Genomic DNA, 70,744 nt, shown 5'->3' with positions numbered 1-70,744 from the left:
CCCTGGGGCCCTGCGAATATTGGAGGGTCACATAGACATGCCTTTAGGGAGTCCCTGCAGAACTGGGATTGAGAGCTCTGCCTGTCTCAACATTATTTAACTTCCCCATCAGCCATCAAGGCTACCTGCAGGTCACAGAGGAAGTCATCTCCAAATCTGCCACAGCTGCAGTATTTTCCCGTGGTGCACCCCACCTCTGTGGCCTGAAGATGGTCGCTGTCAGCACTTTCCCTCTCTATGTAGATCAATAGGGCCCTTGGATATGACCTCAAGTTCAATTATAGCTACAATTATGGAATAAAGAGGCTGTTATTGCACACCTACCTCTTATTAAGAAAGCTGCACTGGGGGCTGACAGAGACTGGACCTGGGGGAAATCATTAGCCCACTTATTTGAAATCAATTTAAAGTACATTTGCCTAATGGTATGAGCATTGTGAATTATCTATAAATTGTTAATTTAGTTGAATGTCACGCCAGATTTTCATTTTATAAACTGCGTTTTTGGGTTGGCAAATGTGTACGTCCCTCCTCTCCCCTCCACACTTGCTTTCTCTTTTTTTCTGAAACAAAGCTTGATAATCCTGTCTCTGGGATCCAACCCATAACAGGAGGGTTGAACACAATTCAACCTATAACAGGAGGCCTTATACACTCCCACTCATTCTCCAGGAACCCTGACACTGTCTTGTAAACAAGCCTGGTGAGTCACACACGGCCCTGTGACCCCTGTTCCCCCAGCCTGACAGCTGGCAATCTTCAGTTACTCAAAAGCCTTTGGTGTTAGAAACAATTAGAGCAGGAAAGGGATGCTGCAAAGAGCTTACACACCTATGACCCACCTATGCGTCAGTGACAACTTGGGGAGAAGGATGGAGCAGAGCAGTGGGCCTGGAAGAGCTGCCCTGCCTCTGAGCTGGCTCTGCCTGGATCAGAGTGGGAGGTGGCCATGCCCTCTTCTCTGTGGGTCTCTGTCTCTGTCTGGACCAGGTGACAGGAGCATGTCCCCAAGAAGCAGCTTGCCAGGAAGAGGGAGGTCAGCCCTTGAGTGGCCTTTATGTTCTCCACAGCAACTGCCCTGGGAATGAGGCTGTTGTCTATATGGCAGCTTTTTCACTGTGGACTGGGCACCTCTGATATGAAGTGGCACTGGGTGAGCTCTTGCAGGCAGGCAGGGACTCTCTATACCAGACCAGCTGGAATCCATTAGACTCTTTGTGATCCTCTGTTCCCTGCCAAGCATTGTGTGAGACAGTGGGCTCTAATGTGAATAAGGACCCTGCCTTCAAAAATACCTGTGGATAGACCATCACTTGCATTTATGGAGCCCTTACTTTGTGTCCTGCTCTGTGCTAAGTGCTTTATCAACATTACCTCATTGAATCCTCACTGGAACACTGAGTTCGATACTTTCATTGGCCCCATTCAACAGGTGAAGTAATTAAGTGTGGTTGATTGTTTGCACAAAAGACCATAATTATTCCCCCTGTATCCCAACCCCTTCGCAACATGACTTCCCAGTTCCTCCCATCAGGAGGTAGAGTCTGTCCCCCGCCATTTGAATCTGGGCTGACCCGTGTCTGACTTGGAGAGTAGAAAGCAGTAGAAGAGATGGCACGCTGGTTCTGATCCTCGGCCTCAGGAGGGGTGGTAGCTTCCTAGGGCTGTCATAACAAAGTAGCACAGCTGCAGGGCTGCAACAACAGAAATTTATCATCTCACAGTTCTGGATGCCATAAGTGCAAAATCAAGGTGCCAGCAGGTCCATGCTCCCTCTGAAACCCGTAGGGCAGGACCTTTCCTTGCCTCTTCCTCGCTTCTGATGGTTGCCAACAATTTTTGGCATTCCTTGGCTTGAGGATGCATTGCTCTGATCCTCCATCTTCATGTGGCGTTCTCTCTCTGTGTCTTCACATTATCTTTCCTCTATGCATGTTTGTGTCCAAATTTCCCCTTTTCATAAGGACACCAGCTATATTAGTCTCCTAGGTCTACCATAACAACATATCACAGACTGAGTGGTTTAAACAACAGAAATTTGTTGTCTCACAGTTCTGGAGGCTGGAAGTCCAAGATCAAGGGGCCTGCAGGTTGGTTTCCTCTGAGGCCTCTCTCCTTGGTTTGCAGATGACCATCATCTTTCCTTGGCTGTCCCTCTGTGTGCACACACCCCTGCTGTCTCTCTGTGTGTCCTAATCTCCTCTTGTTATAAGGACACCAGTGAGATTGGATTAGGACCACCCTAACAGCCTCATTTTAACTTAACCACCACTTTAAAGGCCCTATTTCCAAATAAGGTTGCATTCTGAAGTACTGGGGTTGGGGCTTCAACATATGGATTGTGGGGGGACACAATTCAACCCATAATGGGAGGCCTTGTGCACTCTCACCCATTCTCTGGGAACTCTGACACTGCCTTATGAACTAGCCTGGTGAATGACACACGGCCCTGTGACCCCTGTTCCCCCAGCCTGATAGCCAGCCAAGCCCCCAAAGCAAAACCACTCAGCTAACGCACAGCTGACCGCAGACACCTGAGGGAGCATTCTAGGGTCAGATGAACCACCCAGATGAGCCCAGCTTAATTTAATCAGCTCACAGAATCATGAGCTAAATAAGTGGTTGCTGTTTTAAGCCACTGGATTTTGAAGTGGTTTGTTAGGCGGCAACAAATAATTGGTCTATCAAGGCTCAGAGAGATAACGTGCCTTGCACAAGGTCACACAGCTGTAGGTGGAACCTGGGCAGCATGACAGTCTGATTACCACAACACCAGGAAAAGATGTGTCCCAAGGTATCAGATTCATCAAAGTCTCCCTGGGACAAGGGCCCCAGAGCCCCTGAATGGGACCTCCGGAATCAGTGAGCCAGGGGACAACATGGGAGGAGTCTTGCCTCAGCTACGCCATTTGCTGTGAGACTCTAGGAGAAGTCACCTCACCTTGCTGAGCCTCAGTTTTCTCCTCTGTAGAATGGGCTGGTGACAAGTCAGCATAAGTGAGGCCATCTTGTTACGCTAAATGGCCCCAGCCCCTCATCTGTGTGACTACTCGCTGCTCTGCACATACTCCAAAAAACTCACATACTCCCCTGATTTATGGCCTCCACTTAGATATGTACTCTCCAATAGCTTGACAAATTAAAAACTTTGTTTTATGAGTTTCTCTCCAGGAATAGGCTGACCACAGGCAGGAAACACACCTACAATGTATCCATCACGGCTCACAGAAGAATGGAACAATGTGATGCCTGGAGCCTGTCACGCCTGGAGACCAACATCCCTGGACCCCCTCATCACTGCCCATTTTCCCTCTATAACTGCCTCAAGATTCTGTAATCTTTGAAGATGAGTTTTTGAGACATTAGTCACCTGTCTTCCGATTTGCCGGCTAATCTAATTAAACTTTATTTCTCAATCTCTAGCTTGTTGTGATTAATTGGCTCAGATCGCGGCAAGCAGAGCAAGCCCATTGCTCGGCATCAGTAATAAGCCTGTCTTGCAAAATTGTGAGGAACCGGTGAGCTTCTGAATGTGACGGCCTCTTGTGAGTTGCACAGTGCTGTATACATTTTAGGGAGTCTGTCTTTTTATTGTAATAATGTCGCTGACGCTCTCTGTTCCCTTTGACACTACCTGTACCACTGAGGCACTCCAGGTCCTCACTCCCTGGGGGGGCAGTTGCATGTAGTGGAAACTGACCTTGGAGTCAGCCGACTTGGCTTAGAATCCCACCACTGGGTGAAGATGGGCAAGTCACTTTCTCCTCTGAAAAATGGGGATACACTTTCCTTCCAGGGAGGGTGGTGGGATGAAGTGATTTCATGGGCGGAGAGAAGACATGTGGAAGGGACTCGGTTACTTCTCAGCTTCCTACCCTCTCTCTTTCCTCACCTGCCCTGCATAATTCTGCCTGTTCTCACCAAGGTAAGGCAGATGTCCTCTGAAGGTGCTCTGGCAGGCAGAATGAAGTGACAGTTTTGAGATAGCCTGGTCAGAAACACTTCTCCTCTCCCCACGCAAGTCAGAGAAGTACAAGCAGCATCTCCATTAGGAAGACTTACGCAGCATTATGTGCTGATAATCCTCATCCTTCACTTCGAGTCCCTTTGAGAAGATGCAGGGGAGGAGGCTGAAGGCAAGAAGGGGATGCAGAGTTGCTGGAGAGTAAAAGGTGCCTGGTAACTCCTCCCCCTATAGTGAAGCAAGGCAAGGGCATCTCTCTGCCCCTGTTCTAATGAGATAGTTCCCAATTTACAGGTAGGCAGATGGAGGCTTGAAGGGGTAGGAAACTCGTTCAGTCAATAAATATTTACAATGAACATACTATATGCCAGGAATCGGGGATACCCAGTCTTTGCCCTCATGGGGCATGCCCTAGTGGACAGAGAGAGACAAATAGGAGGTCATTAAAAATACAGGGCACAGGAAGTACAAAGTGCTGTGGGGTCACATCCCAGGACAGCCAACCCAGATTTGGGGCAGCAGTGAAGGCTTCCTGGAGGAAGCTGAGTCCTAAAGAATAAGGAGGAGCTATGAAGGTGCAGGAGGAGAGGAGGAGTGTTCCAGGCAGGGAGAACAGCCTGTGGGAGGGCCTGGAGGTGAGCCACAGCACTGCACGTGTCAGGAACTAAAAGAAGTTTGGTTGGACTGAAGCCTGAAAAAAAGTGGAGGCAGTAGCATGAGACAAAAATGGAGAAATTATCAGTGACATCCTAGAGGGCCTTGAAGGCTGTAGGAAGGACCTTCAACTTCATTCTGGAAGTAACGGACAATGCTTCAGTCAGCTGTTGCTGCAATAATGCTGCGTAACAATTCTCCCCAAACTCAGTGGCTTAAAGCAACAATCATTTATTGGTGTCATCTGAGAGTCAGGATCTATGTGAGGACCAGCTGGGCTTGGCTCCAGGCTACAGTTTGGGTCAAGTCTGTTCCACATGCCTCTCAACCTTCTGGAACCAGTGGGCTCCCCAGGGCATGTTCTTCCTGCAGAGAAGCAGAAGCTCAGAGAGCAAGTCCCCTCGGACAGGCATATTTCAAGCCTTTGCTTGCTTCACTCTTGCAGACATCCCAACGGACAATGCAAGTCACGTGGTCAGACCCAACATCAATGCGACAAGAAAACATATTCCACCTACAGTCAGAGAGAAACTAGTCTGGGAGGGAATAGCCCCTATTTATTGAAGTACCTGCAACTCCAAGCACAGAAATGCTGTCCTGAGCTGGGAGAAATCTGTTGTATAACGATGATGATGGTAGCTATGATGGTTTAGCAGGTATCATTATGGCTAAGTTCTTGGCATATATTATCTCATTTAAACACAACAACCATGCACGATGGATATTATTACTGTATTTAATGGATGAGCAAGCAGGTTAAGATAGAGCAAATGACTTGCCCAAATTCACAGTTAATGGAAGCAGAATGAAGATGCAAACCCTGAGTTCTATGATTCTAGACCAAGACCACAACATAGCCCAACTCCAGGCTCTTTCTATTCCCCTGTGCTGCCCCCTCCCAAGCATTCCCTCTGCCTGTTCAACTACAAGGAGGCGAGGGAATGGCATCAGGTGACGCCACACTCTTGGTCACTCCAAAGGCTCTGATTGGAACTCTTTGGCTCCAAAGCAAGTGATGGTCCCACATCTCTGCTCAGAGAAGGTGGCGGGGAGGCTGCCCCTGGTCCCGCCAGATCCTGGCAGTGCACGGGTTCAGAGCACTTCAGCTGATGTTTGTTGATGCCCTTTCTGGGTGAGGGGTGCAATCCTTCCCTCCTTCCTCACTGCTCTCTCTACCTTACCCCATCTTCCTCCAGCCCACCCTCTGCCCCTCAGCCAGACTGAGCTTTCTAAGGAGCAAATGAAAGCCACATCTCTCCTCTGCTTAAAAAAAATCATGCAGCTAATACGTTCCTGCAGTCAAAAAATCCAAGAGTGTAAAAAGATTTATAACAAAAGTCTTCCTCTCACTGCTGTCTGCCATCAGCCTGGTACCCACCCCCCCCATCCCCACAGGTAACCACTAGTTTTTTCAATGCACATACAAGCAAAAATGAGTATATATTCTCTCACCTACCCATGTTTTTAACACACAAGCTGGCATATTTTACACACTGTTTTGCAACACTTTCTCGCCATTTAATATAGCTTGGTGATTTTTCACACATCAGCACTTAGAAAGCTTCCTCATTCTTCCTTTACAGCTGCAGAGCATCCTATTGTCTGAATGGACTGACCATAATTTATCTCATCGGTCCCTGTGCTGACGGACGTTTAGGAGCTCCCAGTCCCTCGCTATACCAGACAAGTCTTCAGTTAATAACTTCTACACTTGGCCAGTGCAACTTTATCTGCAGGATAAATTCTCAGAAGTGGAACTGCTGAGTCAAAAGGATTGTGCGATTGTGATTTTGACAGTTACTGCCAAATTACCCTCCATGACGGCTGAACCAGTTTATACTCCCACCAGCAATTCGTAAGACAGCCTGTTTCCCCATAGCCTCACCAACAGAGTAGGTTATGAAACTTTTAGATTTTTACCAATTCGATAGGCATTAAATGGTCTCCTGCTTTAAAAAACCCTTCATTGTATCCCCATTCTCCTTGGATAAAGTCCAGCTTCCTTGGGTAGTTGCAGGGGTGGGCACAGCCCTGTTCTTTTCAAGGGCTCGTTGTCACGCAGGGAGGTGAGTGTGGACCCAGTGTGGACCCAGCTCATTACAGCATGGGACTCGATGTTCCAGCAAAGAGCCATGAGAGAGGAGAGGAAGCCTTCATGGAGGAGGTGGCTTCTGAGCTGAGCCTTGAGGGATAGGTCAGTCTGACAGGTGTTAATGGGTGAAAAAAGAGGGGTACATGTGTTCATAGTCCAGAAGGGAGATGAGAAATGTCTGAGGAGAGTGAAGAGCCCATGGTGGCTGGAGGACCTAGAAGGAGACAAACCTGGAGGGGAGTTGGGGCCTGGTCATGATGGGCCTTGAATATCTTGTGAAAGAGTTGGGGATTTAACCTGTAAATGATAGGAACACAATGAAGCCTTTTGAGAGAGTGTGTGAAGTGGGTGAGTGGGGGGACTGTTTAGTTAGGATTCTGTATTGAAAGAAAACCTTACTTAAGGTGGCTTAAGGAAAAAGGGAATTTATTGGCTAGTTTAAGAAAAAATCTAGGGGTAATTAGCTTCAGGCATGGCTGAATCCAGGGGCTTAAGTGATGTCATCAGAAATCTGTCTTTCTCCCTTGGCTGTGCTTCTCTCTGTGTTGATCTCATTCCCAGGCTTTCTTCTCACAGCCTAGAAATATCAGTCAAAAGAGAGTGCATCATTCTTAACAATTCCAGCAAGTCCCCAGGAAGACACTCATTGGATTCATAAGGTGCCCATCCCTCAACCATTCACTATGGGCAGGAAGACGGAATGCACTGATCGGCCAGGCCTGGGTCACATGCCTACCCACCTGGTGGAGGGGTGGGGGATTGGGAGGTAATGGGAGCTTGGGTTAATGGGGGTAGTGTTTATTAGGGGAGGGTGGCTGCAGCTTTACCTGCACCACAAGGTCGGGGGGGGGGAGAGAATCTTCAAAGAAAAATCAATGTACAGTGACCAGAAAAGGGGAAAATGGGCTTTTGTATGGATGACAGATTAAAGTTAGAGAAATTAAAGAGGAGACTGTAAAGTGCAGGGAAGAGAGGATGAGGGAACTAGAGGAGGCTCCCTTTGAACTCCTCCCCTGAAGGTGTGGTGTGGAGGCCTGAGCTTCTTCTTGTGCCGGGAGGTCCATTCCACTCGCTGCTGCGTCCTGATCCCTTCTCCAATATGGCAGATCTTGGGCCCTAAGGCAAATCCAGGCAGCCTTGGAGGGCAGGGCTGGGCAAACGTGAGGCCCTGTGCCAGTCTGAGACTCCAGGTAAACTGGTGTGTGGACCCACAGCCCCTGACTGCTGGGCTCATATTTTAAGTCCGTTTGGAGTGGCTGGCATGTCACAGGACTCCACTGAGCCTTGAATGCCAAAGGCAATGGTATTTAGCCTGCTGGAGCAGGCATGAACGCCACGCTGAACTCTAGAGGGCTGGGCTTTCCTCAGGGGCACCTCTGTCCAAGGTGCTGAAACAGCCTCTGGGAGCTGCTTGGCAGCATGTGGTCACCGCGCCCTGCCATAGTTGGGTCACACTGCAATGACAGCCGCTAGAAATCACAAGGCTAGACTATAATTCAATTCTCATTTGGCATCACTTGAAGTTCATCCAGTAGCTGCTGCTGCAGCCATCCAATTCTGCTCTAGGGAGGCCCTGGAGGAAAAGGAGGCTTGGTTCTTCCTGGGCAACTTTCTCCACAGTGACCAAGGCTGGTCTGAGATCCCTGTACGGAGGGCCACCCCCTCTTGACTCACTTGGTGGGACGTGTGTGTGTGACTCTGAGTCCTGTAGGTAGGAGTGCCAAGCTCCTGAGATGGCCAGTTGTTTTCTCCTGGCCTAGCATGTCGCCCTTTTCTCTGTTTGCTGTCCCCAGAAGACTCCAGCCTTGCCCGCCATGAGATACAACGAATCTCTTCTTTTATGGCCTAACATCAGCCTGCAGCAGGCTGTCCTCTGGCTCAGTAAGGCCTGTGTCTGGTGGGATCAACTCCCCAGATGCAAGAAAACTGGTTCTCATCCTTTAAATCCCAGGGCAGAAGCCACTGCCCCAGGGAACACTCTGCCAGCCTGGCTGCACAGTTTTGTGCCCTTATTCCACACTCTTCTCCCTCACAGCCCTTTAGCTTATGGTTATATGTTTGAGGGTTTCTTTTATTAAAGTTATTTTCCCTACCTTGACTATAAGGTCCCTGAGGTCAGGGTTGGGTCTGTTTTTGTGTTCCCTTTTATCACCGAGGCCTGAAACAGTGCCTGGCACAGAGTAGCACTCAATGAACAGTTGATGAACAAATGAATGAACAGCTCCAATGGGCATGCTCCTGCTTAACAGACGTAAACAATGAGAACAAGAGAGACTCACAGAAGAAGGGTGGCAACGACAATGGTCACTGGGGGCAGCTTGATTTTAGGAGACTCAGATCCTGGCAGCTCAGCAGTGGAAGGAATCAGAGCTCTGGACATCATTTTGTCCCCTGTCCCATTTTCCAGGGGATTAAATCAGTCTTCAGTGGCACACTCAAGGTCACCTAGGCAGGGCTGGAGCTAAGACTCAGATGCTGGATGCTTGACTCCAGGCCTGGTGCTCCTTCCTCTCAGAGGAGCCTGCAGGTGGGTGACTGCTGCTGAGAGAGAGCCCTGCCTGCCCAGCTGGCTGGCTGCTTCTGTGATTCATCTGGTTGCATGCTGAGAGGCTACAGGGGATAGAGCATACACTCAGGAGCCATCAGCCCTGGGTGGAAATCCTGCTCTATCACTCACAAGCTGTGTGACCTCAGGACAGCTACTTCATGTTTCTGGGCTTCAGTTTCCTTAGCGGTGAAATAGGACGAAAACACCGCCTTCTGAGGAATGCTGTCCTGAGAATGTATGGGTAGGGCCTGGGACTCAGTAGGCACTCCAAAATAGCTGGCTCTAATCTTCTGGCCTCCAAGGGAAGCAGAGAGAGAAGCAGGGGCTCAAGGAATCTTTGCAGGTAATGGGGGTCCCTCTACCCTGGGCTCCTCTCATGCCCTCTGCCCCTCCTTAGCTGAACGCCTGCACATCTTCGCAGACCCCAGGCTAACTGCTGTGCCTGAGCTACTGATGGGCATCTCATTAACGCTCTGCAAAAGCTCATTAAGACCATGAGCTGCGCGTCAGCGGCAAAGGGAGGTCAAGATTCTTTCCATGGGAGTTAGTGCCCCTGGGACCCTGTGGCATCAATATTCACAAACAAGATGAAGGGAGATTTATTTGTAGGTAAGTCAGCATCCAGGTGTGTGGCCAAAGTTCCTTGGAGCTCCCTGAAGGATGGAGTCACCCACATCCTTCCCCCAGCCTTGTCCTGGCCTCTGCCCCAGGAGGGAGAGCATTACTGGCTGGGCGCCGAACAGGGTGGTCACGGCGCAGGGCCTGAGGGACCAGGACAGGTCAGTTTGGATGAGGAGAGAAAGATCTGGAGTTGAGAACACCACCATAGCCCGGTAGGGAGGCGGAGTGGGGCAGGGACCCTCAGCAACAGAAGCTGCCTGGCGGTGTGCTGTGGGCACTCGCCTTCCCCTCTCTGGGCCCCAGCGTGTTCTTCTGTAAGATGGGAACCCGGCTCGCAGGAGAATCATGAGGGTCACGAGACAGTTGTGTTGATGCGAGGGAGTGCTAGTCACCCGGGTGGGGGGGTTACAGTGACACCAGGGCCAGACCTCCTCCACCCTTGACCTGCCTGCCCATCACCCCCACAACACTCTGATAAGATAGAGGCCAAGGAGAAAGAAGAGGAGCTGCTTCTTAAAAGCAAAGAAATGGGCTAAGTGAGAGTTTCTTTACAAATGGACATTACTTGGATGACATGCAAATGATATGCAAATGAATCCAGCTCCACTTTAAAACTAGGTTATTGGGAAGGTCTCAGGACAAGGACTTGGACACAGCAGTCACTTTTCTGAGCATCTTCTGGGGTGTCTTGTCAACTTGCCAACCCCTCCCTGTTTCCCCCCCCCCCACCTGGTCCCCACCCATAAGCTTGCCCCGTTCCTCCTGCAGCTGTGGTCATTGGAAGAGGCGCAACCCTGCACAATGGCCAGAGCCCTGGGTCGACTGGCCTGACTCCCTGATCAGCCCCTTTAGGGCTGTGTGGTTCCAGAGCATGACCCTGCCTCTCAGCCAAAGCGCCCTTTGCTCAGCCTCCGAGGGCTCAGGTTTCACATAAGACTAATAGGAAAATGCTTCAGTACGAAGTATTGTACAAATGCAACGGTTTCCATTCCAGATTTTCTAAGAACAGGCCTCTCAACTTGACCACCACACTTACACTTCCCTGTAACCATCATCACCCCTTGCCACAATTCTAGGAGAGGCTCTACACCTTAATGGTTGAGCACACACCCTGCGGCAGGCTGGCTGGGGTCAAAGCCTGGCTCCACCACTAGCTGCGTGACCTGGACACGTCAATCTCTCGGAGCCTCGGTTTCCCCAGGTGTGAAGAGGGAATGAAAGCACTCACTCCTTAAGGGGGGCAAGTGAGCTGATGCACGTCGAGCCCTGTTGTGGGTTGAATCGTGTCTCCCCCAAAGATACGTTGAACCCTGGCACCTGAGAATGTGAGCTTATTTGGAAATAGGCTCTTTGCAGATGGTCAGGTTAAGATGAGGTCAGTAGGGTGGGCCCTAATCCCATACGACTGGTGTCCTTTAAAGGAAAGGCAATGTGAACCTCACAGAGAAAAGACGGATTCGTGAAGACAGAGGCAGAGACTGGAGTGATGCATCTACAAGCCGAGGAACACCAAGGACTGCTGGCAGCCGGCAGAAGCCGGGAGAGGGGCCTGGAACAGACTCCCCCTCAGAACCTCCAGAAGGAACCTTCCTGCCAACACCTTGATTCTGGACTTCTAGCCTCCAGATCTGCAAGAGAACAAACTTCTGTTCCCATAAGCCACCAGCTGGTGGCACTTTGTTAGGGCCACCCTGGCAGACTAACACAGCCCTGTGACGAGCGTCTGGCACAGTATGTGTCAACCAGCACCATTAATTGCTTGTTTGGTGTCCGTCTTCACCATAGATGGTGGGTCCAAAAGTCTGACGATCCTTCGACAAATACCGAGCTCCTACTCAGTGCCGGGAATGCTCTAGGCAGTGGACACTGTGTTGCACGTCTGTCTTGCATGCCCAGCCCCCCAGTTAATATTTACAGATGACCAGGTGAGCTGCCTGGAGACCACCCTGGATGATGTCTTTTCTACCTCAGGGCTCAGTCTGTGCCCAGCTTCCTAAAGCCCAGGGGATAATGTCTGCCCCAAGGAAGGTGAGTGCCCAGCACAAAGCCAGGCACATCGAAGGCGCTCAAAAATGTCCCAACTGGGCAGCCAGATAAGCCCCCCTCCCACAGTGCAACCCTAGAGGCCCCCAACTTCGCCCTGGGCCAGCAGAGCACTCCGTGACCCTGGTCCCCAGAGGATCCAGCACCCTCCACCTCACCTCCACCTCCTCCCAGGCCCAGACCCACCCCTCGCGCCAGGTTCTGGCCAGGCAGCACCCGAACACTTAGCTATTTCAATTTTAAGAATATGACGGAGTCAGCGAGGCTTAAAATGCTCGTGTTGATAGCGGCGGTCTGCAGTTTCATTTCACTTCAATGGGAACCATCTGCGGTGAGCAGGCGGCAGGCACGGCCAGTTCCACCCCCACAGGCTGCCCCCTCAAAAAAATTCCACCCCTAGAGTCGACTGGCGGAGATGGGGGCTCAGATTTGTGAGGAAGGCTGTGCTGGGACCCCACAGCCCCAGGGAGGAGGAGCCCTCGAGGCTGGGGCTGGGAGTAGGACATGCAGAAGCCCAGGCTGGTCCCTCCGTCCTCTCTGGCCAGGACCAAAAGGCCTGGGGAGGACCACAGGACCACCCGGCACTGGCTGCTGTGAAGCTGAGGGAGAGGGGAGGAGGGGGCGGGGTGCGAGGCCCCTGTCCTCAAACCCACTGTGCTCTTCCTGCAAAGTCCCCGAGGGAGGCATGGGGCTTGGGAGGGGGCTCCGGCTCTACCACCGACCCAGCTACAGGTCAGTCACTTCACCTCTTGGTGCCTCAGTTCTGACATCTGTGGAATGGGGGCTCTGTAACACCCACATCAGAAAGTTGTTGTGAGCACTGAGGCAGTGCGAGAGGGAGACTCCTGTAAAAATAACCTACCCCCCGTGGTGACTGGGCATGGGAGGAGGGCTGGTCTCTTCTGCTGTCGGGGAGCCCAGTGTGGCTGCTAGCAGCCCGGTGGGTGGGGTGGCAGCTGGCTTCACCACCCAGCCCCGGCTCAGTGCTGTGACGATGGCAGCGCGGGCCACACAGGTGGACACCACCTCCCATGCTGGGCCGTGGGGCACCTTCCAGCCCAGGCCTGGGAACAGAATTAGTTGGAGCCGAACTGGGAAACAGTGTCTCTGGGGTCAGAGAACAAGCGCCTCCTCCCCACCCTCTGGACCAAAGGTGAGAAGTCAGGACCCAGTGCCAGGGCTATAGGGAGGTCCCATTGGGCAGGGGGATCTTATAGCCACTCCGGAGGAGCACGAGGCAGGCGCCCAGCCCCAGGACCCCTGCCAGGAGCACAGCGGCCAGGGCTTTGAGGAAGGAAGTCCTGGTCCGGGTGAAGGAGCCGGGCGCCATGATGCCGAGCAGGGCCGTGCTGACTGTGAGCGTGTAGAGGATGGAGACGCCCGTGTTGAGTGCGACGATCTTGCCGAACTTGGCAAACGGGGCGATGATGCAGAAGAAGAGGGGCACTGTGGCGATGACCGTGGTGAGGGCACTGGAGACGATGGCCACGCCCACGTGTCGCACGGCCTCCAGCGTCCGCCACTGGCGCTGCGAGTGGGCCTCCTGGGTGCCGAGTGAGAGCAAAAGCTGGGGCCCTGGACCCTGGTGCGATCCCTCCCTGCCCGGGGCTTGGGCTCTGGGTAAACACGCACAGCCCTGCCCAAGGCCAGCCCTGCCCCTGGAGGCCCCGGATTCTGCTTCAGTAAATGGATATAATAACAGCACCTACTTCACAGCTCAGTGTGAAGGTGAAGGTGAAACGATTCCCCTACGGCAGCGCACAGCGCGCAGTGGGGGCGCATTAAAAGTTGCTATGACGACCGGGATGCTGATCACTTGCATAGTAGGTCCTCATAAATGGGAGCCCTGATTCCAACTGATTTCTTTCTCTCCACCAAAAGCAGCTAAATATATAATTGAATTAACTTACATATTTATGAATGTTTTCACACCAATAAAATTCCAAACTAGGAAAAAACAAAAACTTCACGAGACCCAGAGCTGGTTTTGGCACTGAGCACGTGGGCATGTCCTCACTAAGCCACAGAGGGCCGGAGGGGGGGTTGGTGGCCCCAAGGTCATGACTAGAAGGGCCCAGCCCTGCTCCCGGGCTGGAGAATGAGACTCAGACTCAGGGAGCCAGGAAGCAGGAAGGGCTCTTGGCTGTCGCCTGGTCCAGACCTTCAGGCTCACGCAGGAAGAAGGAGGCTGGGGGAGTGGACCCCCCAGGCCCACTGTGCTGCTCTGGTAGAGCTGCCTTAGGACTTGAGTTCCCTGGGGGTGGAGATTGGCCCTGGAAACCTCAGCTCCTGGAACACGCCCTGGTTGGGGGTCGGGCACCCAGGCATCCAGCTGCCCTTGCGAGTCCCTCAGCTGCACCGAAGCAGGAGAAGATTCCTTGGGGACAGGTAGGGCAGGCAGGGTGCTCACCTCGGCCTGGTAGGGGGGCAGGTTCTCTCCGGCCAGCAGGTAGCCCTCGACCAGATGGACACAGTAGTCCACGGAGGAGCCGACGAGGATGGACAAGGAGATGGCCTCCACAGCGCCCATCTCCCAGCCGCTCCAGTACATGATGGTCACCACAAGGCAGACGATGCCTGCGGGGGGACGGTGGGGAGGCGGCTTGGACTGGGCCCACCCTCATAGTCCTGGGGAGCGGGGAATGTTGAAGTCTAGAGTGGAGCCTCACCTCTGGTGGCAGGAAGGACAGGGCCAGAGATGAGGGGCCCCGAGGGAGGGGACAGGTGCAGCATGTCCCTGGGCCAAGAGCCACTACCCGGGGATACCTGGCTCCCCTCGGGGAGCACACAGACTTGGGGACGGTCCTATGAACGACTGTCGCAGTGACAGTGCTGAGCAGAGGGTCTTTTTGCCAGGGGTAGGGGTGGGGGAGGTCGGGAAGCCTTCCCCCAGGAGACGGAATAGTGAAGGGGTGAGACCTCTGCTGACTTGAAGCCACCAGTGGGACCCCTGTGGTCCCGGCCCCATGGCCCACGTACCCAAGATGCTCAGGAGCACGGGCAGCAGGAGGAGCACGTGGGTGGTGAACACGGCCACCGCGGCCACACAGATGAGCAGGGAGAGGGCCAGGCCGTACAGGGCGCTTTGCACCCCTGCAAGGCGAGAGGAGGGCCCTCAGCTGTGCTGCACGGGTGGGGCACTCACAACCCCTCACCCCACGGTTCAGAGGTTACTGGGGTTACACAGATGGGCACGGTCACGGCTAGCTGTGTCCCTCCGGGTGAGCCACTTGAGCCCCCATTTCATTTGTAAAAGGGGGTAATAACAGCACCCCCCGCCACAGGCCCCGTTCAGAGTTTACAGGGAGAACTCAGGTCAGACCCTCAGCACAGGGCCAGCCCTGTGAAGGGCTCATAACAACAGAGAGCTGCCACATGGGCATTACTGTTACTTTCTAGGTGGCCAAATTCAAGGTCAGAGAATGTGGCTAGATGTCCCCGAGCAGGAGGGCACCCGAACTCCGGCCTCTGACTGGTATTCCTGGCCACTGGGTCACCCCAGCTTCTCCAGGGCTCTTGGCCAGGATTGAGAAAAGGACAAGTGTGGCTCAGACAGGCCATGCCATGCCCTCCCTGCCCCAGGTCACCTCCCCATCCCCCCAATGCCACCGCCCACCCGGCCAGGACCCCGCTCGCCTATGATCTCCATGAAGATCTGCTTCCAGTGCTCGCAGGTCTGGAAGCCTCTGCGCAGGGCCGAGCCCTCGGGGAAGGTCTGAAGCTGTTGCTGCAGGAAGCGCTCCCAGCGCAGGTAGTCCGCGTAGGTCTGGAAGGAGGACTTGCCCTTAAACGTGGTCTGCGGGGGACACGAGCCAGTGAGACGGGCGGGCGGCTGCGGCCCACTCTCCCTTCCCAGTGACGGCTGGTCTGCTCGGTGGTGGATGCAGCCAGCCCTCGGCCACCCACAAACAGAGCATGTTGTGTGTGTGCGTGTGTGTGCGTGTCTTGGGGGTAAAGGAGGGCCCAATCCAAGCTTACCTCCCACCATCCTCTGGGGGCACATGTGGTTCTTTTTGTTTTTTTCATTTCCATATTTTATTTTTAATTTTTATTTTTTTTTGAGGAAGCTTGGCCCTGCGCTAACATTTGTTGCCAATCTTCCTCTTTTGCTTTTTTCTCCCCAAAGCCCCAGTACATAGTTGTGTATCACAGTTGTAGAGTTGTGGCTCTTCTATGTGGGACACCGCCTCACATGGCTTCATGAGCGGTGAGTAGGTCCGTGCCCAGGATCTGAACCGGCGAACCCCAGGCCGCCGAAGCAGAATGTGCGAACTTAACCGCTGCACCAATGGGCCAGCCTCCCACATGTGGTTCTTATAGCAGCAGCAGGTCCCAATGCCACCAAAGTCCCCGTCCCTTTCCAACAGAACCACCTTCAGCTCCCAGAGCCCCCACACTCTCACGTCCCACCCTCTGCACATGCTGTTCCTTCTGCCTGCACAGCCAGCTCCCACTCATCCTTCAGGCTTGCTAAGGTTCTGTTTCTTCCAGGAAGCCTTCCTTGATGCCCCAAGATGGGCTTCCACTGGGCTCTGCAAGCCTTCAGTGCTTCCCCATCAGAGCTCCTGTCACTGCCTGACAAGCTGCCCGTCTCCTGGCTGGACTGTGAATCCAGGGGGGCAGGGGGCGGCCTGCCTGGTTCTCAGCACCCAGCTCTGAGGAGGTGTTCAGGGGATGGTGAAGGAGACAGCCACTTACTGTGCTCTGGAACTTGCACGTATGTCATCTCACTGGCCCAATTCTGCTCTCCCTGAACACAAACCAGTTAACAGCATGCCTGTGTGCAAGTGTGTGTGTGAGTGGTGGGGGGTCAGCTTGGAAGTGACCTCCTGTCGTGTGGAGGAGCCTGAGCAGAGACTCTCTCCTCTCTGAAACGTCTGGGGCCTCGGCCTTAGAAAGGAAGGAAATTCTGACACATGCTACGACATGGACGAACCTGGGGGACGTTATGCTAAGTGAAATGAGCCAGTCACACAAAGGCCAATACAGCGTGTTTCCACTTAGACGAGGAAACTGAACCAGTCAAATCTACAGAGACAGAAAGCAGAATGGTGGGTGCCAGGGCCTGGGGGGAGGCAAATGGGGAGTTAGTGTTTAATGGGGACAGAGTTTCAGTTTTGCATGAAAAGTTCTGGAGACAGATGGTGGTGATGGTTGCACAACAATGTGAATATACTTAATATACTGACCTGTACACTTAAAAGTGGATAAGATGGTACATTTTCTTATGTTTATTTTACCACAATTTAAAAACACTGCCTGGGGCTTTGAACAGGTGTCTGCATTAGCCTGGGGCTCATCGAGGGCTTGGAGGGCTCTGGGGTCCCCTCACTGGTGGCTGGCCGTCTGGTTGCTTGTGAGGTGAGTGCACAGATGGTGGGAAGGTCAGGGCTGGGCGTCAGAGAAGGAGACTTGGCTTCTACTGTAACCGGGTCACCCTCATCTCATTCCCTGAAGCCGTCACGTGATCTCACTGTGGGGCCCTGCAACCCTATTCTTTAGAGGAATGAGGCTAAAGGGGATGAGTGATTTGCTCAAGGACACAGAGCACACAGGGTCAGAGCCAAGCATGGACCCTGGGTCTCAGCACGAGGCAGCAGGGGCAGACCTGGTGAGCCTCATGGAGCCCAGTGCCAGGGCCGCGAGGCCCGCAGGTGCCCAGGTCAAGTGTGAGTGCGTGTGTGTGTGCCTCCTTGGGTGGAACCCAGGGAGTGTCAGGGATGAGAGAGGAAGCAGTGAGTCTGTGGATGGCTGGTCCCCTGGCTTCCCAGCTCTCCTGGGGGAGGCCCAGCACCGGGGTCTGTGGCCCAGAACCTGGCCCCCACCATGGCAGAGAGGAGCATCCTGGACTTTCACCAGCCCCCACTCCTCTAGCCCAGAGGCTGCAAATTGACACGGCTCCAGGCTGGCGGGGAGGGAGGGTGGCGGGAGCTGGCAGTGGCAAGGGCCGAGCTCCACAGTCAGACGGCCGGGTTTAGCACTGGATGCTGACACTGACGAACTGTGACCCTGGGCAAGTACTTTCCCCTCCCTGGGCCTCAGGATCCCCGTCCAAAGAGCAACCCCTCTGATCTGGGCAGAGGGCTGGAGATCAGAGGGGACACACGCGAGGCAAGCACTCTGCACTGTGCCCGGCGAAGCCACCGGGGCTCACCGACTCGAAGGCCATGGAGATCCACTGCACGCGGCCCTCCTTGACGCCCACCGCCCCGTGCGAGAGCTGCCCCGGGAGCAGGTTGGGCTCGGGCAGCTCCTCGCATTCAGGGTGCAACATCCGCAGGAAGGAGGAGATGCTGTAGCCTGCGGGGAGAGGGGAGAGTGGAGGGTCGGCGGAGGAGACCCCGGAAGAGCACCCCTTCCCACCCCACCCCACCTGTGCACACGGATCACCCATCTGAGCGGGAGTGTGGGAGGGGCACACGCCCTTCCCCCAATCTCCCAGGTTTAAAAAGTGTCTGCGACCATTGGCAATGTCACCTGGAAACCCACAACACTCATTTGCCATCGGGGTGGCTAACGGCATCTTGTGCCCTCTCAGGGAGAGCCTGGCACGACCTCACCCAGGTTACCTGTGGGCCAGCCCCTGCCTCGCCTCCACTCCCAATTTTGGAAAAGCTACTCCTGCAGGTGTGCCCTCACACACTGCACACTTCACACACACACGTCTGTGCCAGTTCATGTTCATGCACACCCCCGCCCTGGTGTGGACACACTCAAGTACAGACACATGTCTGCAGACACACCCACTAGAGAGGCATGAGTATCCACAAGGCGGCCCACCCGTGGACCCAGGCTCCCCAGTCCATCCTCCCTCTGAGGAACTGGCTCCCCCCACGCACCTGAGGGCAGGCACTGGGCCCCGCCTGGCTTCACCAGCTCCGAGTTCCCCGCGATGGCCTTGCAGAGGTGACACAGGTGCCCAATTTCTTTGAAAAGGTCAAAGCTGCTGTCATAGACGACACTGCCCTTTCCCAAGGAGACACAAGCCGGCGCGGCCACTCAGTGAGTCGGGAACCCAGTCCTGGGTCCCGCCCTGGGGAGGAACCTCCGCAGCTCCCGCTACCATCGTCGCCATCACAGTGGCACCCTCTGCGTGGTGACTCGCAGTCCCACCCGCCGGCTCGGCCCTGGCCCACCAGCACCCTCTGTTCCTGTTACCGCCCACCCCGCACAGGCCCAGTGGTCTCACCTCCTCACGATGCTCTCACCTGGGCTCCTTCTTTCTCCTCTCCCTCCGCACAGCCAAATCCCACCCATCCTCCAGCGTCTGTCTCGTCTCCTCCCCGGGCCCCTACCCCTCCTCTGAAGCCCCGGGGACTCACGGTCCAGACTGAACAGACAGATCTCCTCCCACTCCACCGGGCTCCTGAATTACTTCGCATCTGATATTCCGTACACCCAGCCAGACTGACTTCTCAAGGCAGGGGTCACGCTCACACCTACATCCATAGTCCTTTCTACCACACACTCAGCATCCATCACGTGCCAGGCACACACCTAGCTCCAGCTCAACCATCTCCTCTCCCTTCAAATGCCCGAGACCCCAGCACAGGGCACAGACGTGGACAAGGGAGGGAGACAGGCAGCTCAGACCCCAAAACGTACCCAGATTCCTGGGTAATTCTAAGAGCTCAATCCTGCTCAGCTCTGCAGAGAAATGGTGCCCCCAGGAGCCCGTGGGGGTCCTGTCTGGGCTGGGCGAGCAGTCAAGGAGCCAAGAGGGTGTGTAGGAGCTGGACTGGTGGCCCCCGGGCTGGTACTCGCCTGCAGTCCCTTTGGCATCTGCCCACAGTGGGCCCACGTACCGGGTCTCTGATGACATGGTTGTCCACCTGCCGTGTGCGGTTGATGCCAATAATGCCAAAGACCACGAAGACCATGGCCCCTGTATCCACCAGCGGCCGCACCGCTGGCTTCCCGCAGCCTGTGTTCACGCAGGGGTTGAAGCCGAAGGTGGCAGAGAGGCGGGCCCCGGGCACTGCAGAGGGAGTTGCATCTGTACGGGAAGGTGGGGCCCAGCCTCCCGAGGCCCCGCCGCAACCTCCGGCATGTACCTTTCTCACTGGGCACGTAGAAGAAGCCTTTGGTCGGCCCGTCGGGGCTGGAGCTGAGAAGGCAGCCAGGAGGTGCCACACACACGCGCCCGTGGAAGGGGGGCTTGTGAGACTGGGCAAAGTACAGCTTCCTGTGGAGGCAAGGGAGGCCGGGACTGGGGTTGGGAAGGCCGGGAGGAGTCGGGGAGGCGAGGCAAGTGCGGCCACGTGCAGGGGCTGGAACAGTGCAGGGGACAGACTCCGGCTCCCCCAGCACAGGGATTTGGTCTCAGGTGGGGGCTGGGGTCTGGAGGCCGGTTCTAGTCCTGCCCCTGCCAAGGCCCACCATACCGGCCTGCTCAAGACCCTTCCCCTCCATGTCTGTCTCCCCACCTGTGGCTGGAGGGGTGGAGGAGACCAGCAGAGGAGTCCTCCAGGAGATGCAAGAGTTCATAGAGGGTCCCTGCTCAGAAGCCCCCCACCCCGCCTCAACCTGAACAGTTATGGAGCCTCAAGGTGCTGTTTGAAGAAAAGGTTTCATGGTCAGCTTGTTCACCATCGGACCTGACGTAGGTAGCTCAAGGTTCTTTCTAGAATGTTCTAAGCTCATCCAAGCAGCCTGGGCCCAGTCGCTATTATATATGTGCAGAGCAAGCCCAGCTCTGGGCAGGCAGAGGGACCCCCACCCCACAAGCCATGGTGCACCAGGGTGGAAGGGCCCAGCGAGCCCATCTTGGTCACTCCCCCGTCTCCATGCTCCCTCATGTGGGTGCTCAACGCCCTGAGGTCAGGCCCCGTCAGAGACCACAGCCCAATGTGTCACAGTGCAGGGCCCCACAGTGCCATTCTCCAGACTCTGGCAGCCGGGCTGTCTTCCAGAGCACATTTGGTCATTTGTAATGACATTGCGGTTGACTTGTTAGCTGCTGTCTCCCGCTCGTCAGCCCGAGGGCAGGAGCCACATCTGTCTTGTTTACCACTGTATCCCCAGCACTAGCATGGTGCTGGCACACAGGCAGTGTCCAGTGTTTCTTAAACGAATGACCGGATGAAAGAGCAGACCCTCGGCTAGTGGGGCCTCAATGGACAAATGAGCGAAGGGCCCTGTGCAGGACATGCGGGATAAAACCTGGGAGAGCTGCCCCAGCTGGCTCAGAGACCCCCGAAGGCACAGAACGCAGTCACTCGTTAAGGATTTGGGGGCACTCATTTCATGCCAAGCGCTAGGGCAGGGCTTGAGTATACAGTAGGTAAAGACAACAGACACAGTCTATCTCCTCTTTACCTCACAGTCTAAGGGAGGGGGACGTGAAATAAATCTTCTCTGAATTAATTGTCTGTATCGAGAGTGTGGCTAGTGCCTTGGAGAAGAGTGCAGAGTGGACTCATTCATTCATTCAGCACGTGTTTATGAGCACCCACTTTGTGCCAGACACGGTGCTGGGGTCAAGGTGCCCACTGCAGGACGCCCACGTGCTCCTGGGGCAAGACAAGTAATAAGCCGGTAGATCAGTACGATTCCTGGAGGTGATGGGGCCAGAAAGACAGCAGTAGTGTGATGTACAGAGAGTGGGCACGGCTGCTTTATCTGGGGAGGGAGCTCTGGCCAGTAACAGACTTTTCCAGGAGGGGACGTCTGGGTAGAGGCCTGAATCTTGAGAAGTCAACCTACAAGGAGCTTAGGAAGAGCATTCTAGGCAGAGGGAACAGCAGATGCAAAGGCCCTGAGGTGGGCCTGCTTGGCATACTGAGGAACAGCGAGATGGCCACCATGCTTCCTGCAGAGTCATCAAGAGGGAGGGCAGCAGGTGGGGGAGCAGATTACAGCCTATCATCTTTGCGGGTGTTCCCCACTCCCTGTCCTGGGCAGAGAAACACCTGAACAGATGTGCAAGAATGCACACGGGTTTCTTAAAGGGGCCTGCCAGCATCTCTTGTGGGACAGTGTAGGGGCAGGGCAAACAGGTGGCCGGCTGGTGGACACGGCTTATCTGCAAGGCTGTTACCGGGTGTGTTGCTGCTCCTTGGTGGCCACGTAGAAGCTGAAGTCAAACTTCCAGCCCCGCTTGGTGTCGCAGGCCAAGGCCGTCACCATCCACTTGCGGGCGGGGCTCGCCGCCTGGAGCAGCCCTACTGTAGACATACAAGCGGTCAGCTTCCTGGTGAAGTTACCAAAAGGCGCTCTATACACCTAAGCAGTGGAGCGACAGAGACAAGACACGTGACTCCGGGAGGCTGCCTCAGCCTGGGCGGCCTCAGGCTCCGTCCCTCCCTCCTTGGCGGGTCCTACTCTGTCCCAGCCCCCAGAGTGGGGGACAGAGCCCTGGGCAGAGGCTCAGGAGGCCTGGGTTCGAGTCTGAAGATCGGACAATCCCTCCCTCCCTCTCTGAGCCTCAGTCCTTCCTTCCACTGAGCATCTGTTCTGTGCTCGGCCCTGAGCATGGCTCGGAGGATCAGCAGTGAGCAGGACGGGCTTGGCCCCCGCCCTCATGGAGCCCCCAGTTACGATGGCCTCAGACTCTAGGGGCCGTGAATTAAATGATCTGGATGCTAAGACACAGGATAAGTGGGCAGGGGACGAGGAGGGCGGCCAGAACAGGGCTCTACGAGGAGGCGACGTTTATGCTCAGACCTGAGTGAGGGGCCAAGCAAGCATTAAGCTGGAAGGAAAGCTTTCCAGGCTGTGGGAAGAGCAATGCAAAGGCTCAGAGTCAGCAAACGCCCGACGCTTCACCCTTCAAGTGGAAACAGCTCTGAACAAACGAGTTGACATGTGTAACTGTCACCCTGAAGGGTGTAACATGTTAAAGAACCACAAACGACTCCCGCGGGGGAAACACTGGAGGCCTGGGTTGGCCCCTGGAGGCTCTTCTGCAGGGCGCTGGAGCAGCTGCCAACAACGTCACTAACGGCTGCTGCTGACCGAGCACTTTCTGCATCCCAGCTGTTACTGCCTACCGCCCAGGCCTTCCCCCCTGGACCTCCAGCCACCCTGGCTGGTACTTTTCATGTCCCCACTTCATAGACGAGGAAACTGAGGCTCAGAGAGACTCACTAATCCGCCCAAGACACTCGGATTATAAATAGCAGAGCCCGGACTCGAACCCAGGTCTGCCTGACGTGGAAGCCCATGTCCTCACACTCTGCAGGTCCCTGCAGACCGGGCTGACGGCAGGAGGGGGTCCTCACAGACCCGGCCCCCCTTCTTCCATGGCCATGCCCATCAGTGAGCACTGAGGGCCCCTCCCCTGGTGGTGGTGGCTCTCTTCCCACCAGCCCAGGCTCACCTGGAAGGAGGGCACCTCCCCGTCCCCGGGGGACACGACCTGCCAAGGGGCAGGCAGGCTGGCGTTGAGGGAGAACCTGTAGACAGCCGGGTGGCCTTTACTCTTCACCTTGGAGACATACACGGTGCCTGGGGAGTCTAGGGGACAAACGAGGATGGAGGAGGGGTAGACGGTCACCTCCACTGGCTTCCCCTGACTCGGAACAGCCCACCCTCCGCTCTGCTCTGGTCAGGGGCTGAGCTCTGACCTCGGGCTCATCTCCGAATGTTGGCTCTGTCCCTCTCCACCGGACTGGGCCCACGGCAGGGGTGGGGGGGTGCTGCTGGTAGACACCGGGATGGGGTGGCTGCATAGGTGGCGGGAGTGACAGTGACGGTGGAAGTCGTGGTGAACATGTGCCGGCAGGGACTAGGGTAGTGGCAGTGAGGCCAACGATGGGGAGCATAGTGTGAACAGCGGGGCTGGTAGTGACAATGGTGGGCACAGAGGGGGTGACAAGAACATACAGAACAGCATCCTCCTCTGATGGAGACCCTAGCAGGGACAAACCAGTCTTCAGTGTCAGGATGCCCCTGCCCTCCCCTAGATATTCAGGACGGATTTGGTGCACAGGGTGGGTTCATGGGGCACCACAGGCCAGGCTGTGGCAGGAGGGGACCCCACCATTCTGGCCAGGGAGAGCTGGTGGGACGACGGGTGAGGGCTCCACATTCACCCTGAGTTCACCCCCCACCCAACGATTCCCCAGCGACCCAAGAACACAGGCCCTCATTCTCCCAGGAGAATGAGTTTAACCTGCTCTCCCTACAGGGTCCCCACACCCCGGCACCAGGCAGCTCTCCCAACACCCTCATCCCAGACAGACCACACTTGCCACTGACCCTGTGGGGTGGCCTCAGGCCGGCTGGCCGAGGGGACCCCTGAGCCCCACTTCTTCTTCTCCAGGGACGTCCGGATGTTGTTCTGCAGGCTGTGGGGCTTCTCCTGGAACAGACCTACCCCCGAGCTGTGTCAGGGATGACAGGGCCTCCCTGGCTGCGCCCGGCCAAGGGAGAGCAGAGGCTGGGATTGGTGACAACCCCAGGGACACGGGCGCCAGGGCCCTCAGCTAGGGGGAGGGGGAGTGTCAAGGGCCTGAAAGAAACTAGATGGAACTAAAAAAACCATCAAATATTGAATGTACAAGAATCTTAAGGCAAAAAAAAGCAGCCGCCAGCCAGAGAAAGACCCTCTGAAGCTTTCCCTACTCATCTTTGCCAAGCCTCACTTTCCTCCTGGGTCAAATGGGATGACACCATCCTCCACGGGGGGTGGCTGAGGGACCAAACGACGATGGGAGACATTCCTGTTTTGCCCCAAGCATGGTGGATTAGTTTTTTGTTTTTTAAGGAGAGAAATTTTACACCTTCAAAAACTTAATTCTCACAACAATCCTAGGAGGTCCTTATTATTAACCCCACTTGACAGAAAAGAAAGCAGAGGTTCAGGGAGGTTGGGTGACCTGCAGAGGAAGCGAGAGGCAGAGCCCCGTTAGGATCCGGTCTTGTCTGCCCCTAAAGCCAAAGCCCTTTTTGCTACAATATGCAGGGGTCCCTTTAAGAGGCAGTTCAGAGAGCTAAGAGATACAAGGGCTGGGGGCTGGACTCTGGCTGGGGTCCTGGCCCTTCTCCAGATAATTCCAGGAACTTCGGGACCACCCTGGGGTTTGTCCATCTGTGAAATGGGAGCTGACGTGGCTTTTTGCCCCCAGGCCCTGAGGGAGGCAGGAGGCCTGTAGCAGCAGTGATAATGGAGTGTAATTTGTACGCCCAGGCAGGCAGGGAGAGGAGCCGGGCTGGAGCTGTGGCCAGGGCTGGCTCCGATCTAGGAGGGGGTCTTCAGGCACCTCTCTGAGCTGCAGTCAATTATCATGCATTCGGCGCATTCGGCCAATGCCATTACCAAGCGGAAGGCCAGGTTAATCTGAACACGGCCCTAATTAAATGAAGGCAATTACAGCAGTCAGCGGATCCTCTCCTGGGAGCAGGAAGCACTTGCCGAAGCATCTTCTCAATTGGTTTCTAACCGCCCCCGGCAAAGCCGTATGACCTTGGGCCAACTTCCCACGCCCCAACCCCAACCTCGGGCTCCCCTCTGTAAAATGAGGGCCTGGACCAGACCACCTCCATGGCAAGGAGACGTCTTTATCTCACCTCCTTGCTCATCCCCCACACCCACTCCGTAACCAAGTCATATGGATTTTACCTCCTACAAATCTCTTGACTCCACTGCCACTATCGGGACACTGGCCCAGTCCCCACCATCTCTCGTCTAGACGAGGGCACCAGCCTCCTACCTGGTCTCCCAGCCAGCTTCCACTCTGGCCCTCCAACCCACCTCCACACAGCACATGGGGGACTGGATCATGTCCCTTGTCTGCTTAAAACCCTCCACTAGCTTCCAGCGACAATTATTTTTTTTTATTTTTATTTATTTATTTATTTATTTTATTTTTTTCCCCCCAAAGCCCCAGTAGATAGTTGTCTGTCATAGCTGCACATCCTTCTAGTTGCTGTACGTGGGACGCGGCCTCAGCATGGCTGGACAAGCGGTGCGTCGGTGCGCGCCCGGGATCCGAACCTGGGCCGCCAGCTGCGGAGCGCGTGCACTTAACCGCTAAGCCACGGGGCCAGCCCTCCAGTGACAATTAGAAAAAAATCCAGACTCCTCACTTTGGCCCACCCGGCCCTGGCCCAGCCCACCTGGCTAGCCTTGGCTCCTGCCTCTCTCAAACTCGGCCCTGGTCTTGCACATCGCTGATGCTTCCCTCTGCCTAGAGTCCTTCCCTTCTCTCCCTCCCAGCCTGGCTAACTCCTGCCCATTTTTCGAGTCTCAGCTTAGACACTACCTCCTCCAGGAAGCCTTCCACGATGGTGAGCTCCCCAGGCACCCTGTTCTTCCTCCATCACAGCTCAGATCTACTATAACAATGGGCCCTAGCAGCAGAATGAACTCCCTGAGCTCGGGAAGCCTGTCCTGCCCACTGTGGTCTCCCCAGCACCAGCATCGCTGGCATCCAGTAAGTATTTGTTTAATGAAATGTGGTGACACTGAGGCTCAGAGGTGGGATGATTTGCTGAGGTCACGCAGCGATGGGGAGCCTGGATCTCGCATCTTTCAAGCCAACAGGCTTGAGCCCCAGACTCCACAGAGAGCAGGGCCCGGCAGGGGACTCCGGCCGCAACCTCACCTGAACAGGTGGTGCAGGAGATGCCCTCAGCGCTCAGGTTGTACCTGAGGTCCAGCAGCACCTGGATGTTGGTATCGGGCCGGAAGAGCAGGGGGGCCCGGCTGGCGGGGCGGAGTCGGCTGGCGAACACCAGGGACAGGATGAGGATGGAGACAAAGAGCCCTGCGGGGAGAGGACGCCACACCAGGCAGGGCTGGGGCCCAGGCGGCACATTCGCGGCTGGGGCCTCCAGGGCCCTGGGGAAGAGCTGCTCCCTTCATGGGGAGAGGCGGGTCCCAAGGGAGCAGGCAGAGACCCAGCACGCCAGCCTGCGGGTGAAGCTTGCTGGGACCAGTCCTCCAGGGGTAGGGGTTGGTTGTCATGCGTGTCACTTGGGGGTCAGGCTCAAAGCTACAAGCTCATAGTCCTGGACAAGAACCAGCCACCGTCTTAGAGCACTTAACAGTTTATAAAGAGCCGGCACATCCACTTTAACCCTAAACACTGTCAGCGAGGATGAGGATGATAACAGCACTTAAGGCTTAGCGACCACTGACTACACGCCAGGCACCAGGCTAAGCGCTTGTCACGCACTGTGGCATTCCTTCTACTGCCTTACTAGATAGACACTGTTCTCAGTTATAGGATAGGAAACCGAGGCTCAGACTGACACAGCCAAGGGCACACAGCTAGGACGTGGCAGAACTACAATTGCAACTCAGCCAAGCTGGTCTAAGCCCAGAGCACAAGCTCTAAGCGCTCTGCTCTACCGCCCAGCACACCTGCACGTCACAGACGCTCAAGAGGCAGCAGCTATTGCGGCCCAGCTTCACTCTGCACAGGGGGGAGGCGAGGCTCAGAGAGGGTGAGGGACGCCAACCCAGTCCCCGACCTCCAGGTCATCTGCAGGAGGGGGTGGGCTCCCAAAGCCTGCATGTTCTTTGGGGGAGTCTGTCCCCCACGACTCAGGCACTGGGAGAAGCTGCGAGACAGAGGGGAAGGAGGGTGGAGAGCCCACTTACCCACAATCACCCAGCGGCTCTTGACGGCTGACCACAGGACCCAGTGGTGCAGCAGCTCCTGCAGCTGAGCAATGAGCTGACCCCGGCTGCCCCCATCAGGGGCTGGCTGCAGGCGCTTGGGGGTCACAGACACCAGGGACACGTCTCCCAGCTCCAGCGACACTGCCAGGGCAGAGCAGTGCCCCATCAGAGGCCTGGCCCAGACTCGGGTCAAGGTCCGTCCTGGTCTCCGCCCTCTCCAGGGAAGCCCGAATGCTTGATGGGCATCCCCACGGGCCCTCAGGACCAGGCTGTCCTCAAATCACCTTGTCACGGGTTACCTCCCCCCGCAGAGGCCATCGCTGGATCTCTTCAGGGTCAGCAGGGCAGGCCCGTGCCAGCTCTCACCTGGCTCCTCGTCCACACTCAGCAAGGGGATGTCATCGTCCAGGTAGGGCATGGGGCCCTGGGCAGGGCTGCCCCCAGCCCGCTCAGGAGCTGCGAACACATCCCCGGGGAAGTGCAGGGAACTCTTGTGGCCACATTTCTGGTGGCAGCTAGGGAGAAAGGAGAGGGGTGAGCCCCAAGGGTCCTGGGTGTCCAGGGAGGGTGGGGGGAGGCCCTGGCCACCACCTGAACTCAGGTATCACACTGTGCTGATGTCCCACACGGGACTCTCGTCACAGACTTCTAGGAGCCTGCTGCCTGACTTCTTCCCAGTGCCATCTCCCCCTGGGCTGAGTGCCACTCTTCCCTGGGGAGACAAATGGTGACGGCAGCCATTACCCAGGGAGGGGGGACCCCTGACATTCCTGCCTTTGTGCATCCTGCCCCAAGCCCAGAGACCCTCCATCACCTCTCAGTGCTCCCAACCCCAGGCAGCCACCCAGGCCTGATCCATTGGCCCTCCCTGCCCCCTGCACCTTTCCCAACCACGCGGCCCACAAGACCCCAACCCCTCGACCTCCTGCAGCAACTCTGCACCGACCCGCTCAACTCTGCACATGGCTCACCACATCTAAATATTGTTTCTCCACCAAGACGAGAACCCTGAGGACATTTAACTTGGCGGCTAAGAGCAAGAGATCCGGAGGCAGATTATGGGGTTTAAACCCCGGCTCTGCTGCCTAAATGGGTGACCTTGAGAAAGTTGCCCAGCCTCCCTAAGCCCTTGTTTCCTCGTCTGTAAAACGGGCAAAATCAGAGAATCCAGCTCCTAGGATCCTTGGTGGGGAGGTGGCAATAAGATCTTGTACAAAAGCACTCTGCCCACTTCCCGGCACATAGTAGGTGATCACAAAAGGGAACTACCAGACAGGATTCTCTTCCCCTCCCCTTGTACCCCGGAAGTGCCCAGCACAGGACCAGGCATACAGAAGGTACTCAAGAAAGAGCCACAAAGCTTTTGGAAGGGAAGGTGGCATGCTGAGTGGCCCCGAGGGCCTGGCATGGATGTTCACTGAGAGGAGGACATGGCCCCTCCACCCCACCTGCCCAGCGCACCTGGCCTGGCAGGCGCCCTCCAGCGGCGCCAGGTAGAGACTCCAGATGCCCAGGGCGGCAGGCATGGTGAAGAGCACAGCCAGCCAGCAGCAGGACACGATGAGGGACATGAAGAGGCCAAAGTCGTGCACGGCCGGGATCTGGCGATGGAGAGTAGAGGGGGTGTGGGGTCAGGCCTGGAGCTCAGGAAGCCCAGGGACTCTGCCGCCAAAGGCACTCAGGACCCCAGCCCACTCCCAGAAGGAGGCAGGACGAGGAGGCCCAGGCTGCCGGGAGGGCAGGCACTGGCCCAGGAGGACGTCAGAAGGCAGGGGTTGACACAGCAGGGGAGGAAGAGTCCCTCCTCTGGAGCGGAGGCTCTTGTCTACACTGCAGTCCACTGCCCGGAACAGTGCCTGACACAGAGCAAGTGCTGGGTAACTGCCATCACACAAATGACTAGGGGTCAGAGGAAGACACACACCATCAGACCGGGCCACGTGCTACTGAGGGGGAGGGAGGGACTGCTGCCACACAGCAGGAACAGGGAGCTGGGGCCTAGGAGCAATGGGCGTGCTCCAGAAGTGTCCCGGGACCTGCACAGGGACATGGCATGACGTCAGAAGGAAACTAACCAACAAGCAGACGAGCCTCCCCTGTCCGCAAACACTTTCACAATCATTTCATTTCAGTCCCTGAATAATCCACACATGAGGAAAGTGAGGCTCAGAGAGGTTAAACAACCTGCCTAAGGTCACACAGCCAGGAAATGGCGGAGGTGGGATATGAACCCAGCCTCTGGGAAGGTTCTCTGGGAAGGATAATCCCAAAGCCTCTAGTGGTTTCTAAACGGGATACCCAGCCCAGGTTATAAAATCTCTCAAAGATCCGGGTGGGCTCACTGCTTCTCAGGTTCTGCCAGCACCAAGGACCTGGCCCAAACTCAGCTCCTTCTCCTGAGCCCAACTCAGAGGCCTGAAGGAGCCTGAGGCCAGCGCAAGGAGAGTCAGTGTGAGGGATGACGATGCAGTGGGTGGAAAGAGCTCTGGACCAGGGTCAGGAGACTCGGTCAGGCTCACCACTTACCAGCTGTGTGACCTTGGGAAGTCACTTTACCTCTCTGGGCCTCAGTTTCTGTATTAGGAAAAGAGGGACAGCAATCATACCTATGTCACAGGTATGTCACGAGGACTCAATGTGAAAGAGCTTCGGAAACTGCCAAATGCCCTTCAGGGTGGAGGCTGAATTACTATTAGTGAGCATCAATAATAAATACTATTTGTATTAATATAATTTTCCCATTTGTTAAGTTCTGGTAATGGTGATTAGTGAAAAAAAAACAAACTCTGGGGACATGGCAAGTGCCTTGAAGCAAAGGCTATGTAGCTACAAGAGAAGGGCCAGGTGGGAAGAGCAGAGACAGGGGCCAGGTGTGCACGGGAGGAACAGGGAGGCCAGGACGGGGACAGAGGGCGGTCACCTGGGAGAAGACGTTAGCTGCGTAGGCGGCGGCTGTGGTCAGGGAGGTGAAGAAGGTGGCCTTGCCTGCCGTCTGGATGGTGTGGATCATCCGAAGCTGGGGGTCCTCCAGGTGGGTGGCCTGGCGGTAGGTGTTGATGAACACAAAGACATCGTCCACACCTATGGGAGAGAGTCCCAGGCCAGCAGGAGCAGGCTCAGCATCACTCTGCTGTCTCCAGGATCAGACCCAGCCTGGGCCTAGACCAACCCTGAGAGGCCCTCTGGGGGGTCAGGCTCCAGCGGAGTTTGGAAAGACCCATCTGACTCTGGTTCCACTCACCAAGAACCCAAGCCCCACCCTCCATGCTCCCTGGCCCCACCCCATCCCCAGAACTAGGCCCCTTCTTCCAAATCTTAGCCTCCTTCCCATGTTTCCTAGAGTTTTCCCGCCATTTTTAACTTCTACCCAGCATATTTGCCTTTCTTTCCACCCCTTGGGGGCTCTACCCAACATATGCCAAGGATCCGCCCACCACTCAGTCTAGCCCCCACCACACTCCAAGGCTCCAAGGTAGGTCTGAGAGGGACTTCTCGGAGCCTCCATGGAAGTCAGGCTTTGCATCCTGGGAGAAGTCCCCTTTTTGCGGCAGAGTTTCCAAGTGCCCATCACCACGGCAATGGACGCAACTCACCAATGCCCACTATCACGAAGGCGGCCACCCCGTTGAGGATGCCCAAGTACTGGATACCAAAGACCACGTGGTATAGGAAGAGTGCCACCAGGCAGCTGAGGCCGATGCTGGCAATCCCGAAGAAGGACAGGAACACTGAGCAGGGCAAGAGGCACAGGTGATGGAGTGGGGGGACCCAGGGGACACCCCCTGCAGTGTCCCTGACCCCAGCTGGGTCCTGCCTCACACCTGCCGCCGCCCAGCGGGGTGCCCTTCACCACCTGCTCTGTGCTCAGCACATCTCCATGCCCAGAGAAGGGGCCGGCAGGAGCCCAAGCAGCAGAGGGAGCTACCTCTGAGTAAGGAGGTTGTTCATGGGCCCTCATCTTTGCAGAACTTACCTCAAGTGCTAGTAGGGAATTTTTATATATTTAACGTGTCACCCCAGTAGACTAGAGATTCCATGGGGGTAGGAAGTGTGTCTGTGATGTTCATCACTGGTTCCCTGGCACCTTAGTGCATCTGGCACATAGTTGGTGCCCAATTAATATTTGTTACATGGATGAATGAATGTCTTTTCCATTTTTGAAGGTGTTACCAATCTCTCATTCACTTGGGCAATAAAGAGTACCTATGTATATACAGTAAGAAGCAGCAAGGGAACATGGGAAGGTGGCAGTGGAATAGTGAACTGGGGCCCAAAACGGACCTGGGACTGTGAAACATGATACAGAATAATCCATAAGGAGGGTCCAATACTCTAGACTCCCCAAAACAAGGTTATCAGCAAGAAAAAGATGGTCAGAGGGCAAAACGTTAAACTATGTGAGGTCCAGGGAGTGGGGGCAGGCCCAACCTGCCTCTGGACCTCAGTCTACCTGCCTGGAGTTAGAAGGTGATTCCTGAATACCCCTCCCCACCAGCTCTGACACGATGAATTTCAAGGTTATTTCTAGCATTCTTGAGAAGGAAGGCTTTGGCCAGACAGGAGCACACTGGGAGGAGAGAATGGGGCTGGCTCCACACTGGGCCTTCAGAGAAGCCCTACCTGAGCAGGAGGTGAGAATGTAGACCAGGGTGGCAATGCAGCTGCTGCTAATGAAGGCCAGGAGCATGTCGTTGTTGAAGGTTCTGCGCACCTCGTAATCAAAGAGGTCCGTCCCCCCGTACAGAACCTGGACTTTGCTGGGTGGAAGGAGGACATGGAGAGAGGAAAGACACAAGTGGATTAGAGACGGCTGCTAACACTTGGAGAAGGACCAGGAGCTATCCACCTCACAGCGGCTCTTTACCATGGCTGCACATTAAAATCACCTGGGGAGGGGCTGGCCCCGTGGCTTGACGGTTAAGTGCACGCGCTCCGCTGCTGGCGGCCCGTGTTCAGATCCCGGGCGCGCACTGACACACCGCTTCTCCGGCCATATTGAGGCCGTGTCCCACATACAGCAACTAGAAGGCTGTGCAACTATGACATACAACTATCTACTGGGGCTTTGAGGGGAAAAAATAAATAAAAATTAAAAAAAAAATCACCTGGGGCTTCCAAAAATCCCGGCCATGCTCTTCTTTTTTTTTTTTTTTGTGAGGAAGATCAGCCCTGAGCTAACATCTGCGCTAATCCTCCTCTTTTTGCTGAGGCAGACCGGCTCTGAGCTAACATCTATTGCCAATCCTCCTCCTTTTTTGCCCCAAAGCCCCAGTAGATAGTTGTATGTCATAGCTGCACATCCTTCTAGTTGCTGTATGTGGGATGCAGCCTCAGCATGGCTGGAGAAGCGGTGTGTCGGTGCGCGCCCAGGATCCGAACCCGGGCTGCCAGTAGCAGAGCGTGCGCACTTAACCACTAAGCCATGGGCCCAGCCCCTGGCCATACTCTTAAGACAAAATAAATCAGAATTTCTAGGAGTGGAGCTGAATCATCAGTGTTTAAAAATCTCCCAGGTGATTCAAACGTATGGCCAAGGTTGAGACACTGCTCTACACAGATGATAATAAATTACAGTCAAATTCTGTGTTATCTCTCAATTCTCAATTATTCACAGCAAAATTCTAAATTCAAACTTGCTTCCACATAATCAGTTTTACACTGCCATTCAGTGTGCATTTAACACAAGTTATTCTTAATAGCAAAAATATAACCAGGCTGGTCAAGTTGAGTTTTAAAATACACACAGGAGTGACATTTGCTTCTGGCCAAGATGGAGTAACAAGATGAAATCAAGATTTACCCTCTCAGTGAAACTAACAAAAAAATGAGAAAATATATGAAACAAGACTTTGGACATAAGACAACAAAGGATGATGACCCCATAGAGATGAGAAATACAATGGGCCCTATGGTTACCCCGATTTACTGCCTTGAGAGTTTCAAAGCCTCAGCACAGCCTAATATATGGGTTACTGGACTCCCCAAAGGAGGCTGAAAATTTTCCAAACTTGATGAAAACTGTAAACCCATTGATCCAAGAAGCTTGAGCAATGAACTCCAAGCACAAAATTACAAATGAAACTACAACAATGCCCATCATAATCAAATTGCTCAAAACCAGTGACCATGAGAAAATCTTAAAAGCAGCCTGAGGAAAAAGGTGCATTACACACGAAAGAACAAAGATAAGAGTGACAGCAGACCTCTTGTTGGCACAATGCACATGAGAGGACAATGGAGCAACATCCTTTACCTACTGGCAAAATAAGTCAACCCAGAATTCTATACCCAGAAAAAATATATTTCAAAAACAAAGGCAAAATAAAGACTTTTTCAAATATGCAAAATCTGAAAGAATTAATCTCCAGTACACCTGCACTAGAAGAATGTTAAAGGAAGTCCTGCAGGCAGAAGGAAAATGATGATAGATGGAAATATGGATCTACACAAAGGAATAAGAAGCATTGGAAATGGTAAAAACATGAATAAATATGTAAAATGTTCTTGTTACTTATTTAAATATCTTTGAAAGATAACTGGCCCTCTAAACAATAATAATAATAATGTAGTGTGGGATTTGTTACATATATAAAGACAAATAACAACAATAGCATAAAGACCAGGGGGAAAGAAATGGTAGTATACTATTATAAGGATCTTACACTATACATGAAGAGATATAACATCATTTGAAGGTACACTGTGATAATTTAAGGATGTATATCATAAACCCTAAAGCAAACACTAAAATAAATAGAGTTATAGCTAAAAAGCCAACAAAGGAAATAAAATGGAATAATAAAAAATACTCAATTACTCCAAAAGAAGGCAAAAGAGAAGGAAAGGGGAACAAAGACTATATGGGACAAACATAAAAAAATAAGATAGACTTAAATCTAGCCATATTAATAACTGCATTAACTGTAAATCATCTAAACACCCCCAATTAAAAGGCAGAGACAGTCAGATTAGAAAAAATCAAGACCCAGTTGCATACAAGAAATTCACTTTAAATATAGACACAAATAGGTTAAAAGCACAAGGGCAGAAAAAGATATACCATGAAAACATGAATCAAAAGAAAGTTGGAGTGGTTATATTAATAACAAATGCAGTAAATTTCAGAGCAAAGAATTTTACTAGAGATAAAGAAGATAGTTTCAAAATGATACAGGGGTCAATTCCTTAAGAGGATATGATAATCCTAAATGTTTTTGTACCTATAACAGAGCTTTAAAATATATGAAGCAAAAACTAACAGAAATGAAAAAGGAAATAGACAAATCCACAATTAACTCCTTTCTCAACAATTGCTAGAACAATTAGACAGAAAATCAATATGGATAAAGAAGACTTGAGCAATGCAATCAACCAACTTGACTAACTGACATTTATAAAATACCCACCCAATAACAGTAGAGTATACATTCTTTTCAAATGCACAGGGAACATTTAGCAAGACAGACCATATTCTGGACCAAAAACAAGACTCAATAAATTTAAAAGGACCTAAGTCATATAAAATATGTTCTCTGACCACAAGAGAATTAAATTAAAAATCAGCCACAAAACAATATCTGGAAATCTCCCAAATATTTGGAAATTAAATAATATACTTTTAAATAACACATGGGTCAAGAAGAGATAAACAGCGAAAATAGAAAGTATTTTGAATTGAATGAAAATGAAAACACACACATAAAAACTTGTGGGATGTGCTATGACAATACGCAAAGGGAATTTTATAGCAATAAATGCCTATATTAGAAAAGAAGAAAGCTTTCAAATCAATGACCTCAGCTTCTACTTCAAAGAAGCAGAACGAGAGAAAAGCACATGTAAAGTAAGCAGAAGAAAGGAAATAATAAAGATCAGAGCAGAAATCAATGAAACAGAAAACAGAAAAACAATAGAGAAAAATCAATGAAACCAAAAGCTGGTTCTTTGAGAAGATCAACAAAATTGATAAACCTTTAGCCAGACTGATCATGGAAAAGAGAAGACACACATGAAAGAGGTGATATCACTACAGTTTCTACAAATATTAAAAAGATAGTAAGGGAATATTATGAATCACTTTATACCAACAAATTTGACAATGGGCAAAATTTCATGGAAGACTCAAACTACCGAAGCTCATGCAAGAAGAAATAGATAACTTTAACAGCCCTATATAATATATATATTTTAAAATTGAATTTATCACTCAAACCTTCCCATGAAGAAAACTCAAGACCCAGATAGTTTCATTGGTGAATTCTAGCAAACGTTTAAGGAAGAAATAATACCAGTTCTATACAAACTCTCCAGAAAATTGAGGAGATGAGAATACTTCCCAACTCATTCTATAATATCAGAATTACCCTGATATCAAAATCAGACAAATACATTACAAGAAAACTACAGCCCAATATCTATCTTGAACATATTGTGCCCATAAACACAGAACACAAACAGAATCTAACACTATATTAAAAGGATGCTATATCATGACCAAGGGAGCAGTTTACCCCAGGAATACAGAGTTGGTTTAACACTAAAAACTCTCAAACAATGTAATTCACCATGTGAAACTAAAAAAGAAAAACTGCATGACTTTTCTCTAGATGCAGAAAAAAAATTTGCAAAATCAAATATTCATTGCTAATTTTTAAAAAACTATCAGCAAATTAGGAATAAAAGGGAATTTCCTTAATCTGATAAAGGACATCTACAAAAAACCCTACATATTTTGGTTAGGAATAAGACAAGGATGTTCACTCTCATCATTTTTTCTATTGTGAAATTTTTGTTGTACATTATTGTTTCACTCTCATCATTTTTATTCAACATTGTACTGGAGGTTCTAGCCAGTGCAATCAGGCAAGAAAAAGAAATAAAAGACTTCAGGATTTGCAAAGGAAGAAGTAAAACTGTCTTCATTAGCAGAAGACATGATTAACTAGGTAGAAAATCCAATGGAATCTAACAAAAAACTTCTAGAACTAATAAGGGAGTTTAGCAAGGTTACAGGATACAAAATCAATTATATTTCTATATACTAGCAACTAACAATTGGAAATTGAAATTTAAAAAATAATATTATTTACAGTTGCATAAAAATATGAAATAGGGATACATCTGACAAAAGATGTCAGATATACCATGTTCATGGGTCAGAAGACTCAATATTGCTAAGATGTCAGTTATCCTCAAATTGATCTATGGATTCCACACAATCATAATGAAGATCCCAGCAGACTTTTTTTTTAAGAAACAGACAAGCAAATTCTAAAATTCATATGGAAATCCAAAGGACTTAGAATAACTAAAACAACTTTGAAAAAGAACAAAGTTGGGGCTGGCCCTGTGGCTTAGCGGTTAAGTGCGCGCGTTCCACTACTGGAGGCCCAGGTTGGGATCCCGGGCGTGCACCGATGCACTGCTTCTCCAGCCATGCTGAGGCGGCGTCCCACATACAATAACTAGAAGGATGTGCAACTATGACATACAACTATCTACTGGGGCTTTGGGGAGAAAAAGAAAAAAAAAAATAAAAAGAACAAAGTTGGAGGACTAACACTTGGACAAGACATGGTATAAAGTGACCCTAATCAAGACAGTGTAGTACTAGTGTGCAAATAAAGAAACAGATTGATGGAACAGAACAGAGAGTCCAGAAATAGACCCACACACACGGACAATAGATTTTTGTCCTATGTGCAAAGGAAATTCAGTGGAGAAAGAATAATCTTTTCAATAAATGATGCTGGAATAGACATCAAAAACCTGAATAGAGAGTTCACCAAAGAAGATAAATGGATGTCAAATAAGCACATAAAAAGATGCTCAACATCACTAGTAATTAGGAAAATGCAAATTAAAATCACAATGAGATACCACTACATATCTATTAGAATGTCTAAGATTTTTAAAACTGACCATACCAAGTATTAGAGAGGATGTGGAAGAATTGCAATTCTCATACACTGCTGGTGGGAACATATAATGGTACAACCAATTCAGAAAACAGTCTGGCAGTTTCTTCAAAAGTTAAATACACATCTAACATATGATCTAGTCATTTCACTCCTAGGTATTTATCTAAAACAAATGAAAGTAAATATCCACACAAAGGCTTGTACATCAATGTTCATGGCAGCTTTATCTGTAATAGTCAATCCTGGAAACAGCCCAAATATCCATCAACAGATAAGTGGATGAACAAAATGTGGCATTTCCATACACTGGAATACTACTCAGCATTTAAAAAGAATAAACTATCAATACATGGATATAACTCAAAATAACTAGCCTGAGTGAAAGAGGTCAATCAAAAGAGTCCTACTATGTGATGCCATGGATATAAAACTAGAAAATGAAAACCAATATATAGTGATAGAAAACAGAAAGTGGTGCCTGGGGTCGGGGTGGGAAGGCAAGGAGAGACGGGATGGAGCGATTATCAGGGGACATGAGGAAACTTCTGGGGGTGATGGATATGTTCACTGTCTTGATTGTGGTGAAGGTTTTATGATGTATACACGTGTAAAATCTAATCAAACTGTAAACTTGTTTAAGTATATACAGTTGGTTGTATGTCAATTATACCTCAATAAAGTTGTTTAAAAAACCAAACAGGACATTTAAAAACCAAGTAGAAAAGATCCTTGGATGATCTACTTTGTTGAATTAAATGGGTTAATTGACCTTTCATTAGAGCAGAAAACTGAAAGTTCAAGCAATTGTTTATTCATTCATTCATTCATTCATTCATTCATTTGTATAGCATATACAGAGTGCCTTCTAGATTCCAGGTCCTGTCTTAGTTGCTGGCTATAAAAGGCCACAGGCCCAAATTTTTATTCCCAGGTATAAAGGAATAGCTTGTGGAAGACCAGTATTCCTGCCTAGAACTACTAACAAGTCAGATAAAATTCACAAATTATCTGTTCGATGACAGTAGAGAGTTCCTGAAGCAATGAGAACCAGAGGGCTAAGACTCCAGAAAGGGAAGAACCTAGGAAAGGTAAGGTGCCCTTCTATAGCTGTTTTTACCCTGCAGGCATTTGCTGATTCTGCACACAGGCAGAAGCCTGAAAATCTAGGCTGGGAGTCAGATAAACTAGCAAAGCCTCAGGTAGAAACTTGCAGACCAGTAGAGCATATGGCCAGTTTTCCCCTCAGCACTTTTGCTGAATACTGGGGCTGTGTGGGGCATGAGGCTAAAAATCTAAGCAGAAAGCCTCTGAAAAAGCAGAGTGAATTTTTTTTAGCTGTTTTGAGAGACAAAGATTAGAGTTTGGAACCTGTCAGGGAAACGGGTTCTTCAGAAGACACCAGACTCTCAGTTGAAAATCCTAGAGAACCAAGAGCAAACTAGAAGCAGGCTGAGACTTTTCAGGCCTACAAACCAGCCTCGACTCAGTGTAACCACTGACTGTTTAAGGTGATCAGCCACAAGTCTTATCTGCCTAGTAGAGGGAAGGATAAACTTTCTATGGAGGAAATAACATCATCTGAACCTCTATGTTTTTTATACACAATGTTCATCACTCAATAAAAATTACCAGGCATACTCACAGGCAGAACCACATGACCAAAAACCAAATGAAAGAACAGACTACAGAGACAATGCACAGGTTATCCCTATATTGAAAGTTAGCTGTAAGGACTTTAAAATAATTATAATTAGCATGTTCAAGAAAAGAGAGGATAATATGGGCAAAATAAATGAAATGATGAAGAATTTCACCAGGATTTAGATCAATAACAAAGAATCAAATGGAAATTCTCAACAGAAAAACATAACATTAACATTAAAAATCTCAGTAGACATTAAATGGCAGATTAGATACAACAGAAGACAGGTTCAGTGAACTGGCATATCTAAACCAAAACATAGAAAGAAAAAGTAGAAAAGAGCACTGAGAACACATGGGACTCAGTGAAAAGATCTAACATTTGTATAATTAGAATCCTAAAAGGAAAAGGGACAGAGAATGAGGTGGAAACAATATTTGAAGAGATAATAGCCAGGAATTTCCTAAAACTGTTGAAAGTTATTAACCCATGGACTCAAGAAGTTCTCTGCACCCCAAGCAGAACAAACGCAAAGAAAACCACACCGACATACATCATAGTAAGATTGGCAAAACCAAAGACAAAAAGAAATCTTAAAAGCGGCCAGAGGAAAAAAGACATTCAGTCAAAGGGACAACAGAAAGATTTACAGCTGACTTTTCCACAGAAATGATGGAAGTCAGAACACAATGGATTGACATCTTTAAAGTATTAAAAGAAAATAACTGGGGCCGGCCCCGTGGCTTAGCGGTTAAGTGCACGCACTCCGCTACTGGCGGCCCGGGTTCAGATCCCAGGCGCGCACTGACGCACCACTTCTCCGGCCATGCTGAGGCCGCGTCCCACATACAGCAACTAGAAGGATGTGCAACTATGCCATACAACTATCTACTGGGGCTTTGGGGGTAAAAAAAAAAAAAGGAGGAGGATTGGCAATAGATGTTAGCTCAGAGCCGGTCTTCCTCAGCGAAAAGAGGAGGATTAGCATGGATGTTAGTTCAGGGCTGATCGTCCTCACAAAAAATAAATAAATAAAATAAAAAAATAAAATAAAATAGCTGTCAATTTATAATTCTGTACCAGCAGAAATATTCTTGAAAAATGAAAGTAAAATAAGGATGTTTTCTAGGCAAACAAAACAGAATTTATCACCAGCAAATCTGCACTAAAAAAAATACTAAAGAGAGTTCTTCAGATGCAAGGAAAATGATCCCAGAGGGAAACATGAAATTGTAGAAAGTAATGAAAAGCAACAGAAAAGATAAACATGTGAGTAAATATAAATGGACAGGGACCCAGTAAAATAATGTCATGTCTTATGGGATTTAAAATGTATAGAATTACAATGCATGCAACAAAAATGCAAAAGGCTGAAGGGGTATAAATGCAATGAACATGTCCTAAGATTCTAGTATTATCAGGGAAGTAGTAACAGTGATAATTTGTATTACTCTGTAATAAGTCAAGGTGCATGTTGCCGTCTCTTGGGTAACCAATAATAGAGTAATAAAAAAGATTTTCTTAATCCAAAAGAAGGTACTAAGTCAAGTCTACTTGTCACCACTCCTATGAAGCTCTGGAAGGATGGGAAGGGTAGAGAGACTTTTTTATCCAGGGCAGGGGTTTTGCCTCAGCAGGTGAATGTATTAGGCAAAGGTAATCGTTGGTATCGAAACCCTGAAGATCCTTCTACTGCCAACCCCTTCCAGCTTCCGAGCACAGCCAAGTACCTTTCTCTGAGGCAACTCCATCCATCTATGCATCCATTCATCCATCCATCCATTCCCCAGACAAATCCCTACTAAGGGGTTCCTGGCATGTGCTAGAGGCTAGGCCAGCAGAAATGAACCAGAAACAATCCTAGTCCTCAACAAACTCACACACACTCTTTTCGGACATAATTAAACTGGATCTTTCTCAAACTTTAATGTGCAAACAAAGCACTTGAAATCCTGTAGGTCTGGGAAAGGCCTTGAGAGTCTGCATTTCTAACAAGGCCCTAGGACTGCACTTTGAGTGACAAAGAATTAAACAACTAAAATACAGAGTGACAAGCACTATGATGAAATTGCAGCCCAGAGAGGTGAAATAGCTCGCTGAAACTCCCACAGCGAAGTGGAGCAGCTGGGATCTGACCCCAGATATATCTAACTCCAAATCCTGTGCATGCTGTTTCCCGCCTCCCGCAGGGAGAAAGAAGGGGACTGTGGAGTGGGTAGGGTGGGCATGTAACCCAGCCTTGGGGAAAAGCTGCCCACGTTGGATCTGAGTGGATGAATAGGGGTTTCCTGGCAAAGAAGCAGGGCTGGAAAAAGGCTCCTATTGCAGCAACTGGTGTGAAAATACAAAGAGTGGGGGTTCTGGATTAGAAAGCCTGGATTTTAACCTCGCTCCTCCACTTGCGAGCTTTACAATTTTGGACAATTTACTTAATTAAGCTGTGCCTCAGTTTCCTCTACTGTAAAATGAAGAGAATCATAACAGCACCTCCTTCATTGGGTTGATGTGGGAATTAAATGAGATGGTGGATAAAGGGCTTAGAACAGTGTGTGGCACAGAGTAAGCACTCAGTAAATGTTAGCTCCAATGATCTCAGTAGTTGCTCAATGTGATGGACGAGTAATGGAAGGAACGAGGCAATTCCAGGCAGAATGATTCCTCTTGTGCCCAGGGTTGGCCTGGCAGGGCAGGAGACTGAAACACACTGAAATTATTCCCCAGCAGGACTGACGGATGAACTATCCTGCACTTTCCTTGTGGGGAGGGGCCCAGTTATATTCTTAGAGATACATCCCAAGGCTTGGATGACATCCAAAGCCCCCACTGCCCCAAAGCACCTTCACATCTCATAGCTCTTCTCCTCCTAATGACTGTGGAGTGGTGGCAAGAGCCACTCCCATTTTATAAGTAGGGAAACTGAGGCCCAGAGACGTCAAGTGACTTCTATCCCCCTGGGTACTAGAGGCAGAGAGGAACTCCTTACTCCCTGGTCAGTACTCTTTCCAGATAGCCCTCCACACTATCTCAGGAGCAAATCGATACTCAAGACCTCCAGTGGAAGAGTTATGAGATTTCCTACCCCGTCAAAAGCTGTCATGTTCACTAACCATTAGCACCTATCAAGAAAAGGGCCCTTTCAGCTGTCTGAGTGACAGCGAGAATGTATCTGGCTCTGCCTCCGATTTGGGAAGAAAGACTTCCTAGTGAAACGGTTGCAGGCAGGGGATCTGGGGTTTATGAGAAAGAAACACCTGGAAACCAATTCTCTACCCTAATACAGCACTTTCCTGGTACACACAAGGGCAGGGACATACCGGATGTGGATGGCCCTCCTACCTAGTAGACTGCTTGGCCAGCATGGCCACGTAGGTGACCACGAAGCTCTGAAACTTGGCCCGCTGCTCCTCCCATCGATCGTCCACCGAGTAGTAGTTGGGCAGAGGTGCTCCAAACAGGATCTCGCTGCGCAGGAGGGAGCTCTTGAGGTTTTCTGCAGACAGGCCCTCGTCCACGTACCAGTAGAACTCAGGGTGAGTCATGGCCAGCTCTAGGGAGCCTGCAGGGGCAGGGGTGGGGCCCGAGGATTCAGCAGGACAGCTCCCACCTGCCCTCCATCAGCATCATCCTGCCCTCTCACCACCTCACCCCCTTCCTAAGGAGCTGGGAAAGTCCCCCTCGGGCTGCCTCCAACTGTCCCTAATGGGACAGAGGGATGGTTTAGAGAACTCACAGCTGCCCAAGAGGAGCAGCCCCCAGATCTGCTCAGGCAGCTTCCACTAAGTTTACATTTTCATTTCAGCTTGAACCTCACCCAATTCCAAGGCTCAGTCTCTGCAGTCCTATAACTCCACCTTCCCCCTCCAGGCCCTCCTTCATCTACCTAGAACCCTGCCCACATCCCCTTTAAAAGGCACGCCCAAGCCCCGCCCCCACAACCATCTCTGGCCCCGCCCTGTCCTTCCTCAAGTCCCATCCCTAATGCACCTCAAACTAACCCCAACTTGGTCTTCCTTCAACCTCAGCCTCTCCCCTATCTTCCTCTGACCAGATGCCCAGTTCTCTGTAACCACACCCTGGCTTCTCTCTAAAAAATATCACGCCCAAGCCCCAGCCCATGCTTTCTCTGACTCTGGCCACAGCATAACTCCTGGTCTCCCTCAATCCAGGAACGCGCCCAAACCTCCTTCCTTGCCTCCCTCGGTCCTATCTCACACCTAACCCCTGCTCACACGGCCCCCAGGCCTGCCCAGCACTCAACTCCAGCCTGGCTCTGCCTCATAGCCAAGCCCCACCCCCTCCTCCTACAAGCCTCTAAAGTACTGACCCCACCAAGCCCCGCCCCAGCTCATTCAGGACCCTCCCCTTACAAGTCCCACCCAACCTCAGTCTCCATCCCTTACAAGCCCCACCTCTGTCTCCTCCAGGCCGCGTCCCCTACAGGGCTGGCCCCCAGCCACACCCAGGCCTGCTCACCCCGAATGTCTGCCAGGTCCTGGCCCATGCCGTCGTAGTATATCTTGCCGCCCCTCTCAGTGGGAAAGAAGTAGGTCATGAGCGAGCTGGGAGGGGAGCAGTAGGAATAGGAGCCGAGCGGCAGGTCCTTGAGCACTTCATGGGGCTTCCAGCAGAATTCCCGGAAGCCCGGGTGGTCCATGACCTTGCGCTCAATCTCGTGGATTGTGACCAGCCGCTCGCTGGTAAAAATGTTGCGCTCTGCGTCTCCACGTGCTAGGAAGATGAGCTCGATGCGCCAGTGCGCATGCGTCTGGGTGTTGGCGCTCACATAGGAGCGAGAGTAGTCCCAACGCGAGGCGCCCCGGCGAGCACGGCTCTGATTGGCTGCGGCAGCCGCAGGGGGCGGGTCGCTGGGTTGGTGGCGCCCAGTCTCCTCCAGCCCCTGGTTCACCGGGGCTTCACTCTGGTTGGCTGCCACATCTGCCAGGGGCGGGGTCTCGCGCCGAAGACGCCCGCTCCGATTGGCTACTGGCTTCTGGGCGGCTGAGGTGTCCCACGACGGGCCGGGGCCACGCCCCGGGGCCACAGGGACCGCGTGGGAGGCCCTGGCTGCCGGCCGCGAGCGGTTGCCGAGATGCAGCTGCTGCAGCTGCTCTGAGATGAGGCGCTGGAGCGTCTCAGAGGTGAAGTCTGCCAAGTCGCGCCGGTTGCGACCCCAGGACCCAAACTGGGACTTGAGCGCCAGCGCCAGGGCATCGAAACGCTGGGAGGCCTCGTGGTTGCGGATCTCAAAGGCGTTGTAGGAGATGTCAATGTCCAGCGGCGGGTAGTAGAGGAACATGAAGGCTGACAGGGCCATGGGGATGCTACAGCCCAGGAAGAGCACCAGCCCCGCACAGCACGGATTGGTGAAGGCCCAGCCCAGGGTACTCCAGAAGCCCGAGGCTGGGGGCCGGGAGGGCAAGGTCCAGTGCCGCCAGCAACACTGCCCCCCTGCCCCAGCTTGGGGCCCCAGCCTCTGGGCCCTCCTGAAGGCCTCACCCATTGCTTCCTCCTCCTCTTCTTGCTCCTCGTCCAGCCACACATCCTGCAGCAAGGGGTCATCCTCTGAGTCCATAGCCTACAGGAGAGGGAGAGGGTCAGCAGGCTGGAGAGGGGGAGAGGATGGTGCCCTGTGGCTGCAGTCCCCCAGTGCTGGGTATTAACCCTGCCCACTCATAACCAAGTGTGAATACTACAATGGAATTGCACCAAGCAGGCATTCAACCCAACTGAATTCAACCACACGTGCACAAAACAGAAAGAAAAAGCCCTATTATTTGCCCACCACCTCCCCTAACTAGATTGTAGCTTTCAAGGCCACAGAAAAAGGAGATTCTTAGCTCATTTGCACCCAGAAGAGATATTCCTCCCCATGTAAGGGATATTCAAGGGAAATTTTGACTGCGCATGATTTCCCAATTTTTGTTACATTCTCTGATTTCAGAACTCAAGGCCAACGTGAGGTGTGACTCCACTGCAACCACTTTTATTTAATGAACAACTATAAAGTACCTTCCAGAAGTACCAGGGTGGAAGGTAAAGAACACGATCTTTGGAATCAGATGGACCCTGGTTTGGGTCCCGGTAGCGTGAACATTGGCAAGGTAGTGAACCTCTCTGAACCTCAGAGTCTTCGTCTATAAAATAGAGGTGGCCATTCCTGCCTCACACGATTGTGGCGAGGGTCAAGGGTGGAAGCACTCTGCAGTCTGTGTAGTACATTAGTTATTATCTGCCGCATAAATAGATTTCTTTGCTCCCCTCTAGGGACTGTAATGTGCTCAGCCATTGCCCATGTGGCTGTGCCAGGACTGCTGCCTGTCATGACTCTCCTCAAGAACTCTCAGTAGTTCCCCACCCCCTCTTTGGGACGCTGCAGCTGCAGCCACTGTTTGTCGGGCCCAGACCACTTAACATGCAGCTCAGCAAAGTCAAACCTTTGGGCATGGGCAGGGGTCAGGCATCTGTCTCCCCAAGATTTGGGCACAAGCAGCAGGAGGGCCCAGTAGGACCGGGCAGGGCTGGGCAGCCTGAGGACTCCAGCAGGGTGGCCTGAAGGCAGGAGGTCCCCTGGCATCCCCGGGCCTGGCCTGTCCCCCTTGTCTCTTTGGACAGAGAGAGATTCATTACCCAGTTAGACACCAGGCAGTGAGAGGAGGGAGCTAATTATGCCAGAGCCGGCTAATTAATGCTGCCTTTCTTATTAACATTCTCTAGAGTGCTCCATTTCAGTTAGACGGTCTGTCCGGGAAGAGGGGGCTGCCATCAGCCCAGAGAAAGTGAGGAAGAGAGGGCAAGAGGAAGGAGGGAAACAGAGACAGAGAGACAGAATGCAGAAGAGATCAGCGACAGAGACAGATGGAAAGAGGAGAGACAGAGGGGAGAGAGGAATTGGGTGGGGGCAGAGATGCAAATAGGGAAACGAAAGAGAGAAAGGGCAAGAGTGAGCAAGGGGTGCTGACGGTGGTTGGGAGAGGAGGGGGCACAGCAGAAGACTTGAGAGGGACAGAGGCCTGGAAGGGGTGGGAACTGCTCCTGTAACATGCAAGATTCCTGTCAATGAGATAATTAAACTCCCGTTTATGATGCCGTAAAGCGAGTCTGCCGCTAACTGCTCTGAGGCCCAATTTGTATTCGCAGAAACTCCTGCAAGTGAACTAAAGGCGGCTCAGACTCACCCCATCTCCAAATGGCAAAACCAAGTCTGCACGTGGAGGTGGGGGCGTGTGGGAGCCGCGCCCCATCCCAGCCACTGCAGGAGGAAGCTGATGGTAATACGGTGGAGAGGGGCAGGGGCCACTTTTGTATTTTTCCTGGGGACTAAGTCCATCCACCCTGTCCCCAGCCTCAGCTTGCCCTTTGGGGTGTACAGTTCACAATGTGTGGGTGTGTGAGGTCAAAGCCCAGGATTCTGGGTCACAGCAGCACTGCTTGGGTGATTTGGGGGCCCCTCTATCCACTGCTACTCCACTAGGAATGCCATTCCCTTCCCCGGGCATCCAAATCTAAAGAATCTTTCAAGCCCTTGTTCAAGTGTCACCTCTGCCAAGAAGCCTTCCCAGATCTGACCTCCCCTCCCCACCAGCTGCTTGTCTAAGCTGCTCACCACGCTTTGGGGTAAAAATTACTTAGAGACAGAAAAGGTGGGGCAGTGTAGCAGAATGTTAAGAGCTATGGCTTTGGAGGCACACAGACTTGGGTGCCAATCTCAGCTGTACAACTTAGGGCAGGCAGTGTAAGCTTTCTGAGCCTCAATCTTCCCATCTGCAAAACGAGGCTAACAGGACTCCCCACAGAGGTGGTCAGCGGGCTGCCCACAGTGCCTGGTGGGTATAAGTGCTTGGGGAACGACCTGTACTGTTTTTTATACTCCGCTTCTCCTTAAAGGCTGTGAACTCCAAAAAGAGCCACGTGCATTGTATTTGCCAAGGATGCCCTCGACAATATCTCCCATCTCACATGCTTTTCTCATGATGTGACTTTGAGACTTCTCCCATCAAGAAGTAATGTCTGCATTCCTTCCCCGTGAATCCAGGTGGGCTTGTGAGCACAGCAGAAGCGGTGCTCTGTGACTCTGGAGGCTAGGTAATAAAGGGCGAGGCAGCGTCCACCTGGCTCCCTTGAGACACTCCTCCTTGGAACCCAGCCACCTGCGGTGAGGAAGCCCAAACGAACCCGTGCGGAGAGACCACACATAGGAGCTCCTGCCAACAACCTGGCTGACAGCCAGCATCAACCACCGGACATGTGGGTGAAGATGCCTCCGGATGATTCTGGCCTCCAGGTCATTGAGTAACCCCTAGCCTGCAAGTCTTCACACTGAGGCCCAGATCCTGTGGAGCAGAGCTAAGCCACCCTCACCTGTGCCCTGTCCTGACCCACGGAGTCCCTGAGCATAACACATTGGTTGTCACACATCAGTAAGTTTTGGGATAGTTTGTTACAGGCAATAGTAACTGGCATAAGGGCAAGAGAGCCTGTCCTGTATGTGTGACTCTGCGCCCTGCAGGCAGCATTTGCTGGATTTAAGTGACCAGAAAATTGGGCACGGCCATTCCTCCTCCCAGTGAGAGCTCCACAGCTGTGGACATGAACTCCAAGGGGTCAGAGACTTGGCTGTCGTGTTGCCTGCTGGGTTCCCGTGGCCTGAAATACTCCTGGAGGGGGTCACTGCTTAGCAGATATTTACTGAATGAAGGAAGGAAAAGGAATCTCTAAAGAATCTGGGTTAGATATTAGATAGAACTTTCCCCTGGACAGAGGACAGTTAGACACTAAACAATACAAGAGTATGGCAGAGAGTATGGTTTCTTCTGCGTGGGGTGGGAAGGATCTTGGAGAGTGTGAAATGGACGAGCGGGAAGTGGACTTGATGGGCTCTTTGTCTGTCACCCCCCTCCCCACCCTATTCCCGCCTTCTCAGTCCACCCCTGAAAAGCAAAGCTGCCATGTGGGAAGTCACACCAGACAGGTGCCCCCAACTTTCTGTGTGGCCCTGGGCATGCCCCGGCCCCTCTTGGTGCCCTGTCTCCCTCATCTGGCAGTGGGATGGTAAAATCCCAGGTGCCCCCAGCTGTGACACCCCCGGAATCTCTGAGAAGCCCTAGTCTGCAGGCCAAAGAGTGTGGGTGGGATCTGAGAGATGCCACCAAACTGAGGGAGGCCCGGCTGGCAGGTGGAGTCTGACACCAATGCCTCAGCCAGCAACCACCTCCCCAGGCCCCCCCATGAGATGGGCAGCAAATTGCAAATCTGTTTTCCTTTCTCAAATGACGGGAATTGATTAGCTTAGTGAAGAGCTCCAGCTGCTCCGTGGAAGGGAGCTAAGGGTGGCCCCTTGGGTACCTGTCATTGGCTCAGGCGAAGAGCCCGCAGTAGGACTGTGATCACAGGGGACTGAGATCATGCCTTCTGATCTCCCATTAGGGGGGGCCCTTGGAGTGCACTTCTCCTGCTCAGTGAGCAACGGGCTCTCTCCCTCTCTCCCCCTCTCCATCTCTGTCTCTGTCACGCACACGCATACACTCAGAGGTGGTCAACATTAAACTCTGGGCCTCCCAGGGACCCATGAACCAAGGTGGACACACATCCACGGAACAAGGTCTCTCTCCTCTTGGGAAAAGCAAGTGGGGCAGCTGCCTAAAAGGGCACAGCAGACCCTGGGGACCCTTGGAAGGAAGAACCTGGCCCAGTTTCAAGGGCCAGGCTTGGGGCAACCCAAAGCCACATTTGCAGCATAATCCCAGTTTTATAACAGAAAAAAAAATCCACATATATATATGCATTTTTTAAAAACCCATTAACAGCAGTTATCTCTGGAAGGATTATGGGTGATTTTTATTTTCTCCTGTATACTTGTATATTTCCAATTTTTCTGCAATGATCAGGTACAGCCTTACTTTTAGAACCAAAAATAAATGTTATTTAAAAATAGAATGTGTGTATGTGTGTGGAAGGGATTTTGCTAACAGCCTTCAAGTCTTTGAGGAGTTGCTATAATAGGCAGGAGGGGGGGTTCTGTCCTCCAAGGAGAGAAAACAAGGAGAGTTGACTCAACTTGCAGCAGGAGAGATCCTGGTTAGAAAGCAGAAGGACCTGGGGAGAGAGGGAGTTGGCAGACACCCAATGGGTGAATGAGTGTGGACTCTCCTATTCCCCTGAGATGGAGAGAGGGGTCTTTAAAATGAGCAGGAAGTAGATCATGGCCCCATGGTCCCATTGGACCCAGAAGGGACCGAGAGCACAGCTAGTCCAACTCCCTCATTTTACAGATAGGAAATTGAGACCCAGTGAAGACAGGGACTTACCCTAGGCCATATTTCAGTGGCAGAGCCCAGGACCCGTGGCCCGTAGGAGTGCTCGCTCTGCTCCATCACCAGATTCGGGGGGGAAGTTTTTGGCAGCCTCAGGGAACAACTGGACCTGGAGAAGATGACACGTGGACCCCAAGAGCCAAAATAGGGGAGCTATTTTTAAGGCCTAAGGAAAGAGGCGTTCTTCAAGTCACAAGCCAGATGGACGTCCCCATCTGGACAGAATGGGGCTCAAAGACGCCCCCAGCCCCCCACCAGGTCTCGCCCTTCTTCTGAGCAGCTCAGGGATGTGGCCTCATGCGGGAGCATGCCTGCAGCCCCGTTTACAACCTCCCTCCTCCTGGCGAAGGATGACAGACCCCTTTCTTCTTCATTCCCCTATCCCAGCCAGACTATTAAAATGTAATCAAAAAATCACATTAGACATGCAGATTCGACTTAAAATACCTATATGTATATATAATTTAACGGCAATTAGGAGCTAATCAGCTTTTCTTCTTGTTGGGGTGTTTTGCCTCCCTGGTTCAGCTCTGGTCTTTGGAAACATCTTGGGGTCTTTGATTCTCCCACCCATGGGCTGAGAGATTCGGGCAGCGTTCAAAATGAGATATGTTGAGTGGAACAGCTCTGTTTACCCCTGATATGTTGAAGTGGGGACATTCTTCACTTCCTGGTTATGGGTCCGCGCCTTTGGTGAATTCGGCTCATCTGAGGCGGAGAAGGGAGGAAAGGAGAGAGGGCTCGGCCCCTCCTAGGCATCACTGTTCTAAGTCCTAATACCCCATCTTCTGAGAGTCTGCCACCCTCCAGATGCCCCGGCTTTGTGCCTGCCATCCAGAGTCCCAAGCCCCCTTCTCTGAGATGGAGACCTGGGAACTCCATCTCAGGCCAGGATGCTACAGAAGCATTGGAGACATGGTGGTAAAACCAGGGCAAAATCTCACAGATGGGGTGAAGCTATAAGTCCCACTAGCTCAATGCAGAAACTCTGACACCTGTTAAGATAATCATAACATAATAATTACCTGTTATGTTAGAACATGTACAAGTTCTCTACCCACCTTCTCTCATATTTACATTAGCTCTGCAAGGGAAGCATTATGGATGTCCTCATTTTACCAAAGAATAAATAGAGAGGTTAAGTGACTCCCTTGTGGCCACACAGCTATTAAGAGGTAGAACTAGAGTTTGAACCTCAGGTCTACCAACTCCAAAGCCCACCTCTTCTCTTCCTTCCAGGCAGCCCTTGAGTTTCTTGAGAGTGGAGATGTCAGTACCCCATGAAGAAACCCACCGCCCTTTAGCAAGCCTGCACCATCCCCACAAGACCCGAAATCACCCAGGCTTTGACAGTTCTCCTCTCAAAAGGTGACAGCTCAAGACACGATGTAAAGGAAGTCTCCACCAGTCTTGGGAGCCTGGCCTTCCCTTCAAAGGGGGCGTGGGTGTGATGGTTAATTTCGTGTGGCTGGCCCACGGGATGCCCAGATATTTGACCAAACATAATTCTGGGTGTGGAGACTGAGTAAAGCAAGTTGCCCTCGCTAGTGTGGGCCTCATCCAATCGATTGAAGACCTGAACAGAATCAAAAGGCTGAATGAGAGGGAACTCTCTCTGCTGACTGCTAGAGCTGGGGCATTGGTCTTTCCCAGCCTTCAGACTCGGACTGAAACCTTGGCTCTTCCTGAGTCTCGAGCCTGCTGGCTTTGGACAGGAACTTATGTCATTGGCTCTCCTGGTTCTCAGGCATTTGGGCACAGACAGACACTACACCATCGGCTCTCCTGGGTCTCCAGCTGGCCAACTGCAGCCCTGGGGACTTCTCAGCCTCCATAATCACGTGACCCAATTCCTCATAATCAATCTATCTATCTATATCTATCATCTCTCTATCTCCTATTGGTTCTGTTTCTCTGGAGAACCCTGACCAATACGATTTCCTCAGGGGGAAAGTAGGGGTGAAGCAGGGAGCCCCATCCTAGCATCTGGATCCTAGGGCCCTCCTAGAGTTTTCTCTCAAGAAGCCCCAAGTCCTACCCAGAAGCTCAAATGAAAATGGCAGCAGAGCCAGGGAACACTCTCCACATCTGCAGAGGAAGGAACATGGCTGGGTGACTTTCAGTACTTGTCTGGGCCCTTCTCCCGGCAAGAAGATCCTAAGTCCCCCACCGCATCCTCCCTGCCCCAGCCCTGAGGAAACTTGGCTCTGCGGCTGCAGCTGAAGCCGGCGCCCGCATCTTCCCCCCATCAGACCTGCTGCTCCCGAGAAACACCATCCTCGTCGGCTAAATTTGCCAGCAGAGGGCAGGAAATTCAGAGGGAGGCACATGACCACTCCTTCCCCCAAAGAAAATCTGGGTTTATTTATTGGGATCCCAGGTGCAGTGGGAGAGGGAAGGGAGTTGGGGCGGCGGGGGGCTCTGTGGTGAGCCTGTCCCGGCCCCTTATTTCTCAGAGAAGGCTGGCTGCGGAGATGGAGCGCGTGAAGGATGGCTGGCCTGCCCGGGCTGGCAGCTGGTGAGGAAACTGTGGGCACTGACTCATACACCCAACAGCTCCATATAAATCAGGCAAACAAGCTTAGCTCTGGTCAATACGTCACCCAGGGAAAAGTCCCAGCCGGCACCAGAGGAACCCAACATTAATGGTCACAACAGCCACTGTCACTATCCCCCTGTCTGTGCCCTCTCTCTAATGGGCTCAAGGGGGCAGAACTGGTCCCCCAAACGAAGAGGGATATCAGGTACTGAGAGCACAAGGGCCGGATCTTCCCAGGGGGAGGGGAGATAAGCACAGACTTTGCATTCCGAGAGACCTGGGTGCAAACTCTGGCTCTGCGGCTAGCTGGGCGCCTTGGGCAAGTCTCAGTTTCCTCATTTGTAAAGTGGGGATGGGGATACCCAGCTTGCTGAGTCACAGCAGCCAGTATGTCATTATAAGCTTCTCAGATGGGAAGAGTCCCAAATCTGGCCCCTGCTCGGGGGCAGGTCTATGGTCAGCCAGAGCTGACTCTTTTATTATCTTCCACAGAGGCCCTCGGACTTGGATGTGGATCAGTCACCGGGCGCACTTGTTAAAATGCAAACTCCTGGGCCAGACACCAGATCCCATCCATCAGACTCTCAGGGTGTGGGGCCCGGGAATCTGTATTTACACCACCTCCCCAGGAGATTCCGCAGCTGGCGCTCTGGGACCATTCTTTGAAAGATCCCACTGCCCTGGGCACCCTCCCCAGTCCCCAGTGGCCTCTTCCTGGTAATCTAGCCTTTGGCCTTCCCCAGCTGGGGCTCACACCTGCAGTCTTGTACCGCCTCCTGGCTCAGAGGATGGACTCAGCCTCCTGGACCTCTGACCAGGTCTTGCTCCTCAAAGCACCTCTTCCTCCAGCCATGGGGAGGGAAGAAATGATGGCATTTGGGCCCAAAACAGGACTTTATGGCCAGAGAGGGGGACACAGACAGGCTGCCCACATCTGCCAACTGGATCTTCCTGGTGGGGCCAGGCAGCGAAAGAAAATAGAAGGCCAAGCCGGCCCCGTGGCATAGCAGTTAAGTGCGCGCGCTCCACTGCTGGCGGCCCGGGTTCGGATCCCGGGCACTCGCTGATGCACCACTTGTCAGGCCATGCTGTGGCGGCGTCCCATATAAAGCAGAGGAAGATGGGCACGGATGTTAGCCCAGGGCCAGTCTTCCTCAGCAAAAAGAGGAGGATTGGCATGGATGATAGCTCAGGGCTGATCTTCCCCCCACACACACAAAAAATAGAAGGCCAAGGGTTTACTATCCACCACACCCCACGCAAGGGGCTTGGGTGGGCCGTCTCCCATCCACTGAGCACTGCTGTGTGCCCAGCACTAGGCACTTCACTTATTTGCGTCGTCTCTGATCCAGCCTCAGCTCTACCAGGCAGCTCGCAGGAGCGGGGCTGGGATCTAAGCCTCTGCAGGCCAGCATCAGAGCCCATCCGTTTAGCCACAAGGCTCTACTGCCAAAAGGAATTTCACCCTGCTGACACACTCTTGCCCCTCTCTCTCCACCCCTTTCCGCTTGCACAACTCAGGCCCACGACCCAGGCCCGTCAGCCCTGGCTCCTGGTACCCGCCAAGCAGCCTCGGTATCTCTGAGGAAAAGGCAGTAAAAACTTAATAAAACCAGCAACACTTACAGAGCCAGGGAAATACAGCCAGGCCCCCAGACGTCCCTTGCCTGAAGGGTCAGAAGGTTCCTGAAAACCCTCATGGCTCTCCTTGGTCAACCTGTCCAGGCCACCCCCTCCACCACCCTCCCCACCCTCAGTCCCAAGTCCTGGCCGCTGCCTCCAGTTCCGTGTGAGCCCAGAGAACCCACTGGGCCCAGCAGCCAGTCAGTTCCCCAGCCCCCAGACCGCTGGGTTAGTAAAACATAGAAAGATCCCCACAAAATATGACCAATAACCACGGCAATAAAAGCCAAATTGGATTCCTTCCTGGCTGATGAGCTCAGGGCCCTTCTCTCTCTCTGAGACCTGATTAACAAGTATGTAAAACAATTCCGCTGGCATCTCTGGCTCCAGCCAAAGCCAGCTCTTTCTGGAGCTCAAGCTCAGGGGCAAGGGAGGTGGCAGAAGCAGGGGACGGGTACTCAGGGCAGCAGAAGTGGCCCTGGGGGCTGGGAATAGGGACCTGCCCTGCCACTGGCCTGCTGTGGTACCCAGAACAAGTCATTTAACATCTCTGGATGGCTGGTCCCCCATCTGTCAGATGGTGGGTGGGAAGAGATACTCTCTACACCCTCCGCCTCTGATTCTCAGCTGCTGCCAAAGAGGGGGAGGCAGAGAAAGGGAAGTGGGCTCCCCTCTAACCCTCTTCAGAAGCTATTGTATAAGGCGGGGGGCACGCAGGGTGGGTCCTGCTGTAATGTCATGCCAAGCAGCAGGAACCGCCAAATAGCCCGTGCTGGGTGCCATCAGCTCCGCTGGGACCCAGTAGGTGACTGTGTGCCGGTTCTTAGCTCTGGGGAAAGCTTCGGAGACCACTATCCCTCCCCTGCCCCAGCACACCCAGACCACATCTGTGGGTCCAGGGACATTGCAAGGCTCTTCTTGGTCCCATACCACAAAAGAGAAGCCTGAGGGTAAATTGGAAGCTAAAACACAAAAAGGCACATTGTGCAATGTGCCCAAACGCACTACAGGGCCACCCTGACTGGGTGGGGATGGAGCTCTGGGAAGGGGCTGTACCCCCAGCCTTGCTGCCTGGAAAGAAGGTGAGAAACTTTAGGGCAAATCTCTCCCCCGCGAGAACTCCTGCGGGGCGGGCTCGTGGAGGGTGAAGAAGGCCAGCAGAAAAAAGCAGAGCAAGGAGATGCTGGAGGCTGCTCAGGGCCCCGTCCCCAAGCCAGAGCCATTTCTCTTCCTGTCCTTGATCCGCTCATCCGGGGGACTGAATGATACCGCATCTATGCAGCAATTTACAGCCTGCAGATCATTTTCGTATAGGTTTTCTAGGCTCAGGAATTATTTTCAATTTGCAAACAGGAAGACTGAGGCTAAAAGAAGTAAAGGGATTTATTTGAACCTGATTTCTCAGAAGCTGAGTGCTCTGCTCACTATATTAGATTTTATTTGTGTCTTCCACGAAAAATCCCAGCATTCTCGCGTCAGCCTCCCAACCCCCGATGGCGTGCACATGCTCACACTCAAGTACACATGCGCACACACACACACTCTCAGTGTCTGCCCCCCGAGTCATTCTGGCCACAGTCTAGGCACAGCCCTGCCTGTGTGGGAGGCCCCAAAAAAGGGAGGGGAGCAGAAGCACCAGGGACTGACATCCCACTTCACCATCTTCGGTGTCCAGGTGGAAACGCACCTTCAGTGTCTCCACAGGTCAGTGGCTCTAGGGAAGAGTTTCTGGGCTCTACAGCTGATTGACAGCTCAGGTGTGTATAGTGGGAAGAGGGGGGTCAGTCCAGGAGGTGCACTCAGTACCCTTCTGCACCTGGGGCCAGCACAGGGGCCCCTGAAGGATGATGGGTTCTGACACTGGCCCTCAGCCTCAGCCCACCTTCCATGATGGTGCAGCTGCCTATGGAGATAAGAGTCGAGGGTTGGAGCTGAGCAGCTGGAGCAGAGGGCCCGGGAGGGAGAGCAGATCCCCAAGTGCCACCCTCCCCAACTCTGCTGCCTTTCCCATAAAATGCTTAGGAGACTTAGGGTCCCAAGGAACTAAGAAGTGCTGCTCCTGGCCCAGCGGCCAGGAGAGACCCAATGAATCTACGTGGGCTCAAGAACCCCAGGCCTCTTCCATCCCACTTCCACTCTGCTCAACAGCGCAGTGTAACACTAAGTCTAGTGGGAACTCCCCACCCAACCCTTCCACAATAATGGGCCTCTGTCTCCTATTTGCTTGTGACCTTGGGCAAGTCTTTTCTCCTTCCTGGGCCTCAGTTTACTCTTCTGTCAAAGGGGACAGCTGGACTCAATGAGCTTTCCGGTACCTCCCAGTTCTGTCATTTGGAGTCCCCAAAGGACCAGGACACAGAAGTGTGACAAGAGAGAAGATGGGGTAGCTTAGGGCTGGGGAGCAGCTGGGGAGGTGAAGAGGGTTGCAGAGTTCTCAGGGTGCTGGGGCTGCAGTCTCCATCAGCTTTGTAGCCTCCTGGGTTCCAACCCCTGCTGTGGACAGGAGCCAGAGGATCCCCATGACCTGCAGAATGGGGTGCGGGGGTGATATGCAGTGGGAAGGCAAGGCTCAGGGATTCGGACTCTTTCTCCCCGACCCTGAGGTAAGAGTGTTCCAGGGGACAAGAACAGGACCCTTCTCTTTGTCAGTACTTGGAGTCAGGCCCTGCCAAATCAAGGCCCTGGCTGTCATAGTCCATCAGCCCCATTCATCAATTCTACATTTACCCATTCATTCATTCACTCATTCATTCATTCATTCATTCATCATCTTAATTCATTCACTTGTTGATGCTGGCTATATAAAATAAGGACTTTCTGTTAAAGCATCATCTTAATTTTGTGATGTCTTAAACTCCTTTCCTCCCGAAGGCTCCATGAACCTTCCCACCCCAAATCTATTCTCATGCTGATTAATGGCCAAGAGTGCCTCTTGGCTGACATGTCCCTGTTCATCACAAATTCCTGGCTCTGTTACTCTGGAACCATCTGCCCAACGCCTCTGGAAGACCGGGTCGGAAAGTCGGGAACCCTGGCGAGGAACATGCAGCAGCTACTAGCCTGCACGGCTCTTCACAGCCAGCCTCCTCCCAGCTTCTCTGGTTGAAGAAAGGAAGAAGGGGTTTTCTCCTCCAGCTGCTAACACTTTTCCAAAGCCTGATTTCTCTCCAACTTAGCCTAATGTCTCTCAGGCCTGGATTGCAGAGAGGACTCGAAACCAACATCCCGCCTTTATGAAGTCACAAGATGATGCTTTAAAACCAGCAAATACTTTTCAACCAGCAATTTCGCACATACAATCATGTCCAGAGGGATGCAAGGCCCAGCTGTGTCTACATGGAACGAAAAGGGGAAACATCTGGATGAAAGCCAGAAAAGTCCTGCCAGTCTGCCAGATGTGGCCCACATCTGGACATCTGAAAAGTGATCTGCTCGGTTGCTTGGCAGTCAAGAAGCAAATGGTCAACCCACATCATCCTGTCAACCAGGACACAGCAGAGTCTGTGTGTAAAAATTACCTAGATCACTGAAGGTTCCAAAAGGTATTTTGGTTTCAGTCATGCCCATCCTTAAAGACCCAAATCAAGTTAATATAAAGGCCAATGTGTGGGCCTCGATCACCGTATGGTGGTCGTGCTGATGGCACCGAGGCCAGCCTGCCTGGGGTTGAGTCCTATCTCCATTGCTTACTAGCAAGCTGCCCAGTCTCTCTGTGCTTCACGTTTCTCACCCTTAAAAGGAATAATAATGGTAACTCTCTCATAAAGCAGGTATGAGGATGAAGTGAGATAATACCTATAAAGCTCTAAGTCCAGTGCCTGGCAGGTAGTAAACATTCAAAATATGTTGGCCGTTATTATAATCATCGTTTTCATCAGAGTGATCACCCTGCAGAACTCTCTCAGCAAAGAACATGAGAAATCCTCCAGGACGGTGCAAAGGCCACTGCAGTGGGGGAAAAACACGGACTCCTTCCCAAACATCCCAGGAATATCAGTTCGCCACAACCATCCCAACCTGAGCGCCATTTAAACGGCCTCCCCCAGAGACAAGAAGATCAGCACATTCTCCTTCATGACAGGAGTGGCTTCCAGCTGGCAGTCACGTTTTCTCTATTAACGAGGTTTGGCAAAGGACCATCGTCCAGGTGCCAGTATGTATGTAGGATGCCTCGGGCAGATGGCTGGGCGGGAATGAGTCTTCCCTACCACACCCCCTCTCCCACCAAGACATCAGCTGGGGAGAGCACCGAGGTGTACTGCAGGCACCACCCATGGGACATTCTCCTCCTGACCCTGGAATGACCACTCTCCTGGATCATGTCTCCTGAGCCCCAGAGGTCATCTGGGTCCCTCTTCTACTTCCACTGGGGGACCTAGGCGAGCCACTGCTTATCATCCATCACCTCTGCTCCGGGAAGGAGGTACCAGGGGTGGGGATGGAGACTCTGGTGAGCTCTACGAGGACAAAGACTGAGGTTTTCCCACTTATGCTTGCCCAGTGCCTGGCACAGATTGGAGCTGCTCAGGCAGACACTTGTGAAATGGGGGATTAAAGAGAAGGCTTTTTCTGGTAGAAGAGGTTTAAGTCAGGACATTACTCCCTGGTTCCAAGGAGCATGCCCTGGATGGCATCTGCTGGCATCTAAATCCATGTCAATCCTTCCCATTTCCCCTCCACCTCCTCGTTCCCAATGGCCAAGCTCACTGCATACAGCGAGACTCAAATCTGCCACCCGACGGCCCTTTCCAAATTGCCCGGGCTCCCAGTCTGGTTCCTTCAGAGGAAGGAACAAAGGGAGGAAGTGAGACGCCAGAATCACGGGCATGCCAGGGGGTTCTGCACACCTAGTGGGGTCTCTCCCCTGAGTCCAAGGAGAAACATACCCAGAGCCCACGCTTCAGTAACACCCCCCAGGGACTGGTCCCAGGACCCTGTACCAGGCTTCTCCCTTCCAGGTTTTGGCAGAGACACAGCTTCTACTGGCCCACATGCCAGCAAGTGCGACAAGGTCTGGAGGTGTAATATAAACAGCCCCTGCTGCCCGTCAGCTCCTCCTTTCCCTTGGCTTTGGTTCCAAACCTTCCCCTTCCTCATCCTCAGGGTAAACCTGCCGGCAGGGGCTCTGCGGGGCTCCACGTGCCTCTTTACCAGCTGTGACCTTGGGCAGGTGACTCAACCTCTCTAGCCTCAGGTCCTTCAATTGCAAAGCGTAATAAGAACACCTACCGCCAGGGTTGCTGTGGGGATCACATCCACTAATATACATAAGGCATTTAGCACAGGGCCTGGGACCCGGCACGTGTTCTGTATTTGCTAGTGCTGTTGTTCATGATGATGATGACCTGGGGCAGGTCAGCAGGGTCAGGCTTGATGTCAGGGAGGATGCGGAGGAGAGCACTTGGGCAATGAAAGGCAGTTGCATTTCACCTCTGCACTGGGAAGGGAAGTGTTAGGTTTGCTGCCTGCATTGTTCAACCCCCTTCCCTGGGGCTGTTGGACCCTTCCCACACACTCAAGGAGGCCAGCCTGGCTACATGGCATGCCAGCCTGGGAGTCTGAGATTCAGGCTCTGCCACCAACATGCTATGTGATGCTGGGCAACTCACCCACCCTCTCTGAAGTAACTTCCCAATGTGCAGAGGCCTCTCGCAGCTCTGACCTCTTAGGAAGTTAAATTGTTTTCCATAGTCCAAGCCCCACAGTGGGGCTCCCACCTGAGTCCACATCCCAGGCAGACAGGTTCTGACTCTCACGGTTGAGGTCAGACTCCGAGATGCAGAGGTGAGGCACCCAGTCCCAGCCCCAGCCCAGAAGCCTCAAGTATCCCTCCTGGGAGCCACTGAGACATGCCAGAGCTAAACTCAGTTGACAGTACTGCCCTTCACCCCTGGCCTGGCCAGCAGAGGAATTTACATTCTTTTGAAAACCATCACATAAATGGTTTCTTGACAAAAAATGCTTATTGAATGAATGAATGAATGAATACCAGGAACAATGCAGAGTACTGGGTAAAACAGGGGCTTGCTTCATTCAAATCAAAATCTGACCCCAACTTGGCCTCTTATAGCTGTGTGGCCTTGAGCAAGCCTCTTCACTTCTCTGAACATTGGTTTCCCTAAATATTAAATGGGGATAACAATCCACATGCCAGGAGATGGTTGCAAGGTTGGGATAGTACATGTAAGTGCTTACTACCTAGCACACAGTAGGTACTCAACAAATGGCAGCTATTATTATTGCTATTGTTATTACCAGCCTGCTGTTCCCATTGTAAGCCCATCAGCCTTGTCTGGTGCCCATTTCCAAAGAGCTTTGACTACCACACAGCCATATTAATTGCAGCCCTCCCACTCATGTACCTTCTAGCTGGTGAGGAGCAAGAGAGGCCGTCTGGTCTCTGGGTGGCCAGGCAGGCAGTGAGCTCGCTGGGGGAAGCTCTGCCACCTTCCCTGGACCGGTCCCAGCAGTGTCCATGCCTCTAGCCTTTGTCGAGCAGCTGGAGCATGAGCCACACTGTCTGCCCGTGAAATGCGACTTTTGGAAAACATGCATATTTGTGAGCTGGTGCACGTTTCTATTTCGGGCCGACACTGTTCTCTTTATTTATTTTCCCTGGGCTTTGCGTTTGGAACCCAGCTTGGAAGGGTGTTTTGACAGACTTTGACACCGCTTCCAGCTCCTCTGGCAGGAGACATGCTAGGGTGGGGGAGGGTGGGCAGGTGGAGGAGGATTTCAAATGACAAGCCCTCTCCCTCAGCTAGGACTGACGGACAATTGGCTACCTCTGCCTCACTCTCCCAGCGTTCGATTTCTCCGTATTGGGTGGGGGGAGAAGTATAGGAGAGGTTCAGGTGGGGAAACAATTTCAAAGAGGGGGAAGGGAACTAAGGAGGCCAATCGTTGCGCTTCCAATCAAAATAATGCTAACATCATCACCAACACCAATAATGTCATTATCGCCATTGCTGTCACCACCACCACCATTTCTGGGTGCCTACTTTTATGACTGACGGTGGGCTGGCTGATGGCCCTCAGAAAAACCACCTTATCTTTCAGCATCTCACTTTGCTCATCTGTAAAGGCGATTTTTGCCATACCCAGCTCATGGGGCTGTAAGAAGTGGCTGCTCAGCCAAATGGTAGCGATGACTATCTCCCCTCCCAGCTTCAGATCCTGGCCAGCTGCACACGGACAGCCTACTTGGCCAAGTCTTAGCAACTAGGGGCTGATGGCCAAGCCCCTACTCCCAGGCGGGGCCTCTAAAGCTGTTCTCAGCTAGTCCTTTCTCTGTGTCATTTACAACCAGCCCAGTGTCTGCCTTAAGGGAAGAAGGGTCTTAACTCAGACAACTCCAACTTGCCTTGAATAACCAGGCGAGTGGAAGGGGAGAAGAGGAGACAAGGGAAACGTGTCTATAGTATCAGAGAAAGGGGATTAACCCATAATTCCAAGATTCTGAGGGTCAGGAGATCCAGGTTTTAGTCCCTACTCTTCTATTTATTCGTTCATTCATTTATTCATTCACCAAGCATGCACCAGCAGAACCAGTGGTTCATGCAGAGGATATACTGACAGTAGAATCAATGCCTGTCCCCGTGAAGATGGCACTTCAGCGATGTGACCTCTAGAAAATCACTTGACATCTCTGGTTTTATAAAGGAAGTCATCTGAACATTCCTAGCTCAGGGCACAGGATGACTGCACCCGTGGCGGGTGCTCTGAGGAAGGGGCTAGGTACCATAACCTCTAGGGTTAAAACCACAATTTTCCATCCCACGCACACTAAAATAAAGAGACTCATGAGAGTCAATGTCCCACATTATTAGGGCCAAACAGGGACCCTCGAAGGTCACCTCAACCAGCCCTGTCTTTGCACAGATGGGACACCTGAGGCTCAGAGAAGGGAAGTGATTTGCCCAAGGGACACACTGGGAGTCTGTGGCCAAACTGAGACTAGCAACCAGGTCTCCCCACTTCCACTCCAGGGCTCCTTCCATCACATCATGCTGGGATACTTCCTCTTTCAATACAGTTTCTGGATTTTAAGAGCAACTGCAGGAGAGGTGTCAAAGCGCAAGCCAGGGCATGGGTACCAGATCCTTCAAAATCCCCGGGGTGTTGGGAAACCAGGGAATCCTGATCCCTTGGAGAGACTGTGGGGGATCTGGGGCACCTGGCCCTGGAGATTTTCCAGGGGAGGGGGTAGAAGCTTCTCATGAGGGGGGATCAGACTTCCAAAGAGAGAAGAGTGGGGGGTGGTATCTGCCAGGAGAATGCAGTCAGCTCCCCCTAAGTGTCAGCTGTGCCAGCATCCGAGTAGACTGACTGGGTTAGACCCAAGCTGTGGGAAAATTAGGGAAAGAGTGAAGGCAGCTGGGAAGGTGGGACTGAGAAAGACAAAAAAGGGGGGGGGGTGCAAGATAGACATGGGGGAGGAGAACAGAGCAGGGAAACAAAGAGACAGAAAGTGCAAACAAAGAATGTTGCAGAGAGAGAGCGGTGTGGACCTTGGTTGTAGAAGATTTGTCTAGAGTAAGGTCTGAGGAAGGGGAGCAGGACTTGGGGTGGTGAGCTGAGCAAAATGGACTCTGAGCCTAAAAAACCAAGATTCTGTAAGGCTGGGCTTCTGCCCGCAACTTCCACTGGGCCACAGACTCCTCCCCTGCATTTAGCGTATGTCCTGGTTCCTGCCCAGGTCTGCACTGGGGTGCGGGGGAGTGTTCGCTCTTCAACGCTGCTTTCCCGGAAGTGTGTGTGTGTGCTTGGGAGCCTGAGTGGCTCTGAGTCACTGGGCATCGGGGCGCGCACGGGGTGGTGAGCTCTGGAGTCTGGGGCTTAGTCAGGTGCCCAGAGATAGCAGGACCTGGAGTGAAGACGCTGCCCGGATTGCTGGTACGGGAAGATCTGTTGTCCACGTGCGCATGGGTCTTCCCTCTGTGTGTGGATCGTGTGGACGGTGGGTGTATGTATATTTGCGTGAGTGGACTATGAATCTGCGTGGGGATGGTTTGCAGGTGGTCTGTAGATCTGTGCGAGTCTGCGCGTGGACTGTAGGTCTGAGTGCGTGGGTCGGTGGGCACGCGCGGGGTGCTGTGAGTCTCCAAGGCGGCCTCGAGGCGCTGTCCGCGGTGCTGACCCGGGGTGTGGACGGGAGGGGACCTGCGCCCAGCCCCAGGAGGGAGCGTGGGAAGCTGGCGCAGGCTGTGGAGCAGAGATGGGCGAGGAAAGGAAGCCTTCAAGGAGGCGCATTCCTAGCCCAGCTGCGGGCTCCCGTTGGGAGTTGGGAAAAGTTTTCCCAGCGGCGGGGTTCTCACGGGACTCGGAGCCGCTCGCGACAGGAATCTTCCCCTGACCCTCAGCGCCGCCACTGCCCGGCTGCCCATCCCACCTCCACCCTCACTGGCGTTCTCGGCAGAGCCTGGGGACGCTCTCGCGCTCGGCTTCTATCGCCCGCTCGGTCTGCCCCAGAGCTCCTGCGCGCCCAGCTGGACTTGCAGCCAGGTTAATTTGGCCCCAGGACTCAGGAAACGTCCCGCCGAGAGCACGAGCGCGCTAAGGTAGGGAGTAGATGCAGAGGAGGTCATCAACCTTTTCCCGTCCCCTCCCTCTTGGCCAAGAGTCCGATCTCAGACGGCTTCAGACTGACGCTCAACTTTTATGGAATCAGTCATCCACCCGCGGGGACGAGCAGGGGGCCGGAGGTCTGAAGCCTCCCCGGAGGTGGTAAGCCTTGCCGTTTGTGGACATCCAACTGGCTGGTGCAGACCAAGGGTCCTCGGGCCCCACGGGGAGTTGGTGTGGAGCTGGGGCTCGGCCACGGGGGGCAAGCTCTGGGCTCTGCCCCCCACCAGCCAGCTTTCCTGGGGGGTCGGAAGCCCGCATCCTGGGATAACTGGACAGCGGGAGAACTTCACATACAGCCCCGCGCAGGCCGGGGTGGGGGCGGCGAGAAGGACTTGCCCCCCTCCTCCGAGCAATGCATCCCCCAGCCCCGACCCGGATGGCGCCCAGCGGTTGTCGCACTCACCTCAGCTGGCCAAGTTGAGCTGGCTGAGCCGCGGGCGCGGGAGGGAGGCGCGCCGGAGGGGCCGGGGACTGCGGCCAAAGGGACCTGTCGCCTCGAGAGAGTCGCAGAGAGAAGCTCTTCCGAGCTGCAGGAGGCCGAGATTCCCCGCTCCGCTGCAGAGAGCACAGACCGCGCACAGCCTAGCGCAGATCCCGGTCCCCAGCGCGCAATCCAGAGCACTTGGCGCCGCCGCCGCCTTTTATTAGCCGCCAGCCTTTGTTTGGGTCCTGGCTCCTACCACGGGGGTTGGGGGTGTCCGGGGCAGGCTCTGGAGCCGCGCCGCCCTCCCCAGCCACTGGCGCCTCCGGCCTCCGCGCTGCCAGGTCCCGCGTCAATGGCCAGCGAGAGCCGGCGCTCCGCCGCGCGCTGCTGTCTCTGGATCCCGCCGCCAGGCGCCGCCGTGGCCGCCGGTCCCCCTGCGGGAGCCGCGCGGTGGTACAGCCGGGCTTCCAGCGCCCGCGGGAGGGGGCTTCGAGCGGCGCAGCGACCTCTGGGGGTCAGTTCCCGCCTCTACAAACAGCCCAGGCCGGGCCCTCTGCCCTGCCCTGCCCTGCCCTGCCCCCGAGTTTCCCACGTCTCTCCCTGCCTGCGCCCCTCTCCCGGTCCGCCCAGCCTTGGCAGGTCACCAGCCTCCTGGACGCTCGAGGGCATCCCCGGCTGTCCTCCAGAGGGAGCTGCCAAGCTCAGGCTGCTGGCGCCATCCCTTCCTCCCTCCTCCTTTCACCTCTCTGGCGCCAGAGCCCAGAGCGGTGCCAGCCCCTGGGTCGGCGCATTGCTCCAGCTGCCGCACACGGTCTGCCTGATACCCCTGGCCGGAAGGCCACAAGGAGAAGGGGCTGGGGAGCCAAGGCCAGTGCCTGGCCCATTTCTCTCAACCAGGGCTCAGAGGGCATCGGTATTGGTGTCACCCAAGGAAAGCTAAGGGGGAGGCCTCAAAAGGGGACCAGCCGCCAGCTCCCAGCTGCAGGTTGAGAGGTTTTACTTATGGAAGCCAGGAAGAAGGGAGGCCATTGCCACTGTTGTGTGAGGGGTGAGCCGGATGTTTACCATACATCCTCAGAGTGTGTGCTGAGAGAAGAACAGGGAAGAGAGAGAGATGAAACACAAGCCCTTCCTTCAGGAAGTTCCCAGCTTATGGGAGAATAAGAACACGGGAGAGTCTCAAATGAAACACCAAGCCTCATACACACAGGAGCTCAACCCATGTCCGTTTCCCCAGCCCTTCTTTCTAATAGAGGAAAACTGAGTTGGGAACATCTCCAGCTTCCAGGTGCTGAGTGGAGCTCCTGCTCTGTTTCTCACTTGCCGCTTCTGCTCTGTCTCTGTGGTGTGAAATCCTTGGGAGCTGTAGCCACTGGCTGGCTGCCAACTGGACACACTGGTATTTATAACCCTGGATGCCCTGAGAGCTTACCTGTGTAGAAGCAAATGGCCCGAGCCAATGTCCCTACCCTGGCACTCACTCCCCATGTGCTCAGGATCGTCAGGGGAGCCACTGCCAGGCTGACAAAGCCTATCAGAGGACTCCCAGCAGCTCCATCCGGCCTCAAAGACATTAAGATTGCGGGCAGCTCTTGGCGTGAATGGTGCCACCCCTAGCTGCGAAGGGAGAGCAAGAGACAGGAGACCTCTCCAGAGAAGTGGAGAGTGTGCGTGTTGTTGCCCCAAGATCAGAGGCCAAATCTGACATGCGAGTACAGAGGAACAGAACAAGCACCGCCCTGCAAACTCCCAGTCCCTCCTGCTACATCCCAGAGGGAAGCAGAGAACGTGGAACCATGGGAGAGGATGGGAGGAAGGAGAACAGGGAAAGACTTGTTTTTAAGGGAGCAACGGGGGAGACACAAAGTGCGTTCCCAAGCTCAGCTGAGAGCCAAAGGTTTTTCTTGCTGGGTGAATGGCTGACTCTTCAGTTAGTTTGAAGGCTGCTTCCAGGAACCTCCACAAAGTTCTCCAAGGCTCCTGCACTGTGCCTCTCAGTCTGACAAATCCATGGAGAATGCCATTGGTGTGCCCTGTGGCGCTGTGTCACCTCAGCCCACGCCTGGAGACATGGCCCCCACTCCCCTGGTAACTATTTTTAGTGGATTTGGGTCCTAGCTTCATGCTGCCTAGCTGGCCATAGCCGGGGCCACCATGGCTACACCCCCCTCAGAGCCCTCCCTGGCCTCCTGGGACCTCCAGATGATCTTCAGTGGGAGCTGGGCTTGCTCTGCCCTTGATTGGGGATCTTCTGGGAACAGAGGGTACAGAGGCAGAGGCCCAGTGGAGTGGGGGAGGAGGTGGCAAGTGTGGTACCCAGGAACACTGGAAGGATGCAATTTTCCCAGGCCATCAGCGGGGTTTTAAAAATGCAAATGGAACCGGGTCTTTGAAATATGCCTGCCATAAAGGAGAACCGGTGCTGGCAGCAGGAGCCAGCGCGGGTGTGGAAAGTCATGAGAATCCTCCTCCTAGGGCCTCATCCTCAGACTTCCTTCCCTTCACTCCCAGCTCTGCCTGCAGGACGCCTGTTTACAGGGGCCTGGGAATACCGGACTCAGAGATCCCTGCGCAACCTCTGGGCACTTCCCTGAAGCTTTCTTTACCTCTAGGTGGTAATTAAAGATGACTCCAGTGGCCAAAAGATCCGCCAAACTAAAAGGCTGCAGAGAAGAGCTTCTACATCCTGCCTGGCCCCCACTCCAGTGCTGTCTGGTAGTTCTTCCCGGGTCTGATTTAAATGCCTCTTGCTGCAGATGAGTGGCTTCCCTTATAATCTGTCTTCACTACTAATTGAAAAGCCTTCTTTTGTAAGGTGTTTGAGCTATAAAGGGCTGCTTTGTCCTTAGATTTCATCCTTTTATTTCTATTTTCTCTCCAACTATGTCTGAAGCAGGGACTCTGAGCCCAGCCTCTGATTCCACCACTCCCAGGCCATATTTCTGTTCCCTCCCTTCCCAGCTATGTGACATTGAAAAAGTCACTCACCTTGTTGAGCCCCGTCATCTTGTTTATAAAATGAGGATGGTAAAAGTACCTATCTCATAGTAGTGGTTATAAAGGGTTTGTTAAATGAGAGAATCTCAGGGCAAAAACAGCATTTAGCACAGTGCATGGCACAAACCGAGCTCTAAATAAATATTAGCTTATTGTTATTACCTGCTGGGCAAGAGATGACCTAGAGGTGACCATAACATCTCTTACTTCTTCGTCCCACCCCTAGTGAGGAGGACTATGTATAAATCAAGTCCTCTCACCAGACGGTTGGGCAGCCGAGGGGAAGAGTGTATGGGGAGGGTTGAGGGCGTTTATCTCTAAAAATGAGATAGATTAAGACAGTTTCTCCATTGTCCCAGGGTCAGGGAATTGAGTAATTACATTTATGAGTAATTCTCTCTTCAGTCTGTGAACACACTGACTTTGGCCCCAAGCTCCAATCTCACCTTCTCCAGAAAGCCACTGGGTAGAGGCAAGTGAATCGGGGTGTGCTGGAAAGAGCTCTAGATTCAGGAAGCTGAGCGTCATTTTTCTATGTGTCCTTTATTAGCTGTATGACCTTGGGTAAGTCACTTCACTTCCTGAGACTCAGTTTCCTCAACTGCAAAATGGAGTAATAAAGACCTCTGACTATAATATGTTTGCAATTATCTTTTAGGCTGAGATGGAGCACAGATTTATAGGTAACATAATTAGTCTTATATATGTAGTTATATACAGTTAGAGAGATACATGAAAGACAGAATTATCGATTCCTGTTTCCATGACTTTCAGGGTTGATTGCATTTCATGTGAAATAATGGATGCAAAAAAGCTTGGGAAACTTGCCCAAGTTCATGGTGAGTGAATTTCCAACTCAAGGTCATGTAGCAAATTAGTGGAAGAGCTTGGGTTGGACCCAGGCCTCCCAGGTTTCAGTCCTGAGTTTCTCCCAAGACACCATCTTTCCTCTCCCCAACCCCCTCCTCCCTGGAGCTCTGCACAGGAGGTGAATATGAGTTTATGAGGGAAGAGGATAGAGGAGCAAATAATTCAAGAGAAGAGAGATCTGAAGACAGAAGGGCCAGACTGGGATGGGGATGCTGCAGACAGGGCCTGGGGGAGGCTGGACAGATGGCAGCCCTCCACTCCTGCCTCCTCCAGAATTCTGCAAGCAGCCAGGCTGAGCTCTCCTTTCCCAGCCTTGCCTGCCTTCTCCAAGGGAGCAGGCAGCCTGCGCCAGAGTGAATACAATCCAAGTTATTAATCGCCTGCAACAATTAGCCCCAGTGCCTGGGCCTGCAGACACCCCGGCTCTGAAAGAGGGAGCCAATTACAGCTTCATCAGTATTCACGCTGCTGCATAATCCTTTCCCAACACGACAGTCCCTTCATCCCCAACCATGTTTCTAGGGGGCCTTTGCTCTGACCCCAACATCTGTAGAAGACCAAGTATGGCTGAGGCCTTCAAGAGTTAAAGTTAATGAAGGGTTAGACCTCGAGGGGCATTGGACATAGCAGGACCAAAGCACTGGCAGGGAAGAGCAGGACCCTGCCGAAGATCTGGGCAGGGTGGCATTAGCCAAAAACTGTTCCATTGTGTGGGAGAGAATATAACCTCCAGGTTGAGGATTTTAAGTAGCTTCCCTAAGGGTCTAATTGTTAGGACTGACTTGACAGGGAGAGGTCAGAAATACCCCCAAAGTTCTGGTTTTAATCTCAGCTCAGTCACATACTAGCTTTGTGGCTTTGGGAAAATTCCTTCATGTCTCTGAGTTCATTTCCTTACCTGTAAATTGGGGACAGCGGCCACGCCTCCCCAAAGAGGGAGATGCTGTGCAGAAGCACATAGCAGCACAGTGAGTAGCACAAAGTGAGCTGGAAATAGATGGTAGCTATTGTGTTCAATATGGAAAGAGCCCTGGAAGGAGATTCCATGCTGCCTGCAGGTCCCCTTTCCCTTGGCAGGGGAGTGGAAGTGTGGGGCATGGGGAATGAGGTAGATGGGGAGTCAGGGGACCTGGATGCTGACCCCAAGTTCACTCTAACTTACACTGTGGTCTTGGTGCCCTTCTGGCTCTGGCCTCTTGTTCCGACCTGACAAATGAGGGCGCGAGTCTAGAAGAGCCCTAGAGCCCCTCTAACTGTGATCTTCCAGGAGAGTATGAGCAGAGGGATAAATTTAGAATGAGTAGGAGGCCATGGGGAACAGGGAATCACCAATTTTTCAAGGATGTGAATGGCAGCAGTTGTAAATGTGATGGAATTGTCAAAAGAACATGAAATCAGTTATATGAATAGTTAAGTCTAGAGTTATGTTGGTTCTGCATCATCCAAAGAAACCAATATCTTTTATCAAGATAGGAAATAAAGATCATCACCTGGTACAGAACTCCTGGGAGAAGCTGGGTAGAAGTCCTCAGCACAGTCCTCGTTGGTGGCGTGCTTCAGGACCATGGACAGTGGCTGATGCCGGCCTCCAAACACCTGGGCCACGGTTGCGGCAAAGGCAGACAGACGAGAGGTGCGGACTTGGCCACCGAATCGGATCCCTGGACGGGGTATGACACTCGGTGTGAGCAATGCCGAGGTTCAAGAATAACTCAGTAACAACTGGTGGGGGTTTCTGAGTGCCCAGTGGGGCTACCCAAGCATTAGAGGGTAGGACCACACATAGGTCCTGTCTCCCAGCCCCTCCCCAGGAATTCCTAAGGCTCCTGGTGCACCTGCCTGTGTGTGAGCTCTTCCGTGACTCAGCACAGAACCCCAGCCCCATCTCCTCACTCTTCCCTGTCCCTTTGTCCCTCTGGCCTTGGCTTCCTGGCACAAGTTGGCCAGCACCTCCCCCTGCCCCAGTCAGCCTGGCTGGCCCTCTGGCGCCAGGAGCTGGGCCAGCTTTAACCCTGACCACCAGGCTCCATCTGGGCTTCTGCAGTGACAGCAAGAAAGAGCTTTTCTGGCATTTTCCCAGTCAGAAATCTGTGTGGCTCTGATGGGCTGCTCCGGTGCCAGCTCCCATTCCAGCACATCCAGTGTGGGCAGGTCAGGGAATGTTCTGTGCCAGAGAACTCTGTGGCCAGGGCCTCTAAGCTGGAATGAAGGGGTGGTAGACAGATCGTCAATGCCCAGGCAGTGAAAATACCTTTTACGCAGCAAGGGATGCTACTAACAACATCAGCACTGATAATAATTAATGGCTGCCATTTATTGAGTGCCAGGCCCTATATATGTATTACTTCATTTAAACTTGCAACCACCCCATGAGGTGAGTCTTCTTATCATCCTCATTTCCAGGTGAGGAAATTGAGGCTCAGAGAATAAGTTGCTTCAGGTCACACAGCAGGTAAATACTGAGAACTCAACCCTAGGCAATTTAATTCTATAGCCCAAGTTCTTTATTACATTATTATTCCAATTTTACAAATGGAAAACTTGAGGGTCAGAGAGGTTAAGGGACTTGGTTAAAGTCACAGAAAGACTCAACGGTGGAGAGGATTTGAACCAAGGTTTACCTTATGTTGAAGATACCACATTTATCTGCTCTACTCTACTGCTCCCCGATGAACTAGGTCCCTGTTGGGTGTCCACTCTCAGAGCCCCCTACTGTGGCACTCAGGTCTCATCCTAGGTGTAAAATACAGCTAAACTAATCTCCCTGTTCATCTTTAGAGAAGTCACTGCCTCTCTCTGAGCCCCAGCCTACCAAGGGAAACATTCTACGACAGAGCTCACGTTCCAATTTGAGAATTGCTTTGTCTGACAAGATTCACCCATGGAAGCTAGAAAGGCCATCCTACAAAATGGCGGGACAGTTTTCAGGACCCAGGAGGGCAGGTCATACCCATACCTTCCCGGACAAGATGTAGGGGTCAGGGCTGCTGGCTGTGGACACATCACGGGATTGGCATCACCTGACACAAAATGCCAGGTATTCTCCTAGCTTCTCATTTGTCAGCGGGGAGACTGAGGGCCAGGGCAGTGACCACAGTGGGGTGGTTGCCTCCTGACAGAACTATCCTTTTGGCCAGCCCTCCAAGGCCTCTGTGTCCTTCACGACACCTCTGGGTCCTCATTTTGCAGCTGGGCACGTCTGGGGACATCTGTTCTTGCTGGCATCCAGGGCCACATCTGGCAGATGTGGCAGCAGGATGCAGGACGAATGCCTGAGTAGTCTTAATGACCATGTGGGG

General features: G+C 52.5%; 1 protein-coding gene across 2 annotated transcripts; it reads right to left on the bottom strand.

Moving 5' to 3' along the window:
- Positions 1-12,134: 12,134 nt before the first annotated feature.
- Positions 12,135-63,743, bottom strand: DISP3 (dispatched RND transporter family member 3). 2 transcript variants are annotated; one of them, XM_058552888.1, is made up of 21 exons: positions 63,558-63,743; positions 43,529-44,630; positions 42,392-42,611; positions 32,114-32,250; positions 31,087-31,221; positions 30,414-30,574; positions 28,955-29,094; positions 27,860-28,008; positions 27,473-27,634; positions 26,472-26,633; positions 24,124-24,237; positions 23,243-23,379; positions 21,962-22,146; positions 19,977-20,107; positions 19,728-19,900; positions 18,762-18,888; positions 18,077-18,222; positions 15,559-15,718; positions 14,902-15,015; positions 14,333-14,499; positions 12,135-13,465 (listed from the first exon to the last, which is right to left on the bottom strand). In XM_058552888.1, exons 2-21 carry the CDS (start codon positions 44,625-44,627, stop codon positions 13,103-13,105), a joined length of 4,182 nt encoding a protein of 1,393 aa, XP_058408871.1. In that variant the 5' UTR covers positions 44,628-44,630; positions 63,558-63,743; the 3' UTR covers positions 12,135-13,102. The 2 variants fall into 2 exon arrangements, with proteins under 2 accessions (XP_058408871.1, XP_058408870.1); XM_058552887.1 differs by lacking the exon at positions 12,135-13,465 and having other exon boundaries at positions 13,492-14,499.
- Positions 63,744-70,744: the final 7,001 nt, after the last annotated feature.

The sequence above is a fragment of the Diceros bicornis genome, chromosome 13 (genome assembly GCF_020826845.1).
Source record: "Diceros bicornis minor isolate mBicDic1 chromosome 13, mDicBic1.mat.cur, whole genome shotgun sequence".
Lineage (NCBI taxonomy): Eukaryota > Metazoa > Chordata > Mammalia > Perissodactyla > Rhinocerotidae > Diceros > Diceros bicornis.
This window is presented reverse-complemented; position numbering and strand designations above follow the sequence as displayed.

Bases quoted from the DNA above. Each gene is read 5' to 3' on its own strand.
- DISP3 (XM_058552887.1), bottom strand. From the start codon at position 44,627: ATGGACTCAGAGGATGACCCCTTGCTGCAGGATGTGTGGCTGGACGAG. The intron at 28,009-28,954 runs GTGCGCTGGGCA...CTTTCTCCCTAG, and splicing joins GAGGGCGCCTGCCAGGCCAG to CTGCCACCAGAAATGTGGCC. The intron at 23,380-24,123 runs GTCAGTGGCAAG...TTTGTCCCCTAG, and splicing joins GCCTGAGGCCACCCCACAGG to ACTCCCCAGGCACCGTGTAT.